This window comes from Hydractinia symbiolongicarpus, chromosome 3 (genome assembly GCF_029227915.1).
Source record: "Hydractinia symbiolongicarpus strain clone_291-10 chromosome 3, HSymV2.1, whole genome shotgun sequence".
Taxonomy (NCBI): Eukaryota; Metazoa; Cnidaria; class Hydrozoa; order Anthoathecata; family Hydractiniidae; genus Hydractinia; species Hydractinia symbiolongicarpus.
This window is the reverse complement of record NC_079877.1, coordinates 14745152-14817240: the sequence shown is the minus strand read 5'-3', so window position 1 is coordinate 14817240 and position 72089 is coordinate 14745152. Positions and strand designations below refer to the sequence as shown.

The 72089-nt window shown below is 33.5% G+C and overlaps 5 protein-coding genes and 1 non-coding gene across 6 annotated transcripts in view; all 6 read left to right on the top strand.

Annotated features, from left to right (window-relative positions):
• Positions 1–2127, top strand: part of LOC130635917 (uncharacterized) — a 7808-nt gene extending 5681 nt beyond the window's left edge. Inside the window, exons 5-6 of the mRNA XM_057445441.1 lie at positions 27–149; positions 1262–2127. Of these exons, the coding sequence (XP_057301424.1) occupies positions 27–149; positions 1262–1389 (251 nt within the window). The 3' untranslated portion in view covers positions 1390–2127. The remainder of the gene's footprint in view (positions 1–26; positions 150–1261) is intronic.
• Positions 2128–32420: 30293 nt separating this feature from the next.
• Positions 32421–37248, top strand: LOC130635916 (uncharacterized). Its single transcript, XM_057445440.1, has 4 exons — positions 32421–32636; positions 33621–33694; positions 34489–34853; positions 37111–37248. Exons 1-3 carry the CDS (start codon positions 32617–32619, stop codon positions 34785–34787), a joined length of 393 nt encoding a protein of 130 aa, XP_057301423.1. The 5' UTR covers positions 32421–32616; the 3' UTR covers positions 34788–34853; positions 37111–37248.
• LOC130635912 (uncharacterized) lies at positions 37131–40625 on the top strand. Its single transcript, XM_057445437.1, has 4 exons — positions 37131–37389; positions 37718–38002; positions 38755–38850; positions 39870–40625. Exons 1-4 carry the CDS (start codon positions 37131–37133, stop codon positions 40109–40111), a joined length of 882 nt encoding a protein of 293 aa, XP_057301420.1. The 3' UTR covers positions 40112–40625.
• A 7187-nt stretch (positions 40626–47812) lies between these two features.
• On the top strand, positions 47813–51672 carry LOC130635914 (uncharacterized). Its single transcript, XM_057445439.1, has 4 exons — positions 47813–48273; positions 49272–49329; positions 50139–50245; positions 51285–51672. The coding sequence occupies exons 1-4, from the start codon at positions 47962–47964 to the stop codon at positions 51546–51548; spliced, it is 741 nt and encodes a 246-aa protein (XP_057301422.1). The 5' UTR covers positions 47813–47961; the 3' UTR covers positions 51549–51672.
• An 843-nt stretch (positions 51673–52515) lies between these two features.
• Positions 52516–60209, top strand: LOC130635913 (neuropilin-2-like). Its single transcript, XM_057445438.1, has 7 exons — positions 52516–55908; positions 56600–56758; positions 57276–57428; positions 57534–57591; positions 57707–57834; positions 57974–58083; positions 59348–60209. The coding sequence occupies exons 1-7, from the start codon at positions 55857–55859 to the stop codon at positions 59480–59482; spliced, it is 795 nt and encodes a 264-aa protein (XP_057301421.1). The 5' UTR covers positions 52516–55856; the 3' UTR covers positions 59483–60209.
• A 5675-nt stretch (positions 60210–65884) lies between these two features.
• Positions 65885–66101, top strand: LOC130637053 (small nucleolar RNA U3). Its single transcript, XR_008982298.1, has one exon. It is a non-coding gene; the product is annotated as a small nucleolar RNA U3 (small nucleolar RNA).
• Positions 66102–72089: the final 5988 nt, after the last annotated feature.

Sequence of the window (72089 nt, the reverse complement as noted above, 5' to 3'; positions counted from 1 at the left end):
TTGAAATGCGACGAATTTCTTTATAGATCACTGTCAGTACGCTAGTGAAAATGCATTTGGCATTACCACTATAGTAATCACTATAGTTACCACTATAGTAATTGGAGTGATTTTCAACATCGTTATTTTTGTGATTTTGAAACACAAAGGTGAGCACGATTATCTTTTATTTATTAATTGCTATCTAATTTTTACACAATCCCGATCGGGCGAACTTTCTAAAACTCAGAGTCTCTTAGCACTTTTTGATCTCACGTGCAGCATTTTAAGCAAATTTATGGCTCGTTTCCAATTTGCTCTTTATTTTGCTTTAGCACAAGAAGTCAACAATTTCCATTGCGCTTTTCTTACCCGTGGAATGAAATTTTGACTGAATGTTGTAGATGCTGTAAACAATAGATATTTCGAACTAACTGTATCACAAAGCACTAGCGCCAGTAAATTGTATCTGCGCAGAAAAAGAATTGCTATATTGATGAAATGAAAAAAATTGCAACACTATCTTATGCTGCTTGACCAACAAGGATATTTTTGACCTTACTCATGCGGGAGGATTTACTGAAGTGCCTGATGGGGGAGGTTACCATACCCACATAACTTTCCTTAAAAATAATGCTCAGATGATGTTTGGTGTACATTTTTTGCGATATTTGCTCATAAATAGTCCCATTCAGTATCATTCGATAGTTAAATGAATTTAAACTTTAAACTTTTTTGTCATAAGGAATTTATCATTAAGATTAAACATTTTTGAAATAAATTCTACGCCTTTGTTATGAGATGTAAAGAATATGCTGTCATTTTATTTTGAAAGAATAGTTTTAAACCCTTTCGAGTCAAGATAGACAATTTCACAGCTTTTATGCTGAGCTCAAGAGCTGTTATTGGCTATGAAAACATTCTCAAACAGCTGCAATATTGTCTAATTCTGCTCTTGACCTTTTCTTGCCATACTGATATATTCAGCCAAATGGAGAATAGTCTTACAAATGAATTGAAATGCAGACTTCGGGGTTCATTTCAATTTGTGTTACTGTCAAGCATTGCTAGTCAACATAATTGATCGTACCGTAGTAGCGATATCTAATTGGAGTTATTAGTCGGTTAAAGCGTCATATAGAGGTTTTGTGGTTTGCAAACATTAGTGTTCTTTTTTTTCAGTGATATTTTATAAAACATAATTATTGGTTTAGTTCAACAATAAACTTACCACATAGCTATATCTTCTACAAGATAGTTACAAAATTTCTTTTTCGTGCAGGTTTTATAATATTTATCAAAAATCCTAAAAAAAGATTGCAACATACGAAACGAAGAAATGATGATAACTATGAAGTAACACAAATAACATCATCTCATTATGCCGATCTGAACGTCAAATCTGTGTAACCGAGTATTTACGCTGATTTAACGAAGGCAACAGATCCAACGAAAAAGTATGCCGAAATTGAGTTAAGCGAAATAAAAAGAAATATGCATGCTAACTAACACATTCCAGCCGGCACACCAACGTCGAAGAGACATCGTAGCGACGTCGACTTTTACGTCGGTGCGACGTCCGCTTTACGTCAGAATGGAAAGTTGCGCAGACGTGGAAGTTCGATGTCTGTACGACGTCAGAGCATAACATCCTATCGACGTCGTGGCTACGTTTTATAGGCATCTACCGATGAAACAAACGTATAACTGCGAAGTTAACCGACGTTACAGCGACTTAGCTGCGATGTTAACAGACTTAAAAAAGAGGCTCTTTAAAACAAAAAGTGATTTTTAAAATTATTTCCTTTTATAATCAACTAGTATTCACATTCGTTAAATTACACTAATACCAAAAACACTTGATAACTCATATTTATTTACTATAACTTTATGTTCTCCAGCATAAACATTTTTCATAACCTCTGCATTTTTCACGTCCGTCTTCATTATCGAAAGGACTTTTCATCGACTTTTTCTTCTATTTGCTATAGAAAGAAAATAAAGGTATTATATCTAACTAGTGATATAAATTGCAAGTAGAATTTGTCACAGAACGAAGATATACGCTTTTTATATAAGAACATTTCTCGGAAATCACAAGATGTGTAATTGCAAAGCTAGGTGTTCAAAGAAATATATATTAACATATTTTACAGTTTTCAATTGACGTGCCTATATACAATGTTGGTTATAAAGTACCTAGAATTACTTACTGTTTATTCTTCTTAAAACGGGAATCTTCTCAATTCCTTTTTGTCGCTTTTTTCATCAACATAGAATACAGAGATTTTTCTATAGCATATGCGAAATAATGACCAAAATAAACTTGAAATATGTATGCAGTGTATTTCATATAAATATTCAGGGTAACACAGGGAATTAAAAAAACTTACTGTCAATATATTTTGAAATATTTCCACTTTCTTTCTTTTCTTCTATATGTTCGTAAAAATAAAATCCACAATACTTTACCAACAACAAATGCTTGAAATTAACACACAACGATTTTAGCGCGAAAGAAATGGACACATATATCACGTCGCTTCAGCAAATATATTTTAAAAAGTTTGCAACTTCAATTTTCTTTTTTGTAGAGAAAAACGTTGTGTTTATTTTTAAATTCGAAGCGACTTCTTTTCCGTTCGAATAATTCCTCGTTCGAAAGTACGATGTTTTAACAAATCAAATTGCATAATTTTTTCACATGGTTTGGTAACATCTATTACAAATTTGAACTGGAAACTTTTGCGCTTTCTCTCTTAAAATTAAAATAAAAGCGTACCCTCGTACAATCTTTAAAAGTCAGTCAGCTATTGAATTTGTAAAAACCGTTTTTTATCTTTCTAAGAAAATTTTAAGAAAATTTCTCCCTGAAAGAGTTATCGAATCTTACGTTCGTGCGACGTTGGTACATCGTCGTGTTGAAGTATAAATCCGACGTCTGATAACCTAACGTGGAATCGACGTCGGTTTATGGTCGATATACAACGTCGGAAATTACGGCGTTGCACCAACGTTGCAACGAAGTGGCCGACGTCGCGACGTAGCAGCGACTAGCATCAGACGTCTGCTCGAAGTTGTGTGCCTGCTGGGATAGAGTTCATCTTCGCGAATTCTATAAACTATTGTTTTAACATTATTAAGATTTCGGATTACATGGGAGATCTTATTAAAACAGGCAGTCTTTTTCTTTCCTCCTTCTTTTTCAATCGATTTTTTTAACCGATTGCCGTAACGTGACGTCTTTTAAAGTCCGACCTGACCCACGACCTAGCTTCGCCGGCTGCGTGCGTACCTTGGCTTTCGCGAAATTAGAAAGAATGAAGACTGCGTTATGAATTTGATCACAAATATTGTATTAGACTGTTATTTTATTATTATTTGATGAGCTATGTTAGATACTGCTTCAATTTTCGTTTCCAGGTAAGTTTTTAACGAGATGGATTTTGTTTAACAAGCCGAGCTCGTCCTTTTGAGGAACCCAGTTTAAGATGCCATATTGATTATACTCCAGCTTGTTCACCAAGCTGCGAATCAAAACTTTTTGAAGCGAAGATAAATATTTGGTTGAGTTAGTATAATTACTTTGCTGCCTAAATTTAAGTTCTTTTAACGTTTAAGATATTCTCTTCATTGTGCCTATGTTTTTACATATTAAGATGAAAATATCATCACAATTTCTAGACATGCGTCAATCTGAAACAAACTAATTTCAAGATTCTAGCTACAAACGTAGATTTCAAGGCAGCATCCTGCTGAAGCCGGCTAGCCACAGCTAACTTGGCACACTTATAGTACGTCAGAAAAGGAACAAAATGGCAGCAATAAATTTTTGCTTGCGTTAGCACATTTTCTGTGACGTCACCAGAAGCTTGAAATTTGTTAAAAATACCACTATCTGCTTAAAATTTAATTACTTTTGTTCCAGAGCGAATTTTTGCATTCTGTGTGAATTTTCTTAAAAATAAATAAAAGATATTTAACATATTTTCCCATTTTTACGTGGCTCGCATAAATAATTGCCAAAAATTGCCCGAAAATCCGATTTTTGGGTAAAACCGAACAAAATCGGAAAATAGAATTAATCACGTGTCCAAATTATGCAACATGATTCTTCTTAATAAAACAAAGTTTTGTTGCAAGTTTCAAGTTCTAAGCATATTCCTAACATGAGTTATTAAATTTTCCCCATTATAGAGATTTCATAGAGATTTCTACGGGTAGTTTCGAGTAATGGCCAATATCAGAGCAATATTTGAAAGGTCTGGAACCTAAAGATGTGGCATGCAGGCGTCTAATAGATAAATATTGAAGCTCAGTAGTTTTATAGACATATAACATAGCAATAACGAGTTATTAAAATAAAACCGGACTTAATAGGGTTAAAGTTTGGTCTATTATTATTTACATTTATGTTGGGGTTGTGGATCTCTAGCTAGCTCTTTAGTTACCTCTAGCTGAAGAGTAAAAGTAGCTAAATGCAGTTTGGCTAGCTGCAACAAAATTTTTAATCAATGTTTCTTACGCTAATCGCAGTTAGTAGGTAGCGACACCTTTTATTAGTGTCATGAAAACTTACTATGCAAAATATATACCATAAAAATATAAAATTAATTAATAAGAGGTACTTATCTGATTGTTTTTTATTTAAAATAACTGCCATGTTATATCTTCCAGTAGAATTTGAAAAAACTTGCTAACGTCTTCTACAAATTCCTTGAAAGTTTATTATAGTACCTGAAAACAGGAAAAAGACAAAAGAGAGCAACGAAGAAACTGAAACTGTACAGTATCATTCAAATTACAAAATACATTAACTTTCAAATATTTGGTGCAAATTCAATTCCTTTTTAACTGATTGTACCTTATGCGTACAACTTATTTTTGTGGATTTGGCTGAAAAGTGCAATAATAAAATCTGTGAAAAATTTTAAAAATCTCTTATCCGTAAAAATGTTCTATTTGTTCGTACTTTAAACCAGAACCTAGGACATCGAGTTCTTTGTTGCACATTTGAAAATATTTTTTTCTGAATACCTTTACTACCTTTTTGGCATCTGCAAAAATTTATACCTCATATTTCTGGAAAATGAAGTCATCTAAAAATAAAGCATTTTGGGCCAGATCCACAAAAATTGTGTACGCATAAGGTATTAATTGCCGGTCTCCTCCATCCCCTTACAACCGGACCTATCCTCACCGATATATCTCTTTATTGTCCTCACATAATTTTTAATTTTTTTCCTTCTTGGTTTAAAATCAAGACTGTGTGATATCTTAGGGGATCATAAGTATCATCATGGCCAGCTAAAAATTATCATATAATAAAATCTTTTCATAATACTCATTTTGAGGAACATTAAAGTGTCAGATTTTACATTTCAGGATTTACTGACATTGGTTTCAATAGTTACCATACTCAATGATGGATCATACCTAATTTGTAAAAACTTTTGCAAAATAAACACAAAAAGTTCAAATCTAATTTTTGTGTTAACTTAGTAAAACTTGAAACTTAGTAAAGTCAATCACAATGTAATTTAAATTTCATTTTATGCAAAAAAACATTTCTTTTTTGGCTTAAACGTTTTCTCTCAGTAACGTTTCCATAAATTAAGTTATATGAACCCCTGGCATAATTTTAAGTATATATACATACGCAATATATGTAACTAAATTTTTAGAATGTCATACACTGTATGCTTTTATTAACACATAAAATTTAGTACAAAAAAGGGGGAGGAAACCAAGAAGTGACCCACTTTTAAATTGACTTAGCTTAATGTTAAAAACCTTTTGTTTTACATTCTTAGAAGGAAAAAAGACAAGAAGGTAAATCAACCCAAAAGTCAGGTTACAAACTTGATTATATTAGGGCCTTCAGTAACTTAAGACTTGGTATGTGTTAATGAGCATGTATTTTAGACAAAAAGCCTTGTAAATAAAAGATTTTTCAGTGTTAAATAAGGACAATTTAAATTTGATGCACAAATTATCAAAACTTTAATAAACTTTGAGTGCACACAAATGCTTAGGCTTCTTACAAAAAACGAGGATTAATTTGCCTTTAAATTGAGTTTGTTGATAATAATCACACATCGTGATGCCTGATGTTAGGCAGAGTATTTTTACTTTATTTTAACCATGATTCTTGGATACAGCTTACTATACATTGATATTAAATCAACTATCTGACTTCGGCTTATTACATCCAATAATTACGAATTCATGGGCAGACGGTTGTTTTGAGAAACAACTATTCTGTCTGTTGAACTAAAAATGTTTACCATGATTCTTGGATACAGCTTACTACACATTGATATTAGATCAAGTGTTTGACTTCGGCTTATTACATCCAATAATTACGAATTCATGGGCGGAAGGTTGTTTTGAGAAACAACTATTCTGTCTGTTGAATTAAAAATGTTTACCATGATTCTTGGATACAGCTTACTATACATTGATATTAAATCAAGTATTTGACTTCGGCTTATTACATCCAATAATTACGAATTCATGGTCAGACGGTTTTTATTTTGTTTATTTTCTAAATCAAAATTTTACTTCGCATATTGATTTCACAACAAATATATGAACATATACAATGTTTTTTAATGTATATATTATCTGCAACATAGGTTAATTTCAGTTGTGATTATCATCATGATTGAGATGTGCATATAATACATGAGCAATCTGCAGATGGTGAAGAACAAACTGCATCTTCAATATCATCATCGCAAAACTCGTCAAGGTCTTTCAGCAAGTTAATATACTTTACTATAGTGATATCAAATTTTTTGATGGTTTCATTCGATAATGCTTTCAGCCGTTGCTCTTCCTCTTGTCTGGCTTTCATACGAGGATGTGTATTAACGTACAAGAGACGTTCTTGAGTAATTGGCTCGACAAGTGCCCAATTCCTTTCTTTTTCGCATCTTGAAAATGCAGTGTAAGCTGTACCAAGGTTATTTTTTTCCATCTGAATTGATTGTTGTAACTTGATACGCATGTGGGTGGCAGTTTTACCATCTCCAATCGACATACCCTGACTTTTAGCAATTGTTATCAAATTGTTAGCAAATATATATCCTGGCATCAATGGCAGGCCATTTCTGCTGCAATAATTAGATTCACATCGACCTTCAACAGCAGTAATTGGTATCCATGTTGGATGTTCTGGAATCCATATTGGGCCTTTATAATTTGGGAAATCGACAATGACAGCTATAGGAAATTCAGGTGGTGACATATTTGGCGAATAAAGGATTGCAATTACTTTTCCCATCGCACCATTATTAAGACCGAGGCCCGTAAGACCTTTTTGGTTCTTAGTGAGTATTACAGTTGCACCAACTGCCATTAAAGATCTCAGCGGTATTTGACCCAGTTGCTTATCAGTCAAAGAGTGGTGTTTACCACGGCCTCTTGATGGAATTACAGCAACAGGCACACCAAGGCTAGCTAATTTATTGTGATTTTCCTCGTTAACTTCATTCCATGTTTCCATCAATGTAAGGACACGACCATGCGAAAAGTTACATTTTTCGGTTTGTGGCAAAGCATCTTCGTAACGACTATTTATATCTTGCCAGTCTTATTGAGTGATCGATCCATTACGTATTCTAAGTAGTCGCTGCAAAAAAGCTAACTGATCTGGGCCTTGACGCATTGTTTCTGTAAGAACAATAACATCTTGAAACGAGCGATAGATTGCATAGCCAGCAAAGTTGATTGTCGAATCATCGTGTTTTGGTGGCTGATGTAGATCCAAAGCACGAATTGGTCCAAGCTGACCAAGGTCACCAAAGAAATTGACAGCTGGTACACCACCATAATAATTATCAAAGTCTCCCGTAGCCTCGCATAATCTTTGGCTGCACCAGGCCACAAGAAGCTTCGACTGCATGCTACGTTCATCAATATTAAGTTGAAATAATTTCAGCTCACTGTTTTCATGCATACCTGTATACTTTCTCAGCTTTCTTAGAGATACATCACCCAACGGATAGTCAGAAAGCTGGACAGAATTTAAATTCTTATCTTTTTTCAGTTTGTGTGGTGGTGGAGTCATTGAATGTATAGTGCGACCATTAGGTATGAGGACTGCTGCTGCACCAGTTGGGGCCAAATTCATAACAGCAAAATTTCGCTTAAAAATACGACGAACAATTCTGGTGAGCGCAGTAATGATGAATGTTTTCCCAACACCAGCTGTTCCTTGTATTTATAAACATAATGGCTGGGTACCTGTTGGCAAAGTTCCTTTTGCAACTTGCAATAAATGCTGAAGATTTATACCAATGACTGTTCTCTGTAATTCATTATCATTTAAGATGTTTATTTGGGGTAAGGTACAATCATCAGCCAGCTGCAATTCATTTCTTTCTACTTCTTCAGATATAGAATTTAACCATGTGTCAGCATTAATTGGCCATTGACTACCAAAACTTTGAATTGCATAATTATTCCAATCAAATGTAGGCCCTCCATTGGGAAGAACTTGTTGTACATCCGGCTCATTGATATCAGCAACGTGATGCCTTGCAATATCTCTCATTATCGCTCTGCCTATGTTCATTTGTGCAATGACTGAATTTTGGGAACTTTGAGAACTTGCATCTGTATATTGTGATGATTGACATGACTGATTATCGGTTTCATTATTGATTACACGAGTGTGACTTTGTTTTCTCTCATTCTTTTTATCGAATGATTGTTTAGCCTCCTTCAATGCATCTATTAATATAGGGGGACAGTTTTCAGTTTGAACAAAGGAAGCCAAAGCAGCAGCAAATGACTCATGTTGTCCCTTCAATTCTTCAGTATTATGCCACGTTCCAACAGAAAATATAACGAGCATAGCTTTTGCATAGTCCTCAGTAACAGGCCAAACAGGTTTTGTAGATATTCCTGTAAAAACTGGCACGTGATCTACTTTGCAGGTACAATTACATTTCTTGCTCCAGTTCCATAATGATATTTCTGGCTCAGTTTCTCTACGCTTATCGCTCAAGTATTTATCCAATGTGCTACTATTTGTAAGGGTTCCATCTTCACCAGAAGAATCCAATGCTCGGAAGCCACTGATACCAATGTATCGAAAATTCCTGGTACATCTAGTCAAACGGCCACCACTATTAATAAAATCTGCCGCAGCACCTGGTACATCTACTAGACCAGCAATTTTTTGAAGTAGTCGTTGAGCCAAATTTTTAACAGTGCTTCCATCAGCAGTGTTTTCAATGAGATGCTGATACACATGTACCAAATCTTCAGTTGAGGCTGCCGCCTTGCAAGCATAACCAGCAATGTTTTTTTGAAGAGCCAGAAGATTCTGATCGATAATGACTTGACTGTCACAATTTGCTAGCCAACTAAGCAGACGTGTTTTAACATGCATCATTAGGCGAGGATGATCGCGTGGTCCCTCATATCTAGGATGTTCCCCTTTTGTTATGACAGCATGAAAAGGATGAATCCCTTTGCCACTTGTTTTTTTGGTTTGTGGATCAAGATCACCAAAATAAAAACGACAGTACTTTTTTGGAGCGGTATCCTTTTCCTTATTATTCTTACGACGATAACGCAAACAACTGGAATTACAATTATGGAGACCTATTCTATTACCAAGATAAGTATGTTGCTCTCCAATACCACCTTTATGGTTAGCGACATCTGCAAGTTCTTGCACCAATGGGTTATGGTCTGGAGGAGCTTGACTCCCTTCTGGTGTTGCCTATTGATTTTTGTTCGGAACCCAAGTTCTAATTCCAGAGGCATCTATAATTTCATTCCCCCCAGCAGGATGCAGTGAAGTAAATATGGGTGAAAAAATGTCATCACTGTCTTCATTTGTGGTTTGGAACCAATTTTGAAGTTCTTGTGCAGCAGTTTGGGATGCTTGTGAGTCAGGTACATCATTCGACAATCCATCCATGATTGTTTTGACCCTTTCAGCGTGTTTAGAGGACGATATAATTGCGTGACCATGTATCTCACCTCGACCTTTAGCGAATTCATATCGCCACCAACTATCATTATATTGAAACACTTTCTTGTTGACTGTGGCAAAGTAATTTATAGTCCTTGTGTGTGTGACGATATGAAGATTTTGTAGAATCATTTCCCGCTTAAATTTGCTGTCGTTTTCCATTTGTTGCCGCACAGTATCTTCGTTTAAATTGTTTATTAAGGCATGATACTTAATAAGTAATTCATGTAATGGTTTCCAATGAAATTCTGCACAACAGTTGGTATCAAAATAGGCCGGTAAATCGCCAAACTCATTTCGTCTGAAAAACAACAAAGCATCCACTTTTTTTTTGGTCTCTCCAGTATGGATCAGTATTCACCAGGTTTTTCCAATACTAATAATTTTTCGTGGAACTGAATCATCGTCATTTTGTAAATTATCTCTCAGTTCAGCAATTGTGAGATGCGCATCATTTAATTGTTGGGAAACAAGAAAGTTACCCTGCTGTAGTGCTTGCATTCGTTAGCGCATATTTAATAAGAAAAATTTTAGGTATGGATGACGCGCTACACGATTATCAGAACAATAATATATATGTTCGATGTATTCTTCAAAGTTAATTTTACTCAACCTTGGAACCGTTAAGTCACAATTTCCATTAATAAAAACAGTTGGGTATGCCATAGTAAAAAAATTAGGAGTTTTTAATTCTCGAATAGGCTGCTCTCGCGTATATTCCAAATTTGCATTCGCAATTGTGCCATGTTCAATAGCTTGATTAACTGCATCTTCAGAGCCCAAGAGCTTCTGCAGTATTGTTCGCAACTCTTTGTCAGCATCTTTAGATTCAAGTGGACAAACTAAACCAGAACGGGTTATACTTTCGTCATCTTGAGGTAAGTTTTCCAGAAATTGATTTTCAGCAGGACCCTTGTGTTCCTCTGGTATAATATGTGGCATTTCAACAACAGGCAAGCCAGGTAATTCAGAACGCATCTCTGGTAAATTTTGAATGCGCTCATATTTTATCGAAACATCCTTATAGTACTCATTCGGTAGGAACTGAAAGTAGCGTCCTTTTAAAGGTTTGTCAATGTGATCAGAGCCATTGTATAGATGTTCACTATTAGTATCTGAATATTCAGTGCCACCTTCTGGGTATCCAAAACACAGCCCTCGTAATGCATTTTCAACTTTATTCCTTTGCACAGTATACTTTTGAACTGAATTTTGACTTCCTTTCTTTTTAATAACCACTATTCCAACCTCAGATGGTAACGATGGCAATTCTTTAGCAATTTGCATTCTCTGAGGAAAACTGATACAATGTCCTTTTGATGCAAGCATGCCATATCGCAGGAGGTGTATATTCATGATAACAGTGATACGACGAATCAATGCTACTTCCAGTATGGTCAAATTTTGAAGATATGGTGGTACCGGTAAAAAATGCATATCGTTATGGCGGATGTTATCGTGTAATGGGCCCAAATCATCATCATCAACTGACAGTGTACCGGAAAATCTAGCAGAAGTTGTTACATTCTTTTTAAAACGACTAAGGCTCTCCCGATGACACCTGTCACACCTTTTATCGCTGAAAATTTTCAAAGGCTTTACGGTAATTGGTTTTGTTTCATTTTCTGCAGTAGGACTGATAGGAGGAGTAGCATGAAATACTGGCCGGGTTTCACGACAAGTTTTACAGGTTGCTAAGCTTCTCACCTTCCTCAAACTGTATTACAGCTGCCACAACATCAGGATTTTGATGAATGGTGGATGTTTCATTTCCATAAATTTGATCTTGTTCAGTGGTCAGGTTGTCTGTGACAATTGTAGGCACTGACTGTGTGGATGGTATGGACTGTGTGGTTGGTAAAATATTCACCTGGTTGTGTGTAATAATTGGAAGTGTATTAGGTGGCGGGGCGCATGTACATTTGCAGGCAGGTGGTTTTTTTAAATTAGCATTTTTCTGCTTATCCATGGCTGTTTTAGAAACGGTTTTTTTTGCAGCTATAACTTATTCGCCTGTGTCTGTTTGTTGTTTCGATATTTGTTTCATTAACTTTAGGTTCTTCATATTTAATATTCAACTGCAGACACTTTAGCTTCAAAGCAGCTTCTTTATTATAACTTGGCTTGCGTTTAGGCTTGACTCTTTTTGGTATTATAGTAGCAGACATATACGATTTCATTATTTTTTCTACTAGGAAGTCTGGATTTTGATTCAACGTAGTAATTTCCATTTCAACAGGTTTTTGATTGGTTATATTTTTAGGATTTTGTGATGACAAACGAGGATATTTTTTAGATGGACTGAGTGATGTGGGTGATGTAACGGAAGGATTGCTCACTTTGTCATCAAAGACCAACGATTGGTAGTGATTTTCATTAACCCTACCAAGCAAAATAAAAGCACCAGCAGTGGTACCATCAGTCAATAGATGTGCCACTTGTTGTTCACCAGGAATATTATGTGTTTCATCATGAGTAGGACTAATAAGGGTATATGGGTGTATTGCAGTACTGGTATCAGATGTTATCAAAATGTTGACGCCCAACATTATTGACGCAGCTCGCATGAACATTTCCACAACATCAACAGTATACCTTGACTGAATTTGCAAGTCCCGTTCCCACTCTTCAGAGCTTATGGATAAAAAGTCTCTGTTAATTTGAAAAATTCCTACATTACTATTTTCGCGAACAAACTTGACCAAAGCTGCTCGTAGTTGGATGTGATTTTGAAAGTGTAGGTCAGGGGGACAATTTGTCTGATCTCAGGGCGACTAAGTTGCTGTACTACAGCTCTATAAAAGCAGTTGCCATCCCCTATTGACACTTCTTGATATGTTATATTTGACAGACCAATACTTCTAGCATAAGCGACTATACGATCAGCAGAATTCGACTGATTTAGAAGATAGGTGGCATAAGATTCCTGTAGTGATATTTGGAAGTCAATATCATTGTTATTAAAGGGTCCAGGATTGCTTTCAATGTCACCAGATAACAATAACAGTAATTTCAAAGATGCAAGATTGATATTACAGCTCAGACAACACATGAAAATTATTGAAATAAAAAGTTTCAAAAAATGATTGAAGTCGTTGTTATTATCCACCTTGTGATCAAAAACCATTCCTGAATAGCTGTGAAAATTTACTGTTTCATTTGTCTTATTTTTGGAGTGGCTAGCAGCTACATTATAAAAAGAACCAATGGTGGCACGATATGCTTGGACAGATATCATGATTAGTTTGTCTGATTGTTCTACAATGCTACAATTGACTACAATGAGACACGATTTCTACGATGCTACGGTTGCTACCGCTACCTAGAGCTGCAGTTAGCACCTAAATGAGATTAAACAAAAGTAAATCTACTTCCTTGCTGACTGTGGCAATGTATTTATAGTCCTTGCATCAAAATACAGGACAGAGCAGGGGACAAAAAAAAGAGATACAAACAGTAAGCTACAATTGCTAGCTAATCTAGCTTACGCCCCAAAATGCAGGGACACAGCGGTTTGAAAAAGTTTAAATTTTGAGCGATATTTGTGGTTTCAGAAAAATACTTTTCAAGTAATGATGGTGTGTAGTTTCGATACCCGTACATGTTTATCTAAGCCTTATTACAAAAGCGACGATTAGTTGCTATTTTTATTCCAAGCATTAAGGTTCAAAATTGTTCTTTTAGCTTCCTAGTATATGCGAAACGTTAAAGCCATGTGAAAAGAATTTTTATTGTGAAGTCCTATCGTTGGAAACCTATCGATGCGTTTATATTGGTAAGTTATTGCACACATTTTTCACAACAAACATTGACACAGATGACACTGATAGACTATCTTCGAAATATTTATTTTATCAACAAAGAAAATAAGAACCGGTTACAGTTACAATTGGTATGTCATTTCGTCTAATTTCAATTAAACTTTTTATCTATAAAGATCATAAACGTGAATAGAAGATAACAAATGTAAAAACTCCCTGTGAGAACAAGAAAATTCTATGAGGGTTGCAAACAAATTTTTTTAAGATGCAACAAACAAAGCGACAACGTGGATACAATTAGAGTTGTTCCAGATATAACATATTTAATTTGTATTAATAGGACCAGGGAGTTCAACCACAAACCCCGCATCGTCATGTTTACATGTACGTCAAGAAAACGAAGACATTTCGAATCTTCCTTCTTCTTATTACTGGATCCAAATTTTTAACACATCTACACGAATGTTCTGCGATCTTGTCACCGATGGAGGTATAAATACTATTTCAGAGCGTAAGAAATATAAATTTAAACGCGCAAGAAATCTTTCGCTTTCATAATATGCAGCGCTACCTTGTGGAACGTATTGTGGTACGTGGGAAGGAAAGAATAGGGGATTAATGTTAGCGTATTTGTCATTTTCTTGCAAATTTACATTCCAATTAAATTTTTAATGCAAGCACAGACGCTTTTTATATCACATTTCACCTTATTTTCGACTCGTTTACATTTTCCTTTAAACTTCACTTCAGATAGATCATACAACCAGAACAATAACTGTTTGCGAGTACTACTTTTAATATTCACATTCTGCACAATTTCATAAAGCATTCTCCGCAAAATTTCGTTCCGCAATCTTTTCCTCTCTGCCAGAAGGTTTTCTATAGTTTACTGCACAAGAAGATAACAATTTCTTAAAACAGAATAACCCTTTTAACTTCTTTACAGGGGGTTGGACACTGATAGCTAACATCACTACCGTGGATGACACAGACACCACACTTTTTTACAGAAGCAATCCGCTAACACTTGGGGAAATGGAGAGAGGAGGCATATATGCGTTGGATATTTACGGGTTGAAATTACTTAAGGATGAAATCAATGCTCGACAGCTACGTATATATTGTCAAAAACAAAGTAAAGGCAACCAGGTTGACATTGTCACACTGAATGATACGGCGGGTTTTGACGTTCTTCGTTACTTTGCGGGTGAAATAACAGGCAGACCGAAAGCTTGTGGTTCGTATAAAATTATGCCTGCTGATACATCCTATTTATCCAGCAGATGTGACCAGTGGCGTGATGGTGGCCTGTGGTCCAAATCAGGGGCCTCTGGTCAATCAAAGTTGTATTATTATACTATGTAAATAGCGCACACTGCGCATATTATTATTTCTGGTGAATATCGATATTGTGACGAGAAATCTGTCTCAAGTTATGCTGGTGAGTGGAAGTACTACATTCGATAGACTATTATCAAATGCTTTGAAAATAATTTAGTTTGCTTTTATATATATATATTCAGCACATGCCTGGTATGCAGACATAAAGTGCTAGATTGAGTTAAGCAAAGTTTCGAGTGGCTTGTATTGTTAGTACGTATCATAGCGTAATTTCATAACAAGTTTAAGTTAAAAAGAATTTGCTAAAAACGTGTTGCAACGTATAAATGAAAACGCATTTAAATATGTTAAATCACAATATATATTTTGAAGAAAGACAACATTGTATTTATTAATAACGTAAAATAACGCTGCATTTGGGGAAAATATTTCTATCATATCCGCCAATTATCCCCAGAAAGCAATCTCGATGTTTAAGTATAAACACATTCCATATTTCTCGACACAGGCTCCTGCCTTAAGTTTGATATGTATCATATTGTATCAAATAATTGTGTTTTACATTTTTGCACTTTTTTTTATGACACTTGGCAACTGATAACAATTCATACCGCCAATAAAGAAATCAAGCAGTTTTAGTGCAATTTTCAATTAAAAAAAAACATGTTAACGATATTTCAAGATTTTTTCAACGTTGGAGTGCACAGCTAATAGAAATTTTTCAGACAGTATCTGTCTGTTTCATGATAGAAACTGGTTTTGTCAACATATCATGGCACGTCGAAAAATCATGGCATGTTGGCACGTTAACTTTCTTGGCACGTATGGCACGTTGGCACGTCAAATATTTTTGGCACGTTAGATCTATCTATCTGATCAAAATTCGAATTATGCAAAGTTTAGCATGACCTACGTGTTTCTCCAATGTGCTTTTCATTCTTAGAATGAAGGTATTTTAAATCTTAACATATAATAGCAATGTACCCACCATTAATAAAAAATGGAGAAGACAAATCAAACATTTTTCAAATACACAGAACACGAAGATAATGATCCCTCCGCAGGGCCCACGCTCTTGTCAACACCAATGGTTTAAACGATTCCCTTGGTTACATTACGATACAAATTAAGCAATCATATATAAATCCTATTTGTATTGATATTTCATCTTCCTTGGTTTAAGGATGCGCTCAAAAAATATCTTTTGGTTTAAACAGGTCTAAACTCAAACTGGTTCCCATGCCGTTTCTGATTTTCAGAGGTCCTCAAGATATTTCAAAAGCCTAAACAAGGTCTAGGAGCGAGGTGAAATAGGATATTGTGTTCTTAAACCTGATTGTCTTGACCTTAATTGATTTACAATATTTGTTTTTAGGTCAGATTGTGTTTTATGTGCTTACTGCATGAAAGATGACAAAAACCAGAGCTTGCTGAGTGAAGGAAACAAGAAACAAGCTTATATAAGTCTTTGTTTTAATTCATGGAAAACAACACCTAAGTGTTTCGAAATTCAACAGCAAACAAATTGCCACAAAGCATCTGCTGCGTTAGAAACCGTTGTCGCGCAATGCCCTAATATTGCAGAAAACATTGTTGAATCGCAGCGTAATGGAAGGAAACATTTTTTCGATGCAATGCGATGCCTCAGACATTTGGTAATGCAAGGAATCGCCATGCAAGGAAACCCAGGAAATGGATACTTCACACAGCTTTTAATGTTACTTGGAACTAAAGATTCTTCCATTCTCTCAACATTACAAGTGTCAAGATTAAAGTACACCCACAACGAAATTCAAATAAGCTTTTGGATTTGATAGCACAAAATGTTGTTCGTGGAAAGCTAAAAGCCATCCGCGAGAATAACGTTTTCGCGATAATAGCTGATGAATACACTGACATCAGCAACCACGAGTAATTATCTATATGCTTAAGAAACGTCGCTGACGATTTACAGATTAAAGATTTTCTTGGTTTCTACGAACTAAATGATATCAAAAGTAACACAATAGTAAATGCAATAAAAGATGTTCTGTTACGATCTCGTCTTTCACTCCAAAGCTATTGGGGACAGACATATGATGGCGCTAGTAACATGATGGACAAAAAATCTGGAGTCGCTACGCAAATTCTTAAGGAACAACTAAAAGCAATTGTTACTCATTGCCACGGGCACTCTTTAAGTCTAGCTGTCAAAGATTTAACCTTTTCGAATGATGTTGTAGTAAACACCATAGGTACCGTTGGAGAGATATACATTTTGATCAAGTACGCTCCGAAAGGAGAGAAAATAGTGGGAACGTTGGATGCAATCATTGAAGGAGATACGAATAGAGAAGAAACAGATATAAAAACACTGGTCTCTTTAAGTAAGTTATGCACAACACGATGGACAGTTAGAGCATCTTGTTTCAACAAACGTTTTGAAAGATACGAATCATTGCAAAAGTTATGGAACGTATGTTTGAGTCGGAAGTTCGTAGTAGCGTCATTGGATGTTAATCGCAAATGGAATCATTTTTTTTCTTTGGTCTCCTATTGAGCCATAGGTTGTACAGTCTTACCGATAACTTATCAAAAACTTTGCACAAAGAAAAGATGAGTGCTGTGAATGGTCAAAGACTGGCTAATCTTACTGTTCATACGTTGCAGGGAATGAGAACAACTGAGGACTTTGACTTGTTTTTTGAGTCTGTAAATTAAAAAACTACAAAACTTGATGTTGAAGAACCAGCATTACCTAGAAAACGTTGCAGAACAAAATATCCGATTATAAATTTCCTTCAGGGTAACGAATGTAGAGAACGCAATGCAGGAGCATTCTATTCTGAAACTCCAGCTGAGCATTACCGCATTATATTTTTTGACGCAATTGATAATGTAGTCATGGCAATTAAAGATCATGTGAGCAATCAAGCTATCAGTTCTTTTCGACCTTAGAACAATTGCTCATAAAGGCTATAAACTCCGAATCCTTTCAAACAGAAATGCTTGAACGTGACAAATACAGAGATGATATTGACATATCAGTATTACCTGCACAGCTTTTGATCCTCCGCACAGTGTTCGTCAATGAAAGTATTACTCATTTTGAAGAGATTAAGAACAAAATTATCGATTTGAGCAAATCTGAACAAAGCCTTATTAGGAACATTATGAAGGTAATGAAATTAGTTCTTGTTGGTGCAGCTACAAGTTCCACTCCTGAAAGAGATTTCGTTGGCACGTAGTTTGAAAACATGGCTTCGATCAACGATGTCACAAGAGCGCTTCAATGCATTGGCTATAATAGCTTTTCATAAAGATTTACCCGACGAAATATCCTTGACAGACGTTGCTAACGAGTTCGTAGCTTCAAAACCAAATCAGATGAATGTTTTGGTAAATTTTTGGATCACGATTTGTAATCTCTGAACAAAAGTATCAAGATACTATTTAAAGAAATGCTGTTTCTTTAGCCATTGTTTCTTCTTTGTCTGGTGACCAAAAATCAAGTAAAACATTTTTTTAAACCCTTTTTATACTTATTGTTGTCACTTCTTTCGCTAAAAAACAAATCCCTGAAATCGGTACAAATGCCGTTTTAGAGGTTCTAGAAAGCAAAATTTTCTTCGTCGCCCAACCATGGTTACCATACCATTTTAGGCATTACGTTAAATTTCTACTAAAAACTGCCCCCCCCCCTCACATTTGAGAACGTAGCGTGGGCCCTGCTCCGTTAATCAGTTATCATTAATTCAACGCCAATTACGCTGGTCTGCTAATTTGCCGTTTTTTGTATATTAATTCCTTTACTCAATACGAATTTCACATTGTCTCCCTTATTAGTCGCCTCTTTAGGCCGCAGGTGTCTTAAAATTGTAACATATTTGCATCCCTGATTTATTGAACAGTTTATTGGAAGCTATAGACGATAAAATGTTTGGAATAATGTAAAGTACAAAAGCGCTTTTCAAAATCAAAAGTGATAAGTGAATAGCCTGGAAAGTTTATATGTTACGTATTACAGACAGGAAGTGACGTCGTGTTATTTAATTTATTCGTACGGAATTGAAAGTCAAAAAGGTCATTCTTAATGAGTTAACTCACTTAAATTACACAATAACCATATAATTAAGAAATAACTTATACATTATATAATTTGAGAATTTACGGAAATATTATTTAGATATAGTTTTGTTAAACGAATAAGTACGTGCATTACTTTATAGTATAGCTTCTTCCTTTTCACCAGTACAGTAATTGTAACAACGAAAGCAAACGCAAGCAGTAGCAAGCAGAAAATAAACAGATAATATAGAAATAAAAATTCCTATTTTTTCTTTAATTAATTAAACACTAAACATATTAAAAAGGGGAAAAATCTTTTATGATTTTGAAAAGAAAAAACATTTATGATTAAACAATGCAATGGTGACGCTTGATAAACTTTTCACAATGTTTTTTTTAATTTTTTCGGTATTTTAACTCCTGCGGTGGGAAAGATCAATTTAATTGAAGTTGCCACATAAAAGCATAAATTAGAGACTACTGTGTCAAGGTTAAGTTTGCATCGCTGTCCCGATGTTTGAAAAGATACAAGATACCCTGGGGACGAGATTATGTTTGACACTAAGAAAATAGCCGAATTAAGTATATTTTAAACTTTTCAGTACATTTAACATTAATATCCCGCTACAATTCATTTGAATATTAAGACACCAATTAAGCAAAAATTCTGAATTATTTGATTACATTAATTTAGCACATTTTTGAAAAATATTTACTTCAAAAAAGAAAGAAAAACTCCAAAACTGTTTCGGCTAAAATATGCGTAGGAAAGGCGTTAATGAACTATTTATAACGTGCATAAATGAAATACTAAACTTCAAGAAATAAAATCAAGAAATTTAAATGAGAACACCATGAGAATTTTTAATGGGCGTGGCGTACCATCAATTCAATAATGCTAAATAATGAGCTATCAAAAGCGTCAAGGCGTAGCTTCTGACTAAAAGCATGCCTGGTTAATGGCAATTTTCCCTCACATTTTCCCCTCACATTTTGGTAAGAAAGTGTTTTACTGATTCTTGCTTTTGATGCACTAAATAACCAAAATTCTTTAAAGTTAATGTTGTTGAGGGGTAAGAATGTTGAATATCTTCAGTTTTTTTTCCGAGTTTAACGTGATATTAAACACAATTTTACTGGCTTTATATGATATCCCGCAAGAAGAAGCAACATAACTTACATTCAAATATTGAACGAAAGCTTTGTTGAAGAAATTTGACAGAAATAAAGTTTAGAATATAATTTGGAATAAAAACTGCCATCATCAGAGAGAACATGTGCTTTTTTTATAAATTATAAGTGGATTTGATTTTTTGTACGTAAGCTTTGCTTTCTAAATGGATTTTATTTTATACATAAAGATAAAAAAAGAAGTGCATAAGAAGTTTTAAAAACCAAATATGAATTTCTGGTATGATGATTTCGTTCATCATTAACATAAAATATGTAAATTCGTATTTAAGCATAGCATATAATTGGGAATAATTCCTCAGTTTTTTTCATGAAGTTTACAATTTTTCTTAGAGCATGTGTTTTCGTCGCTGACCGTTAATATTGGATTAGATTATAAGGCTGGAAAAAAAGTGAGACTTATTATGCAATTATATTTCGTATATGTTTTATATTTAAGAATCTTTGCAATTGTTGATTGAGTATATCAATGCATTTTTCGATCCCAGTGAACATTAACTTACATGGCACTTGTATGCCTCCATCATTACTCAAATTCACCTGCTTCTTCACACGAGTTCAGTTAAGTAGTTCTGGTAAAATAAAATATTGTTTTTGCAAATTTACCATATTTTCTAAACGGTATACCATTCTTCTTTCTTAATACAAACCGCATATTTGTCCTGGTTTCCTTTCCCACTGCAAACTCTCTCCAGTTAAAGGATTCCATAATGTTTTATACACATGGTATTCTTTTCCACGCGACACCACCTCAATGCTTGTTAAACAAAATATTTCATTTAAAATCCAAAAAGTTTTGTGGAAGGAATGACAAAACGGGAATAACTGGTTTATCAACAGCTAATGCTGTGGGGGACAAATTGTCAATGTTTTTAACTGAAAGATGAAAGACACAAAGTCGACCTCCTAACACAATGTGAATTTCACAACCTATAGATCAAGGAGTCATGAAACGCCTTATATATTTTTACAGCGAACGATTGGTTAACATAATGATTCAATGATTCGTCCACAACCACCGAAGATTTCAATACTCCGTGGGGTAAAAATACTTGTTGATTCATGGTGGTAATGTTGTTGCTTAAGTTCCAGATAACGAGGTCGATCGTACCTCAACTGTAAAATTTTTGCAGGAATATCTTTTTGCGGTGGATAAACACTTTGGCCTTAAAAAGCTTTAGTCGAAATTATGGTTAAATAACAGCGAATAACTTTTTCAAAGCTATCCTGAAGTTTAAGGTGAACCGTAAAAAAGACATATATAAATAGTACACACAGATAGTATCACCTTTGCTCTCTGTTTTGGAATAATCTGTAATGGTAGTTTTCGAAGCTTGTTGTTGGCTTTAAGTTTTATTTTTGAAATACCAACTTTTTAGCCAAAATAAAAGTATCTTGACTTTTGATATATTCTTAACTTCTAGAGATAGAGTTTGTTTTGCTTGCTCTGCGTTTTTTCTCGAAATAGGATTCTGCTATGATGTGTGCTACACATAAAATCATGTAGCACTCGCTACATAAAAACTGAACGTCTAATAATATCGAAGTTCTTACTTTTCCTAAATTCCAATCATGAAGAAAATGGTATAGTTGTCCATTTGTGCTGTTCCTGTTGCAAACTGCTGTTTGTTAAAGTTTTGTGGAAACTGTTGTGGAAATTGACCACATGCAATGTACGGAAAGAACGAATTTTTGTAGATTTAAATTCACTGCACGCTGTTTTCTAGCTATTGTTTTTTTATGTTTTGTGTTAAAAACTTCTGTTGGACAGATTTGTATGACAGTTTTTCGGAAAAAAGTACACTCTTTAACGTTTTGCTTCTGTTGGAATATTTGCAATATTTTAATTTAAAATAACAGAAGAGAAAAATTTGTAGAGAGTAAATTCAAAATCGTTTTTTTTAACATATTGTTTTAACATCAGTATCTATAACCAGAGTTTGGAACACATTGAATTTCTATCTAGAGATCTGTACATCATTTCCACAAGTTTTGCGGTCGGCAAAGTTCATTGCGGGAACTTACTTTTGGAAAGGATTAAAAATGACTGAATGTTATGGCTAAAACCTTTTTATTGTTTTTTGTTTTGACATGTTTTTCTTTTACAAGGGAGGTCATATGCAATATACATATACCTAAATTTTTATGGAATAAGATTGCATCTTGCATCTTGCAAATTGTATTCTTTATATTTTGTAAAATCTCTAATTAGTGAGGACCGTATGCAACATACTGAAATGAATGACTTTCCCGACGTTACATTTGATGTGTTACAAACCCTGGTCTTTGACATTTGTGTGAGATTTTATTGGTAAAGACAATAGTCAAACATGTCAATTGATTTGACATGTTTGAATTTGACATACTTGAATATTTGGTCTGAGGACCAAACTCAAATCTGTTTATATTTTACGCTAGTTTACTCAGTAAATTATTCATTTTTAAGGTAAAAATATTGTGCAAGACAGCAATATAAAATATACTAAAGGAACAGACTTGTTATTGTTTTTGTTTACACTTCACGTAACTTTAAAGAGGAATTGCCGTGTGTCATAAAATGAAAACTAATTTTTCTATTAACTATATCTGACACCTTGCAAGCTGTTGTTTCCAATAGTTGTGTATATTTTGTGGGGGAGGATTAAATTGTCATTTTATAATTTTTTGCAAACGTTCTTTTTTATTTTAGCTTAAATATACAGAAATAATTGCATTTGCAAATATTTATTATATTTTGTGTAAAAATATTTTATCTTTTTATCGTCAGTTTATTGCTACCCTCATTAAAATACAAATGAAGGGTCCTTTCTATTTTCTTTCGTTCTTCTTCCTAAGTAGTTTTTTGCATGGGTCTTAAGACTAATTACATTATATTGGGACAAATTCCAATAACTATATACAGTTTTAAGAGGATATTAGACAGCTAATGATAAATATATTGGGCTTTTTTGAGATCTGCAGAGCTAGGCGCGTGGCTGGGGTAGAGGTTTATGGTAAGCTGTTTCCGTTACCCTTTTTATAACTTTTCCAAATAAATTGAGAACTCTGCGTTCAAGTTATGTTAAACTTGTTTTATTATTTTCAATAAATTATCCTAAACTCAATATTTTACTACTACAAATCGCTCCCGTAACTGAAACTAACCAGTCACCTGTTGAAACATAAATGCACTAACATGTATTACAGATTTTGTATGTAAAAAAAATTTTAACATGACAGAAAGATGTATTAAACTAGATTGTTTTTGAATTGTATAAGTAACAGAATACACATAACGTTTCCTACGTAGGTTGTTTTCTCAGTTCCTAAAGATTTTCCTATAAACGGCGAACTTAGTAGTCCATTCATTACAAAGGGTGCACCGATTATTGCCATTTTACAAAAAGATGTACGTGAGGAATCACGAGCATCTACTCATATAGACTACGAGAAAAAGAATTTGCAGGCGTCGAGGAACTACAGCGACGGAAACACAATTTGGTGGTCATACAATTGTTCCCTTTATCAAAGATTCACTATTGTTCTCTATATAGTTACTAGGTATAAGTGCAAGATAATTGGGAATGTCCTAGCCCTGTCCAATATTGGAACCTTGATCTCTCTTTTGCAATAGCGCAACAAGCATTATACCAACAGGGTATGAATAGATACATATTCTTTCACTTGCACATTAAAAGCACAGAAGTTTTTACCGATATAAAATTCAGTTTTCTCATCCGAAAATGTGTTCAACTTTGCATTCTCTCTCCACAAAAAAAGGATAATTTTTACTTACTAATTCTTACCTCAAATCAAATTTTCTTGACCAAAGGGAGAAGTAATTGATATATTTGATATGTTCTGGACATAATATTTTATGTGCCACTGACACATTCTAATTAAAAAAATGTATGTGAAATATATGCATTTGACGATTTTCAGTACGTAGTGACGATTGTGTAAGAGCAGTAGGTGAGAATTTAAAAAGCCATGGTAATGAAAATGTAGATGTTAATGCAAAAAACATTTCCCTGTTGTAAAAAATTTCCCTTTTTGTTACTTGAACCGAACTGGTGTATCCTTTCCGACAGGTTATAACAGTCCTTTTCCTGACCTACAACATGGAAATGCCAGGTCTTTTTTGACGTGCCTACATTATAGCTATAACGATCCACAAATATATGACCTTTGGAGATCAGCTGTGTAAACGATTACACGTGACCGCCTTAAACTCTATATAAACATTGATCATGATTGGGAAGGGAGGTATTATCTGTAGAATATGCAGCTATGTTCTTTTGCTGATTTAGATAAACTTTTTGGTCCTTGGTTTTTGGTCTACCATCCCATACTGCGATTCCTCATCAGAGCAGAATTATCTTCCTCACTGTGGCAAAAAGCAAAACATCTGTCGCAAAGAATCCTCTTTTGCTAACTAAGTAGCTGAATTGATGCTACCTAAGTAGCCGTTTCTTATACCAGCTAAGTAGTTAATTTGGTACATTTATGCCAGTTAAATTGGTACTGTAATGCTAAGTAAATTGTTAGTGTTATGCTAACTATTGGTAGTATTATGCGAGCTAAGTAACTAATTTTATGCTAGATTAGTTTACTAGCTAGTTAGCTTATTCGGGAGTGAGGCTAAGAATGGTTCATTAATTTTCAAAAAATAATGATGTACTAACTATGTATACCCTTTCTCCATCACAACAATTCGTCGTTTGCTGGCCATGTTCTATTTGGCGGGTAATGGCGGAAGATTTATGTACGCCTACACTAATAACAACAGAAAATGGGATTAGCTGTGCCTAGCTCACTTACGCTCGCTCTGCTTTTAATTATGTGAGATAACATGCGTGACACAACAGATGAACGCATAATCCCGCAATAGCGGCATTTATACCCCGATTAAGTTGAGGAATTAGTAGCGTCTTAGCTCGACAATTGACATCGTTAGATAGTAAGGATGATCTAGTTCTGTATAATACTCCTTGCAGAACAATTTAATCTATATTAAACATTTTTGTCATATTATTTCCTCGCTTATTGTTATACTCCCTCGTTTATTTAATGCAAAAGAGAACAGCGTGTTTGATTAAATTAGAGTTATCAATTAAAACACACTGAAAAAACACAAAGTGTAAGAAAAAACAAGAAATGACGCAAACTGGCACAATGGTGTTCGCAGTATTGTGAAAAAATATTCTCATAGTTATATAGGTACAATTTTTTTATGATTAAAATTTTAATGGCGAATTCTTACTTTTTAGCTGTCACCACTGCTACACCTGTCGTAGAAGCAACCTATGGTGGTACCACCGACATGCTGTTGAAGATAATACTCGATAGAAGTCAAACAGTTAGCATTTTTTTGTGACTTTGAACGCAAATCTTGGATCTGTAATAATAATTGGTTGTGCGCATCCAGAACAAAATATTGCAAACAAAGGGAGAGACTTATTTGAACACAGACTCTCTGCTGTGTATGACAAAACCGCAAGTTCGTAAACAGTTTCATTGAAGAATATGCAGCACAAGAAGACATTCTCCTTTCTGTTAATTATAAATTTGGACAATCCATGTTTGAGAAGCAAGTACTAATTAAGATATCGAACATTACAGGTATTTTGTTTGTTTGTTTGTTTGTTTGTTTGTTTGTTTGTTTGTTTGTTTGTTTGTTTGTTTGTTTGTTTGTTTGTTTGTTTGTTTGTTTGTTTGTTTGTTTGTTTGTTTGTTTGTTTGTTTGTTTGTTTGTTTGTTTGTTTGTTTGTTTGTTTGTTTGTTTGTTTGTTTGTTTGTTTGTTTGTTTGTTTGTTTGTTTGTTTGTTTGTTTGTTTGTTTGTTTGTTTGTTTGTTTGTTTGTTTGTTTGTTTGTTTGTTTGTTTGTTTGTTTGTTTGTTTGTTTTATTTATTTACTTATTTATTTTAGTTTAAAACTAACAATCTTGGTGTAGATCATCTTGGAATATAATCAGATGTAATAAAACAAAGAAGTACCTGAACTCCAAATTCTTGATATATGATAATTCATATAATAAAATACACAGTAGACCTTTTATGAAAGTGCTCAATGGATGTGTGTGAACCATTAATTATTAGGTTTTTATAGTTTTTATAGTCTAAGATTGTTGGTAATTACTTAAACCAGAAGTAAATAAGAATATAGAAGTTAAAGACTTTTTGTTGTTTCTCAAAGTTCGATGTAAGGAGCGATAATAAATGAAATTTTTTAAATTACATGACATATTACATTTTATTGTTAAAATCCCTTACGGAACCTATGTTAAACGAGCTTACGCATTGCACTTATATTGCACAAATTTTCCATATTTTCACACGACAGGGAGTTGCACAAGTTTGAGTAGTTTCGAGTGAAGAATGTACTAGAATGCCAGCTTTTGTAGTTTTGTTAGAACAATTCCTGGAGTGAAAAAAGTTTTGTCGAGCACAACCGTATATAGTGTATGAGGAAATTATTTATCCCTAACCAGTAATTCGTGCATAAATTAGGTAAGTAGCAAAATACACGAAGCCAAGGCGCATATATAAAGAACATAAAATCTCTTTAGCAATACTTGGAATCAACCATCTAAGAGTTCATATTCAATTACAAATAAAAACCGCTGATTTTGGTGAGGACGCCGATTAGCGATGCCTATAAAAGATTTGCCTAATTTGCGAAATACTGGTCAACTAGGTTAGGTAGTTGATAAGTAGTTTGCTTTCTATAAATAGCCTAACGCAATACATTGGAACCCTATTTAGCGGTATGATCGGGCTCTTCTGCCTAACAATTGGTAAAAATTTTACCCACCTGATATCGTCGATATAGAGTATATGCCACAAGAGAAGACACTCAAAACAATATATGTAATTGCACGTGTGTATGGTTTACAATGCGCGAAAATACTCTTGCTTGAAGAATAATCGATTGATTACGGCATATTCCAACATGGCCTTTCGGTTCTGATTGAGTAAATATTATGGAATAATTGAGTCCTAGGTGCTAAAATAATTTTTGCAGGAGCGTAGAATTAGTATATAATGTTGTTTGGATTGTTGTTAAAAAAGGTGGATTGTGTATTTTAGACGCAAGGAACTTATTTTAATTCAATTGTGCGTATGTTGTCGAAGGTTTTGTGCAAATTGATTTTATTTTTCCAAATTTCTCTTTATTAAGACCCTGTTCCTACTATATGGGAAACTTAAAGTACATTATTGTGGGTTTAACTTTAAAGTTGCCTGAAATTTATCTGTTTTTGTTCTTATTTCATTCTTACTTTCTTGCTTTATCTTTTGAAATTAATTTAATTTTTATTTGTTTCGCTTTAATCAATTTTAATTGTTCTCATTACATCTCAGTTTGAAAAGCTAAATAAATTTAAAGCAAGATAGCTGAACAGCTATGAAGCTGTAGAACCAATGTTAAAACGGACCTGGGTTTTTTTTTGTTACTCTAGGATACACAAAGCCTATTTCTAATCATCGACGTATCGCAAGCCAATAAAATACTTAAGCCCCCTTGCCTAGCATTTGCAACAGGTGATGCTAGACTAATTACTAAATATCTTTTTTTTAAACCTTCTCACAAACGCAAGACTGAGACATAATGAAATAAAGTTACATCATTATTTGAGTAAATAAGGTTTCTAATTAAAGTTGTACCAGTAAAAGCATGTTTTAATAAAACAAAATCCCTGAATAGGAGCTAGTTTATGTCAATAAAGTATATGCAGCACCAAGAAGACATTAAGCATGGAAGATAAGAAATTCATTAAAGCAACAAAAGGTTAGCATTGCAATTTAGGTTGATCACATAGTCCAGTTAAACTATCTCGCACAACCAGTGTAGAGTGCTTCCAGTAAAACATTTACGAAGGTCTGCTATAGCAAAAACTGTCAGACGACATATTTTATTTCACTTAATCCGTTTCCCTATAAAGGTTGCAAAACTAATGTTAAACAATGACGGGTCAAGTGGTCAATATAATAAACTACATTGACCATCAGCATACAGGTACGTATGTTACACATCCGATAAGAAGCCCTTTAAGAAATGCTGTTTCAAAAAAACACCCAGGTAACTTCAGATCAAATAAAATAATAAACAGGCTACAGTCTGTCGTATACCATGCCAATTAATTACCTCTCACGGACAAGATTAAATATATATACTGTACACGTTGTTTTTTTTATAAGAAACCAGTTTTGGCTACTGAGGCTCAAGTTTCTTATTTTTTTCTGATTTTAAGGCTAAAAGGTTCTTAACAGTTCTTTATTTTGACGACATGGAAGTAGATGAGCTTACCAACGATGGAAACATTTTTGACCTATTTCTTTACAGTTCAAATGATTTTGTTTGTACATAAGTGATATATACTAGTGCTGTGTTAGTAGTATGAGTATTGCTTTCTGATAATTCATATCGCTTTTGGAAATGAAGGGTTGTTTCTTTCTTAATATATAGTTCTAGTTTTGTCTGCTATTTGACCAATTAAAAAGGTGCTAAGAGGTCACTGTAATATTTTCTGTAATAGTTTATGGTCCGGAGGAGCTTGAGGTACTTAATATTTTCAAATTTTGAGCCTCGGGTTTCTTATAAGCGTGTTTCTTATAAAAAAAGTGTGTATCACAAAAACCAGGCTCTATTTGAGCTTACACTGAAAATACTTTATTCATAGCATAACTAATAAAAAATGAGCTTTTGGTGCTTGTTTTACAGAGGAAAAATTAAACAGGCTGGCAAAATTATAGAACCCTCCTGTTTAGTCACTGAGCAGCAAGCTCAATAATATATGTATTTTATTCGAACTGGTATAGCAGAATTGTCGTTTTGTACTGAGGACGCCGGAAAAAGGGATTTCTACACTTTTCTTCGATATCGATCTTCCAATAGTCATCTACCTAGTTTCATAGCATGTTATGCTCCAATAAAAAAGAAAATAAGAACAAGAAACGACTGCGCATGAAAGATATTCATTTTCAAACTAATACCGGCTAATTAACCTTATAAATACGGACTTTCCTGGTACTGCATGGCCACAGTTCCATATTTATAGTGTATATTATATAATTAGCTGATTCAATTTATGAATGCTCTTAAAACGACAACGCTGAGTTTATGGAAAAACATTGAAAAGACGTAGTCAGGCGTGAAAAATATGGGGAAGGCATACCCTACAATATCGACATGTTGAAGAAAATTGTGGAAATTTAGGCAAAAAAGATTTCCACCGTATTATAGCCGCATCAACTAACTATCCTGTTACAAGCTAATTATCAGTTCTCCCCGAAATTTTCTTCTTCTATATAGTCTGCATTTTATTATCCCGTCAAAACGTAAACATTGAAACTCTATAACATTGAAACTTTATACCACTGGGATAAAATATTTTATTCTGTTGCTGTGAAGCTAACACTCTAAACTATGATGCGTGGAAAGATACTTTGTTAAGCAGAGTATTTCAGCTAAAATTTGCAGGGTATTATTACAAGATTTATAGCTGACCTGAGCTGAAGCTACCCACAAAACCTGAAGCTAGCCACAAAAGTAAGGAAGCATTCCTTACTTTTGGGGCTAGCATCAGGTTGTTAAAAGATGACACAAGAAGTAATAACGATGGATAGCACAAAATGCACTTATACCAAACTAAATGAAAAACTTTGGAGAAAAGCACACAATAGCTATAGCTAGCTAATGGTCTGTATTGCTATCTACTGACACTAACCACGTTAGCTGGCCTGCTATATATATACGCCAGTTATAGCCAAGATAATAAAAATGATTTTACAAAGATTTACATAGATGTGATGGTATCTTTATTAGCATATAGAAGCATAAAAAACATACACAAAAAGAGATCTTTTCCAAACCTGAGCTATGCAACTTTTAAAATCGCAGATTAAACGTCAATTTTATGAGATAAGCATATCTTCACTTAAATCTCAAAAGATCAGGATTTTGTTCGAGCTTTCAGCCGAAACTAGAAGCTGTGTGTTCCACAGCTAAAAATGAATAATTTGGCATGGCAAAAACGCCGGCAATACGGATTCGTTGTATGCTGAGGTATTTTCACATTTGCATAGATTGGATTAATGCTGACTTAAGTTCACTTTCAACAAGTACTTTAGTCGCAATTTCGATTTTAGAAATGCCGCTAAAAAGTCAACAAGGGTAGCTTTATGACTAATTTGAAAAGTTCCCAATCAGTCATTAATATAAACGTGGTCAGAATTACAACAAATATTGTGGACTTAGCATTTAAATAAACCTCAATGCGAGATAAATTAAATCAGAACAAAAAAGTAAAAAAAATTATAGACAGTTTTGGCAACCTTTGAGGGTCATTAAGTCGCAACGCTGATTAGCCGAAACGCATTGTGGACGGGCTATACCAGCAAGGCATTACTTTTAGCCTGATAGCACATGGAAGCAGGACCACACGTCAAACCTTAGCAGTTCCAACAACTGTGGTAAAAATATTTCTTTGCAAGATATCAAAAACACAACATTCGATGGTGGACACATAAATTGCTGCACTTTTTATATAAGCATTCTTTACCACCAAGAACAACAAGTAAAACGGTGCTGAATTTGTGGGACTTCTTCTCACGAAGAATAAACAGTTTTCTCCTTTTACATGTATTTAAAAAGTTGAAACAATAACATTTAAATCAAAGGATTCCCTTTTTAAACAAAATCTGGTTTTTACAAACTTATTACAAGTAAATCTTTAAAAAATAATCCTGTTCAGCGTATCGGTCAGCGTGCCCACCTGACCAATCTCGGTCCATAATTCTGACCGTGGGCAATATTCCTCGGTATAGATACACAAAGCAAGTTATATTGTATCAAAGTAATACTGCTACCTCTTTTATGCTTTAAAACCATCGATGTAATTATTCAATCGTTTTTGATGCTTTTTCTACAACAGTTTGCTATATTCTTCGTTTTATCGTAACTCGTTTCCTTTGATATACTACAACATTTTAAAATTCCAAGAAATGTACGATACGTAACTTTCTATGTTAATCAGTATGACATACAACACTTCTCTTTCGCGACGTATCTAAACTGAAATTTTAAAGTATGCACATTTTTAAAAAAAAAAATTATATTTCTTTTCATAAATAACCCTAACCTTCAAACCTCATTTTACAAACCAAAACGGTATTCTGTAATTCGAAAATTAGGCAGCGTGCAAAAATCAAAAGTCCGTAAATATCGGGTTCTGCTAGTATTTTTCGAAATACAGCTGTATGCAAAAAATACGGCTACCATCAAAAAGACTAGCTTAACCCGGCGTTGACACGTAGGGTCTACAAGTAATAATTATTGAGATTGCGGAGAAAAACTGCTACGAACACGCGTTCCTTTTTTGTTTTTCGATTCGAAGAATATAAAGAAAAATTGATTTGGATTATTATTTTCGTATTGAATTAAAAAAAGAAAATTTGGTAAAAAAGTGAATTTTTTTCATTTTAAAAGAAAAAAAATTTCCTTTTTACGTCAAAAAGCATGCATGCATTAACGAACGACACACTTTATGGAAGTAGCAAAGGAATTTCAAAAGAAAAAGAAAATATCCCATTTAGGTCAAAGAGTGTGCACGCATTAACGTACTATACAGATTTTATTGAAGTAACAAAGGAATTTCAAAAGAAAAAGAAAATGTCCCGTTTAGGTCAAAGAGTATGCACGCATTAACGTACTATACCAATTTTATTGAAGTAACAAAGGAAAAACAATTACCCTGTGATGAATGTTTGAGAAACCGATACCAATAATATTTAATACATGAAAAACCTTCATTTTAGAATTATTTTAATATTATTTGAATCTGAAGAAATCTAAGTTAAGGACATTTTTATTAGAATTTATTAGAAAAGCTGCTACGTCTGTCCGTCCGTCCGTCCGTCCGTCCGTCCGTCCGTCCGTCCGTCCGTCCGTCCGTATAAATTTAAGAGAAAGAAGTAACAGCGGAAAACTTTAAATCACGTCATCAAGAAAATGGTGGCGAAGATCACAAAATGATGTTAACGACGTAAAGAATATTTCACTTTCTTAATTAATAAAAGTGAAATATAATTATATTTTCTAAAAACGAGCATACTTTGAACTTTCATTTTAGATTCCTTGAGAGAAACATATTGTACATGACATTAAATAAAGTAGAAAGTTGCGTATCGCGGATGTTTTTTTTAAATATTTTAAAACAACGTAGTATCTAAAAACAGTGACTGACTATCAAGAAAAATATGTGAACAAGCTTAACATTTTATTGGAGAAAGCAGTAAACTGAAAACAATCGACTAAATAAACAGATGGACGAAGGAGAAAAGAGGTATCGGTACTACCTTTGTTAACCCCGTAATGCTTGAGTGGAGAAGGAACAAAAATGTCATACCTGGTTTACATTCTTCAATAACGTTGAAATTGTTAACTCATTCAAAATGCTAATTTTGCTAGATTATTTATTTATTTTTACAACCTCGTCCACAGGGGCTTTTGCGTTTTTATATATCGAGACTGGCAGCGAAAAAACGCTGGTACAGGCTGGTAAGTTCTCGGTTTACATCGAATATAAAGAAATTATTTACGCGCCATAATATATGCAACGAATTACCATTATGGGTAGCAGATTTTGTTACACAAACATTGAAACTGAGGAGGTTTCCTGACTATGAGAAATTTTCAAAAATATTGCCTAAGGAACGGTGAGCCAAATAGTGAATATTAAATCTCTTCGCCATTTTGTGTTTAAAAATCAATATATATTTCTAAAGTAAAAGCTTTTTGGCTTTCCCCATCATCAGTACTATACAAAAGTTAAAATTAAAAAGTTTACTCTTTCTTATATACAAAGTTGATACATTATAAACATCATAATACATGAATTAAAAGTAATTAAGTGTGATAAAAGGAATAAGTAAAAGATATTATACAAGTTAACAGATAATTTACGTAATACCATTATGAAATAAAAGAAGCTTTTTAGTTGTTTCTTTTTTATTGCTTAAAGTGCGATCCCCTGATGGCAATATAGGAAACTTCAAGGTTCTTTCTTTGTCTATAATTAACTGATGCTTTAGAGAGAGTTATTCATGCAAATTTATGTTCTGGATATTGGATAAGGTGCCTTGAACTTGTCACGAAACAAATTTAATGTAAATAAAAAAGTGTAAAACTCATGCAGTGACGTGGCGCAACGTGCCGCGCATCAAGGAACTGCGTTTCAGTCTAAGTTTAGTTTTACAATAAAAAGTTTATTCTCTTTCTGTTTCTGTATTTATTTTTCCTTAATACGTTTTTTATATTATATTTTTAGGCATGTCATTCATGTGGTCGAAGTGACATACACCAAATCATTGATTCTTGTGCTGCTGTTCTGGATAACTATTGGTAGATTTTTCAATATATTTGCTTCAGTGTTAATTATTACACCCCTTTATTGTTATGCAATATTCACACCGCGAAAATGTTATTCCAGAATCAGCTGTTTCTTTCTATTGTTTGCAAAAAAATCGAAGTATCTCAAAATTTTATGTGAACAAAAAAGGCAAAGATCATACGGAGACGTGCCACGCCGCAGTGGACTGTCTTTGTCTATGCAACTTAATCTGACATCTTTTATGAGTTTACTAGTCTTTTAAAAGATATCACTAAGAACTGGTCTTGGTTGAAATTAAATGGCCGGAATCTTAACTCTGTATTTGTGTACAATATGCAATTATCTATTCTCAGTGTATTAAGGGACGCACAGTTCTTACCATGGCGCCATAAGACAGACTTATAAAAGTTACTTGTATTTTACGCAAATATGTATTTCTACGTACAACTCCTGATAACGTCTTCTTCCGTCACTGATGATTTTAGGACAAAAATTAAATCTGATCAGGCGTTTGATTAGGTCTTAACCTTTAGTTCGCGGAGCTGCTCTCCATATACTTATACCTTCATAACAGCGTGTAGAATTTCGTAACTCTTTACCAACTTCTTACCAACTTCTTAACTCGTCAGTAAAAAAAACAACTTTTTTTAACGAGTACAGATTTCCAGTTTTTGATAAAACATGGTATATGCCCTAAATATTAGCGTCAATTCAATATTTTACCATGCTGACAAAACAGATTTTCGCAAAGTTATGTATTTTTATATCTAATACTATACTAATTGCCTTTTTATTGCTTGCTTAGTTGATGGAAGAATTGACGTAACTCTTGCTAACAATAAAAAAGAAGCTTCGAAAGGAAAGGATTGTACTGTTTATTGGAATATCAGCAATCTTAAAACACTTTATCAATTGAAATTGTACAAAAACAAAACAATTATTAAATCAGGTTCTCCTTCTAACTGGATTTCTACTGAATTTTTCACCGTCAACAAAACCTCTTTTTCTATAAAAGGTTTTATGGAGGGTGATAAAATGCGCTGCATGATGACGATACATAATGTTTCATATGCTGATGATGCAAGTGAATATGTTATAAAGTGATATATGTAACTCTGGAACCATTTCAGAAATACGAAGAAAAAGCAACGTTTCACCTTAATGTTATAGGTAATGTATTTTTTTACTGTTAAGCAACTACAATGTATTCCAGTAAGTCACAATTTTATGTTTAAATGTTTATTGGACGGTTACTTAAATTAAATTATTTCCTAGTAATTGGAAAGCCTAGCCTCAAGGTGAGTAATAAGTAGGAGTACTTATATTCAGTACTACTACATTGCAGTTTTTTTATGAAACACGGGAAGTTACTTACTTTTAATTTATGGTGTTTTAACAAAAATAGTCAGATCAGTCTTCTTCTAATTCTTCATTACTGAAAATGTTCATAATAGTCTGTTAATACACAACGTTAGGAATTATGAGACACCTTTTCTCTGTTTCTGCAGTAAATTTTTCTATTTTTCTTTCCTACCAGATAACGAAATGCGAATTTTAATACTTAAAGTTATTAATTTTATATGAGAATATGTGCCACATTAAATTTGTGCCAAACTAGAATGACAGGCAAATGTATTCGGTCAAATTATTATTTCGGTAAGAATTAGTGAAAAAAAAATTTAAAAAGAGGAAAATAATGTTAAAAAGAATAGTTCCACTGCTTTTTCGGTCTTGTATAATCCGTAAATGTATACTAACTGTAATCATGGAACAACTTTTTATTGTGATAAAACTTACGCGTAGGTAGTGATCTCTTAAAATTTAATATTTTTTGCCAAAAAGTTGTAGAAAACAGATGTTTTCAACATCTACTTGCTACACATAGAAATAACGGCGAATCGTAATGTTTCGCTAATTTCGCCACGCTAATTTTTAACGATTTTGAAAAACAGCACTTTAGCTAGCTTGCCCTCTGTTTTGATCTTTAAATATTTAGATTAACGACAACTTATTTCATCTATGGAACCGAGGGCAAAAAGATGTTGTAATCAGGATCAAAAATTTAAAATTTTGATATATATCCAAATTAACCATGGCTCCACGATATTGTCCATTATACTAGCTGAATATTGTAAAAGCCACACAACTCAATTGGCCAAGAAATTATGTCTTAAAATGAGGACAATGCAAAGAAATGTCATAAGTAAACCAAGTAAAACTATTTTTTATTTGGAAAGGTATCCCACAATATGAGTAACAGAACATAAGCCCTTTCCTGATGTCTTATCAGGGGGATGGCCACATCATGATAATATTTATTTTGAAATTTTCAGCCAGCTATCCAGATAGCACAATTTTCAGAGAATCCTATCAATTTAATATTAGGAAGAAAATATTGACTTTAAGTATTCTACAATCTTCCCAAAACAGTTAGCTAACAGTCAAGGTTATAGTATATAGCTCTGTATAAGAACAACATCAAATAACGTCGAAGTTGTCCCCTTTTTGTAAGCATTCGCCGGTGTTATTTCTATATAAGTACCAAATGTTTTGTGTACAATCTTGTCGCATGCAGCGCATGTGCGTGCAATCGAAGTTCAGTGTACATAATTTAAAAAATAAGTGCTATTGGCTCACTCGTTATGAATGATGTCACGAAAAAAAGAAAAAATCTTTCTCTTGCCCCCCCCTATTGCCGTTTGTCGACCCTGATTTGACTGCAGGAACACCAACTCATTTAGATGTGCAGCAAGCATGCCATAAATATAGGCGGCGTAGACAATTAAAAATATTCTAAAGTTATGTAAATACAAATCAGCTTTCCATTTTTGAATATTGTCGGTTCGAAAGTAGCATTGTTCTTCCTTTGTATTATATGTCCAGTCCATGGATCCGTTGTTACATAGGTGTAAACTAACAGAACTTTTTCTTTTTGCTTGAAATCAGGCTATACACTTAACACTTAATACTTAATAATAATTAATCATACTGTTTTACTAACAAAAATTGGCGCACACAAATAGAGAAGGATGCCAAACCATTAAATTGACACAAAACACTATTAATTGGCACATAGTACCAGTTGCAATTGTTCGTAAATTAATAAAGGCTTCTTCCTTCAAATTTGTTACCACTTAAATATACCATCATTACTTTAGCTTAAATAAATTTGAATTTTTTTGAATATTTTGAAAACGAAAAAAAATTGTTCTAATAGTTGTTGCCTATATCAAGTTTAACATATGATTTTCCCATTTAACATCCTTTGTTAATCACCCTCATGAAGGTTACTTTGTGTGAATCCTATCATAGTATTTTAATGGAAAAAATATTACGACTGATCAGAATTTTTAGACACTCACCCAACTTTCCACTGGGTTAGTAAATGCTGTTCCTGACACATAGAATATATTTAATTATGTTTTAGGAGGTCCTGAATTCTGCGGAATGAAACTACCAAACCAAATTAATGTAAATAACGAAAAAGCTGAAGTTGAGATATGTGGCCATCCAAAACCCGAAGTAAATTTTTATATAGACAAAGGTAAAAGACTTCCTGGTGCGTGTAAATTAACAGATGAAAGACTGAAGAAGTACAAATGCGAAGTGGAATTAACAGATTTGAACTGTGGGGAAATGCTGTATTTGGAAGGTCGCGGCTACGACACTATGAAACTAACTTCGTCATCTCTGTTAATTGCCAACTGTGAGTTCTTTATTAACAAGTGTTTTGTAATCATTATTACTAATTTTAAAATGAACTTATCGTTGAAAATTTGGGTCACATGGAAAAATATAATAACAGATGAGATTTTAGAGAATCTTTGATCCTCATGTTACTGGCTGACACATATTTTCAGTTCGACTAACAATGAATGAAATATACGACGTATTTGCACATTCTTTATTGTTTGTTTTTTTTGAAAAAACTCGAATAAATTTCTTCAAGGAAAATATTATGCAAAAAATTATAAAACTGAAGGACCCGTAAAGAAATTAAATGACATTATTTATTCTAAAAAAATAATTTTTAGATACCCCGCAGAATGTAAGTTATAAAGCGGATTCTAATGGATGCTACACAGTTACATGGTCTATTTATCATCTTGGAATAAAATGTGTTAAAATGTACGAATTGAAAGCGCTTCTTGATGATGAATCGTTGTTAAAAAATACGACTATACTAACAACATTGAACAATAACTTTATGTGTTACCCATCCATACTATATGTTAAAGTTAGAACAGTATCTATATGGAATGCTAAAAGTAATTGGGTTATGCAAGAAATAAATGCTGAGCGTGTTGCACAACGAAAAGGTTAGACATTTAATTTATCCAACGTTGGGCGTAATATTTGTGCAAATGATCGCGTCTCTTTTCATTTCGCTTTTAATTTTTCTTAACTTGCCAATGCTCAGCAAGCGGTTGGTCCTCAAAGCATCTGTTTTTGCGGATGCAAATGTTTACGGACAAAAAATAAGAATACGCCAGCTGCACTTTCAAGAAAGTTTGCATTATGAAAAATTCGCGCAATGGCCTGAGAAATATTTAAAAATAGGGAGAATGGGATATCTTGATGTCTGTAAGAATTTTTATTTTTTGATATTTCGCATCTAACGAAATGACTTAAGTTCGATAAATTCCCTCAGTTCGCTATATCCGCTAATACCTATGAACAGTCATCTTTCACAAGTTCGAGTGGGTATTGATTGGATAAAAACATATTTTAAATTGCGTCTGGTAACGATCTAATAATTTCGATCCTTGTTGACGCTACGGTATGTCTGGGTGTAATAGTTAATGATAAGGATTTTCCAAGGTACGGAAATTATATATTGCGTGATGCAATGTTTTCTAATTAAAAGACAATATTTCGCTAGTTAAATTAAAAAAGCCTCGACGCACAACCGTGATTAATCTCATTGCACGTAAGTTTTTCTATGCAGTAATGTATCAAGCAAAGGTACATTTAGCTTCTACAGTCAACACAAAAAAGAGCAGAAAACAAAGCGATAGAAAAAACAACAACAATGTGGAAACTACAATTTATTTGTATTTTTTATTTATAGATAACAATCTTAAAGTCATTATTCCTGTAATTTTTGCGTTTGTTTTGGTTGCTTTTATTGTTTTGCTGATGAAAAGAAAGAAATTCTGCAAAAGGAGTGAGTAATGCGTATAGTTTAATCGAGTTTTAATTTTTTTGGTTTTGTTTTATTTCATTGGCCCTGAAAAAAAAAGGTATACCGGTGACTGGTCTAAATAACTTTTTGAAAACTTTCTTTCAAATGACGTTTATCTTATCAGTAGTAACCAGTCGTGTACACGTGTACACAATTTGCGATGATTAATTTGATGTGGCAATTACGTTTCTGTTCTTTCTGTAATAGACATGTATCAGATAATTAGTTTCCAAAAAATAAAAAAGTTTTACGTTCAGTACAAATCTGAGAAAGACTGTTCAAATTAGGAAAACTACGTTTACTTTCACCACGTTTGCAGCTTACAGTCAATCAATTGTTTTACACTTTCAACCGTTTTAACCGTGTTCATGCAAGCAAATATTACGCGTTTTGCAGAATATACCACGTTACGACCGGTGTAGGCTTAAAAATTGTTTAAAAGTTGTCACGGGCTGACGTCAACAATAATTAATCTCCTTCACTACGAATCTAATCAAATGACCTGAGTCTGCTGTGAAATTTTATGTGAACTATGATAAATTCACATTGCTTGTGTTTTACCTAAAAAATACGTTAGGGGAGAATCTTTTTGCGGGGAATTACTGTCTGGAATAGCCTTTAAGGTTAGCTTCCTTTCGACAATTAATATTGCACATACGAATAGTATACTTTACACGGATGAATGCAACTTACTTATGTTCAACAGAGTAGACACAAGTGTCTTTTCTTTGTACATGATTACTGCTCATCGGAAGTCCTATATTTAGACAATTAAAATATCGCCTTTGCTAATGTCTATAAGACATTTTTTTAATTTGACTGTGTACATAACTAAAGACGGTCATATGTTATGTGTGTGCTTTTCAGTGTATTACTGGCATAATGATTTTCCTATTTGTTTATTTGGTTATATACTCTCTTTTATTTTTAACTTTCTGTTTAATAAAATTAAACATAAATTCTTTCACCACTAGACATGTGCTTTTTTTTTCTATGTTCAGATTTTGTTAATAAGCATCAACTACCATGGCAAAATGCTGAAGATGGGAATGATGACGGTTATGAAATGACAGGAGAAACATCATCTCATTATGCAGATCTTAATCCTCAATTTATAACACCAAGCGTCTATGCTGAGTTAACAAACAACACAACAGCAGAAGCAGCATCGTCTAACTATGCAGAACCTAATGTTCAAGCAATAAAACCAAGATTGTATGCTGATTTAACAACAAAGTGTTGAACAATATTCCAAGAAGTACTTTCGTTTAACTGCAAAACTCAGACTTCCTACAATTGTTAGGTAGCATATTTGCTTTATTGAAAGTTTATCCGCATTTTAAAATTTCAACAAGCTACCTATTAAAAATTATTGTTTTTAGGCATACCTTTATTCAGTAAGCATCACCCCTTTCCTGTCATTTTTGCATTCAACAACTTCTTTCTTTTTTTATCGTACATTCCTTGCGTTTTCATAAATCTGTACGTATTGTCCAATACGAAGCGTGTTTTTGTAAAATAATGGATATCATTTTGCGCATTTAGAATTACTTATATTGGTGACTATATAAATTGTTTTGTACATATCAACAGTTTTTAACGTTTAAAAAAACTCAGTTCTTTACATAATGCGGAATAGGTGTGTTACGCCTTAAAAATCCACCTGAAATGGTATGTACAGGTCCTAAAGAATATCTTGCAACGGATGAGTTTTGTATACTTTAAATAGCTGTCATAGGCCGGCGGTAGCAACACTTGTATCAAGCTACAAGAACACTTGTCATAGTTTTCGCAAGACATAGACCTACAAAAATATTTTATAAAATTTGCATTCTTCAGTCTGTTTAGATATAAGGATAATTCTACGCAACCATGGCTGAGTGTAATGGTGGATATGATGCTAACTTTGTGACAGAGGTACATGACCTATTGAAATGTGCGATGTGTCAGTTTGTGTTAAAAATCCAGTAATTATTTTGGAATGTGGACACAGACTTTGTAAAGAATGCTTGGAAAACACATTTTATTTTGTTGTCCTGTTTAAGTGTGTTGACAGTAAGTATAAAAAGTGTCGGGTGACAGGAGACAGCTTGCTCTTGTTTCTCTTTTAGAGGATTTGATTTGTTGTGTCCACTCGACAGAACTTTGATAGATAAAGAAAAGGTATATATGTTGAGTTTTGGCTTATGTTTTGGTGCAGACGTTGCTTCTGTGCCGTTTTTCATAAATATGTCTTAAATGTTTTGCTGCATGATTATGATATTTACTTAAATTTTACGGTTCATGCCTCTCGGAGTCTTACATATTGGTCATTAATCAAAAAAAACCCTCAAATTTTATGAAACACGTAATCGGTGAAATACAGTCACTTTCGTTAGAATTATTTTCATAATCTGAAATTCACATTACTACTTTAATTTGTCAAGAGGAATAGTTCTGTAAGGTTTGAGCACTTAATTTATCAGATTTGCCGATTGTTTTGGATTTCACCTAAAGTTCAGGAAAAATCGAATAGCCGCTTTTTTATGCAAAATGCATAAAAATCCGAAATTGTAATATTAAATTTTGTTTCGCTATCAGAATTTGTACTTTTATTAAAATTCGTTTTATACCTAAAACAATTTAATTTTTAAGTATTGTCACTTTGGACAAATTTCAAGCTTTCCATGACGTTAGAAAAAAGTTATGACATTGTCTTATCCCTCGGGATCATTAATATGTTCGAAATACCCTGGGTCGAATGGAGTTAAGAATATGACAGAGCATTCTAGACTTCAGACAGGTTTGTATCTGCAACCCTAAACTAAAACATTGAGACAATGGCAGCTTTTTCGTCCTACTTAAAATATGGAGAAAAGATTCTCACTTTAAATGCTCCGCAGCTGGCAGGCTGCAAGGTCGGTACTTTTGCGTAGGACAAGTAGAGAGATTTAAATTGCGCTAGTTTTCGATGATATGTTAACTCTCATTAACAGTACAAATCTTGAGACTATAATCCTTGGGGACTTCAATGTTAACTACGGAAATAGAAATATATGCAGAGAATTAAAAGACTTGATTACTTTGCACGGTTTTGTTCAATTGATAACTAAACCAACTCGAGTGACTGAAGATACGAGTACTATAATTGACATTATTTTAACTAACAACAAAAGTTTAATATCTACGGTTGATGTAGCACCATTAGATTTCAGCGATCATGACATGATAGGATGCGTGCGTAAAATGAATCACGTTAAATACCAATTCAAAACTATTACATGTCGTAATTATTCAAAATACAACAAATCGCATATGTGCCGTGATCTTGAATCGGAAGAGTGGAATGCACTTTATGATATGACTGATGTAAATCGTGCATGGACATTTTTCAAAGATATTTTAACAACGGTATATAACAAGCATGCTCCCAAGATAACCAAACGAGTAAAGGGAATACATTGTCCATGGCTCACACAGGAAGTAAAAGGGCAGATTAATCATAAAGATCAATTGTTACGCAAAGCGCGAAGATCTAAAAATAAAAACGACTGGACTTCATTTAAAATTGCCAGAAACCACTGCAACAATTTAGTTCGAAAAGCAAAAAGAACTTACCATCAAGATTTATTGTACGAAAATCGAAACAATCCTCAAAAATTTTGGAAAGCTTTAAAGTCAGTTTTTCCGTCCAACAATAAAACACCTGAATCGTTAGTAAAACCTGTTGACGACCAGGCCAGTAACCGTTCGAAAGCAAACAAGTTTTGTAATTTCTTTAGTACTGTTGCTCGGGATTTGAAGAATCGTTTTATACCACTCGTCAATTTCGCTTGGAAACGTCAACAACAGAATCGCTCTAGAACTGAGGAAGTCTTTGAGTTTTCGTATGTCAGCAAAGTGTACATCCAAAAAGAACTGAAATCGTTAAAGCGTAGCAAAGCAACTGGATTTGATAATTTACCTCCTAACTTGATAAAGGACAGTGCCGAAATGATTTCAAAACCAATGGCATTCATTGTAAATCTTTCTTTAAAGACCGGAGTTATGCCAACTGAATGGAAAATTGCTTTGATCAAACCTCTTCACAAATCTGGAGAACGAGCAAATCCTGATAATTACCGCCCTATTTCAATACTGCCTGTGCTGTCCAAAATTATGGAAAAAGCTGTCCACAACCAATTGAGTGAATATTTAGAATCCAACAATTTACTGTCAGAGAAGCAATTTGGCTACCGTAAAAAGAGATCGACCGAGCTTGCAACAGCATTATTGTTAGATGATATAAGAAAAGCTGCAGACAAAGGAAAAATTACTGGCGCGATATTCATTGACTTATCGAAAGCTTTCGATACCCTTGGACACGCAACCCTTCTAGCAAAGTTAAAACAATATGGGGTAAGCAATGTCACACTTCAGTGGTTTGAGAGCTATTTGTTTGACAGAAAACAAATTGTTGGTTTTGACGATGTGTTATCCGATCCTTATCCGGTTTTGTGTGGGGTGCCACAAGGTTCTATCCTTGGACCTCTACTGTTTTTAATTTTCTTTAACGATTTTCCGGACATTCTGAAAAAAGCTGACGTTGTGGAATTCGCTGATGATACTGTTATCTACGTTTCTTCAAACAAAATTTCTCAGATAGAAGAATTGTTAAATAATGATTTAAAGAACATCAGCTCATACTTTCGTGAAAATGAACTTGTGATTAATTTAAAACCTGGAAAGACTGAGTGCGTGCTATTTGGGACAGCAAAAAGATTAGCAATGTCAAAAGCTGACTTTGCATTGCTTTTTGACGGAGTACCAATCAATGTGACTACATCTTATAAATATCTTGGTACAGTAATCGATCACACTCTTAATATTGGTCCGCAATTTGATAGTATGTACAAAAAGTCCTCGTCAAAGTTAAGGTTGTTGTGTAAACTCAAGTATTTCTTGAACGAAGAAGCTATCAGACGTGTTTATCGATCTATCATACAATCTGTTATTCGATATAATTGCTTGTCATTTTTAAATTTAACAGCAACACAATCACAAAAATTACGATCGTTGGATAGACGAGCAATAACGATAACAAAAGATGCGAGTATCAACACATCAGACATGATTAAAAAACATGCTGTTAAGTTGGTAAAAAAATGTTTGGATGGTGATTGTTGCTCGAATTTTGATAATTATTTTACTTTGAACTCCCATAATTTTTCAACTAGAAATCAGAATTTTCTTTTAAAAATTCCTAAAATAAAACTTGAGTTTGCTCGGTCGGGTTTCTTCTTTCAAGGAGCTAGGCTTTTCAACTCCTTGCCCAAGGAGATCCGGCAGAGTGGACATGAGTTTAGTAACAAGTTACTAAATTTTGAGTTTAGATAAATTCTTTGAGTATTTTTTATACTTTAAGTTTTCTCGTAATACACCTTTTAGATTGTTCATGGCGACTTGTTCTAAGTTACACTTGCCGAGATAGTTCGTCGAATTTTTAGTTTTTGGTTATATTGATTTATTTGTGTGATTGTGTGTATGTGTAAACTAGTTTTTAATTTCTTTTCGATGGCAACTACTTCTTTCCTGCCACTGTTTCTTTTGGTCGTTACTTTTTCGCACGTTTTGGCTAATTTTGCGTTTCCCATCAGTTTTTGATATTATATTTTTTTCAGTTTGATACTTTTCTTTGCATTTTTAATATATATTACTAACTAGATTTTAACGTATGCATAAACAGGACGTATATTTATAACAGTATTTTTTACTGACATACTCATCCTGTATATAAATTCGGAAATAAATAAATAAATAAATAAATAATATTAGTCGCATCCTCTACCTCGGTTGTACTACAAAATAATCATATGAGTACCGACATTCGTTGAAAAATAAGGAAAAATAAAATCTCTGATAAATAGGGATGATAATAAAAGCGTTGAGAGAATCGAAAAAAGATTGGAAAATCACGACATAGCCTTGGATAAAATAAAAAAATTTTTTGTAGAAGTTAAAAATAAAGTAGATTCTAAGGAAGTAGAAATCAACGTCCTTACAGAAACAATGGAAGGTTGTGTACGACTTGAAGACACCCTAAAACAGCAAGAAATACAAGTTGCTGATCTTTATGTAAAGATTGAAGAGATCAATAAGAAGGGAGCATTAGCTAAAAAATTAAAAGTACTTGATGAGAAAAATAAGAATGTAAACACCTTATTAGATGGTTTAAAAAGTGAAATAAAATCTATACGTATTTTATAAGAAACTATACTTGTTGGTTACTTCGAATGGCATATTACAAACTGCGCTGATAAATGTGAGCAAGAAGAGACAGTGACTAGTTTACCTTTCTCAACTTTAAATGGTTATGAATGTCACTTGCAAGCTGACCGGTCAGGAGAAGAGGGTGGAGGCCTAGGTATTTACATATGTCTTCTAGTGGGAGATAGAGACTGTCATCTTGTTTGGCCATTTAACTTAAAAGTTACTTTTGAGTGTTGTAGCGTCGACGATGTAAAGCATAAAGTGTTTCTTGAACCTAACGGGGAAGAAAATTTTTGGAGAGCAAGACGGACGGAAGAATCACAAGGTAATGGTTTTGGCTATCCTTCATTTTTGTCAAAACCAGACCTTGATAAATGCATAATTAATGACAGCATTACAATCAAATGTTACATAGAAACAATACATAATTAGGACAGTCCTGTAGCAGAAATAATATTGTTTATTTTAGATGTAACTCAATGAGTTTTAAGTTTTCAGTTATTTTTACTAACCTGCAAAAACATGAAATGAAGAGATTTATGATGTTATTTATGGTTTGTTATTATGGCATGTTAATTATCGAATGTTTTTCACACGTCACTGTTTTATTTTAAAAGATTTTAAAGAAAAGAGTTTTTATAAGTTGTTTCCAATCTAGTTGAACAGCTTACACATCGTGTATTGTTCTTTCTGAACATTTGACTTGGGGTCTTTAGAGATTTACGGTCCTTAGAGATTTCAGGCCGTTTAATTTTACCTTAATCACTGTAAACAAATGATTTTAGAAGTTAGTTTAACCCATTGTTGTTGTTTTCAAGAGAACGTTCTTTCAAGTTTAAGGAACACCACTACTCTTATACATGTTAAGTTATGTTTTTGGTTACAGCCGTTTCAAACTTATTTGCTTTGCTACACAAAGAGTCTGATGATACATCCTATTTATCCAGTAGATGTGACCAGTGACGTGACGGTGGGCGGTGGTCCAAATCGAGGATCTCTTGTAAGTCAAAGTTGTATTATTATGCCATGTATAAGCGCATACTGTGCATATAATTATTAAGCAAAGTGTAGAGTGGTTTGTATTGTTATCACGTATATAGCGTAATTTCATCAAAGATTACAAAACGCCTTCATATATGCTTAAATCACACAGTTGTATATATTTTGCAAAAAAACTACATTGTATTTATTAAGAACGTAGATTACCGGTGTTTTGAGGAAACTATAATATCCGCTAATTATTCCTAGGAAGCAATCTTGATGTTGAAGTATAAACACTTTCGGTATTACCTGACACAGGATCCGGTCTCAAGTTTGATTACGCAAACTGAATGTATCATATTATATGAAATAATTGTGTTGCAGATTAAAATTTGGATCGTTTTGGTGATTGTTTTTACACATTTTATCGCTTTTTGCATATACAGTTTCACTTTTTCTGAAGAGAATTGAAATCACTTTAATGTCTTTCAGCAAGATTTGAACTGCTTACATGATAACCCCGCAATAAAAATCACTTCGATCTGGATTTCAATTTAGTCTTTGACGAAAGTGAGAATCTTCAACAGGTCTAAAACACTCATACAGCAGTTAAGCTTTAAGTGAAGTAAATCCTGTTGCGCATGTGTTGTTGTCATATAGTCAATGTGAAAGCTGTGTTAACACTGCAATATTTCACTTTCGCTCAAACTCTGACGTTTTCTTTTATTTCGATAAAGAATTTGCAAATCCTTTGGGCATATAACTTCACAATAAAAATAAATACGAGAAGTTTGATTGATGATGACATTATTTTATTTTAACGGGTATTATTTCGTCTTGTTCCCAGCCGGCACAAGACGTTTTAAAGACGCCTTTTCTGGAGCTTTTTGCGCATGAAATATGCGCGCACCCGAAATACGTCTTTTAAACGTCTTTAAAACGCATGTGTCAGACGCGCATTTTAAAGGCGTCTTTAATGCGTCTTTTTTAGGCACGGTCTTTTTCGTTTGTGGTAAAAGACGTCTTTAAGACGTCTTTTTCGTGCAAATTAAGACGCGCATTTGAAAGACGCAAAAAAGATCGAGAAAAGACTGGTTTTTATTCGTGATATAATTGGTCTACTATTTCTCCGCGGGTAACATGTGTAATTACTTCTTTCATGTAAAAACGATAATGCTAATAAAAAAAATATATCTCACAATAACTTGATTTTAAAAACTTGTATTGTATTAAAATAGCAGAGTAAATCTGTATTTATCATTCAAAAGAGTGATTAAAGAGTAAAAAACTTAATTATTACCCCCGTCTGTACAATTTTAAACGTCTAAAGTGGCGGTAACTTTTAAACAAAACCAAGTCAAGAAAGGAAACCGGCTGGTTGCAGAGAGTAAGTTAAAATTGTTTTTGTTTTTATTTGCATTATTCATCAAATGAGTTCCGGCAATATGGTAGCCCGATATAGAGCTGAGGCTTGTTTCTTCTAAAAATTGATCGTGATTTTTCATGAGCACCAAATTATTATTTTGTAAAGCGAGTTTGGGGACTAAGAGCTATGGATCGTATGAATCCCGGGCTAATATTCTTATAAAGTATGTTTTGATAAAAGAAAAAGCGTGTAAAGTGAAACTTGTATGGGGATTTCCCTAGTAACTCAACTCACATAAAGTTTTTCAAGTGGTTATTAATCTGCTATAAATATTTAAATAGGTGATATACGAATCCGTAATGTTAGTGATTGAGAAAAATAATAACATTCACAGTTTTGTTATGGAATCTACGAAAGAGAAAGTTTAATGATAACAACTTAAAGCAAAAGGAAAGTTTGTATTTCTCTTATAACTTTTAACTGTACAGAAAGATATATAAACACACCAATACAAAAAAATGCACGCAGTATTGCTTCAAAATGAAACAAAGAACAAAAGTTCATATTGTAAAAGACTGTGTCTTCCATTGTTCTTTTCGTTTCTGTTTCTCTCCTTGTTAACTTGGGTAGGTTATGTGTACACGAAATCAGAAAAGAAGTTGGAAGAAAGTTTGCATAAAATAAACGCAGAGAAAGGTCGCACGCAAAGTTTGATCAGACAGGCATCTTCGTATATGACGTTGGTAAACAATGCGAAGAAAAGCACATTGTTGTATGCAAAATTATTAAAGGCACTGGAACAACGAAGAACAGACTCGACCAACAAGAAGGTAACTAAATAAACTCATTGTAACGCTGAGGAGATATGTCCACACTGTTGCAATGAAAACTTTTTAGGGATTCCTAGCGTATTAAATTTTAAATTTCTTCTCTAAATGTGTCTAAATCTCGCCAGATAAATTTGCGTTTATATCTTAATATTACTATTTACAATTCCTAGTCTTGTTTCCCATAAAATTTCGTTGCCATGTAATTACTGGAAAGTATATCTTGCTACAACAAATAAAATATGTTCTAAGAAAACAAGGTTTTTAATTCTGTGTTTGTTCAGCTTCAGAAAACTTACAAATTTCTAAGCACTAGCCACATAGAAACAGTCAATATGATACACACTTTCAGCGTTTCTATTTACACAACCTAGAATAACTTTTCTGTACACAATATACAATCAAAATCGTTAGCTCTACGTAAGGGAATATCCAACCCATTGTAGAATTTCGCCTTTTTGGAACATTATAGTTAGTTGCAAAACATTTGTCACGTCCGCACTCATCATCCATCAATCACCAACAATCGGCTATAGTCTTGTTAGACTAAAATCTTTCTTCTCGAAGTTCATCTTTCATCCACATTTCTGTATTTAGTGTTTGTACTGGCACCGTCAAATACACACTTTTGTTTTGAAATTTAACAAGAATGTCTTTAGTAGCACTGACGTAAATTTCAAATCTGCCTGAGTTGAACAATCCTCCTATTTCACATCTACCCTTTGTTAACAGCGCATACGCCTGGCCCTTTATTTTCCTGAGTCTCACTTTGGCGTGTCGTCATGATGTCTTTTAAATCGAAGTAAAATTTTATTTCTTTTTAACATAGTAGAATTCATAGAGTAAAAAGTTCCGCTTCAGAGGTATTATGTTTACTCTCAAGAACAGAGAACAAATGTTTTTAACAAGTCACACCAAGTCTCATACAATAAAAAATACACGAAGTTATAAAGGGAAGAGAAATGTTGGACCGCATTTTACTGTTTGTATTCGCTTTATAGGGCTTCATTGCTTTAAGTTTGTGTGGAAAGAACGACCGAATGGTGAAGAGCAATAGAGGTGTGTCAAATATTTTCTAATTATTTATAACGAAATAGTGACAATGACGGTAGGCGTTTTAATCTTTCATCGTGTCGTGTCTTCACATTCATAGTTTGTTCATATGTCGTATTATTAAACATGATTACTGTGACTGTACTCATATTCAGCTCTAATGGTTTAATAAAATTCTCTTTAAATAAGAAAATGTATTTCTGCCTGTCATGATATCAGCTGGACCAGAAAAACAAATAATGTTGATTATAGCAATTGCGTTTTTAAATTCCTTACAATATGCCATAATTTGGATAACTCAAAAAACAGTAAAATAATATAATTAGCAGGAATAAAATCTTGAATGATGTATTGCAAATATTTGGAAAAATGCAGAAATAAATAAAAGATCAAAGCTTGCAGGAAAGTAATTGTGGTCTCATTAGGATGTGATAGGTTAATTGTGAATAGTTTAAAAAGGTGATAAAAAGAACATATTGTTGTTCGTGGTAGCAAGTACCCGCGCTCCAGTCTTCAATTACTACCCACTTACCGCATTGGAATCAGCCCCAACCCCTAACCCGCCTCCGAATTATTAAATTTTCAATATATATTTCTCACTTAAAATCTAAATAGGTTTGAATAGTTAGGTATTCTTGAAGCAAACAATTCATTTCAGCGTCTTCCGTACGTAATAGCACTTTTAGACTCAAATGATTCTTCATCACTTGAAAACGAACTTTTAAAGCTTTCTTATTTTACTATACACTCTTTAAAGAATTAATAACTGCGAACATTAATTTCACTTAAATTTTTCATGAAATACTGTTTTGCAGGGAGTCCATTTTGGGACTGGAAAATCACATTAAAAGCCGGCAACATTAACTACACAAATAATTTTATCGTCATCAAGACACCAGGAGTTTATTTTGTTTACGCTCAGGTAAGTAAAGCTCGTTACAGTCACGCAGTTCGGTGTCTTAGTACAATAGTGTTTGGTTCCCCACGCCACCCCATCTATGATTTACCCACCTTATCGCATCTCCTTAAAAAGGGATTAAATTTGAAGGCTACTTACCGTTAAAGGGCTCAGCTTCCAGCGCTCAGTATTCTCTATTTCTACTGCGCTAAAATGTTTCCGAATTTTATTAGTGGATTTATATAGGTAGGAATAAAGAAAGAAATTGAACTCTTTTGTTCCTATTGAAATCTTGTGTGATGCGATTAGTTGCAGCCTTATTCATCTTATCATTTTAAAAAGCAGGCGAATTTTAGAAAATTTTATTAGTCGAGAAAGAAATTTTTAATAAGTCATTATATCACGTAATTGATTGGCTGGCCAAACAATATTTCAGTTGAAATATGACTTTTGTGTGTCAATAGGCCAAACGAAAATGTTAATAACTTTCAGATCTAATGACCACACAACACAGCAGCTTCAGAATAGTCGTTCTCTTTCTAAACATTACGTTTTCTATATATAAACAAACGACCCGCTGAAGGATTACGTAATGTGTTTTTGTAAAAATCCAGGGATATCAAAGGCATATCAAAGGGATGTCAAAAGAATAGCATTTAAATAGAATTTTAATGCGCATCGAGATGAGTTCAATCTCCTTCTTTATTTCTACCTCCATGATTGATTAAAAGTTTTTCATCTGCAAATGCTCGTTAGACACCTCGTCTTAACTTCAAACGCTGCCAAAATGTAGGACATCGGGGCCAGAAATAAAGTTCAGCTGAAAAATTTCTAATGCTCCAACTCATCTGCTAAACAACGAGAGATGCAGCAAAGAAACTGTTAATAGAAAGCCTTAAAATACTAATTCTAGTCAAGAGGTAACTGAATTAGCAATTCATGTCTTAATAGATAAATAGGCACATTTATGTATAAATAGGTCATGTGCGTGAAACACTCATCACCTTAGCTACACTTTCTCTACTGAAGGTAATGATAAAAGAACTTCAATTTGTATATTTAGATGTTCTTTTTTCACAATAAGAACAGCTTTAAGAGAAGTATAATGGACTTTCACATTTCCAAAAATCGTCGAGACAGGTTAGTTCTAGCATCTGTACCAGTGAGCACGTGTCCAGAAGCTTGCACGCGTTACATATCAAGTGTCGTAAAGCTAAAGAAGAATGATCGCCTCGCTGTGTCATCTTATGGTGACGATATTCAATTCAAATCGTCACAAGACAAGTGTCAGTTTGGTGCTGTTTTGCTGAAAAGAAGCAGTCAATGAAGGATTTTAAGAGCACACAAGGAATAATCTACACGTTATAAAGCGTTTCAATTAATCACATATGTTATAATATGTACCAGGAATATTAATAAAATAAAAATCGATGATAGATAATTTAAAAGCATTCAATTTCATCAAAACCTATTCAATTTTATTAGCTATACAATTTGAGGTTAAAAATAAGGTGGAAAAATAAAATAGGTCGTTTTGATAGTTAGATAGTAACTGCTTATCTTCTTTATTAACATAACATAGCTATTTTAACAGGTTCTTAGAATAGTAATGTAATTAATGATTCATTTTTTATTTGCAAACTCCTGCAAAAACTTGCCATTAGCATGCACAAAAGAGAATAAGCTGCAACAGTTTTCGTTTATATTGATGTTACTTTAACAAAAATTGTGTATAAATTAGAATGTGAAAGCTATATTTCCATGTATATATAGCTAAATCAAGCTAGCTCATTTTTGTCACTTTTTACCAAGGATAGATAGCTAAATAATTGTCGACAACAATTTTAACTATTCTTGAAAACAGTGATAAAAATTATAAAAATGAGTGAGTGATAAAAATTATAAAAATATTAAAGGAAAACCATATGATGAAGAATCTTACACCAATCAAACATCAGACAGACCAAGTTTTATTTTCAACATAGTAAATATACGTAAAAATGTTTTGCGTTTTATCTAGTGTATTTATACTTAAAGTGAATTCTTTTGACTCGCTTACTGGAATCGCGAGATACTGACAAAATTCCTAATAACCTGGACAAGTATACGTTTTTTATTGGATAGAACTTTAAGAAATGAAGTCGACTTTTATTTGAAAGAACAAAACTTACTAATAGTCACTATTCACGGCTGTTTCGGCCAGGAAACTCCGGATTTGTTGAGCACAGAAAAGTCATAACGGCGGGCGCAAATCAAAACAAATAATTTGGTCTAATTTATCCTCTTTCAGTAAATTGATTTACTGGATTGAAAACGAAGCTCTCAAAGGAGAATATGCTAACAAAAGAACATTTTACAACAGTTAGTTTCTATGGTAGGCATAGCATGTCAGAGCTCTGATTGCTGAAAACTGGCATACGTGTTTTCATCAGTTTGAACTGTACCCTTATTAAATTATTGCTTTCAGAGACGTAGGGTTTTTAAGGGTGTAAAAAGGGCTCGATTGAAAGAAGAAAGAATGTTCTATCGAACGAATCACTTGCTATGTGCCTGGTATTTTTCGGTTGCACAGGAGTGGGTTAAATTTAACACAATTCTCGACGTTCAGATTTGCTGATAATCGAGAGAAAGATCAACTTGCTGTTTAATAAAACTATTAGTAAGCATAATATTTCATTCTTCTCTTTTTTTGTGGCTTTGGTTTAAATATGGCTGGTTTACAGTGTAGTGTCATCAAGTGGTTCATGACATATCTTAACCGTTCCACAGGATCCTTGATGTTGCTGTATTGATTTTCATTGATTTAAACTGAAAATAAATACTCTCCCCTCCTTATGTACCATAAAAGCTACAATCAACTTTCCATTTTTTTAACAACCCAATCACGACGTATCGGACCGAGGTTTATATCTAGCGAATTACTTCGCAGGTCTTCCAAAAAAATTATCAATCCAATGCGTTGAGTCAATAATAAAATGATTTCCACGTTAATATTCATCTTTAGCTCCACATATAGATTTAAGTCTGTTAAAAGTTTTACTTACGCAAATAAACAATTCCCTCTTCTGTCAAGTAATCTGAAGAATTGAACACTCTCTGACTACTACCAAACCCTGAAAACAATTCCGCAAATTTTTCACAGCCGGATCGGACATTCTCATTAAATTCAACATTTGTGACAGTTTTTCCAGTCAACGAAAAGATGTTTTGACAAAGTCTATTAATATGTTTATCCTGTAGCATGTTAGATGAAGTTAAGTGTGTGCACAAAAAATAACTAGATTTTCAATGTTTTAGGTATTTTTTTAAAGAAACAGAATAAATCTTTTTCAGGAATCTATGACAGTGGTTGCCAATATAACTTTTAACATGTTATGTCTGCCTTTGAGCACCACGTTCGTTTATTGTTGAGTCAAATGAAGCAGCAACGATACCTACTGACGAAGCACTATTTTAAATTCCTTAGAATTAGAAGCTTAATAAGACAACGCTAAGTTTAGAGACAAGTGGTTAACCAGACACTTTTGCTGCGTCCTTTCGCTTCTATATGTGACAAAGGATAACAAAGGAAAAGAACTATCAATGGTTTAGTGTTCTTTCTAGAAGATCTGACATAGAGTAAATGTTTGATAATTTTCTGGTTAATTTTTCAAATAAACAGACAAAAGAATCGATTCATTGATTTTATACATATATTCCTTGATGTTGTAGGCTTCACGTATGCGAAACCACCTTGACATGGTATTTTCTTTTAATACATCATTCTGTTACACATATGTAATACGACAAACTTTGTCGTGACAAATTAATAGATTTGCAACGCAAACAAACATGAAAAACACAGTGTAAAATGACTATTTCGAATATTCATTGTGATTTGGGAAACCTTCTCAATAGGGTGATTTAAATTACAGTGTTCAGAAAGTATACATATAATTTTATTTCGCAGTTTAGATTATATAGACACTATTCTTATCATGGGTTGTAGATCCTTCGTGTAGTCGTGATAGATATGTACACTCTGAGTGATAAACTAATTTAATCAAAACTTCTTGATTGTAATCAGGAATTTTAACCTTTCTTAAGAATAACAAAAATTTAGCTACATTTCTATTCATATATGTCTCCAAATTTTATATCAAAATGAAGTACAGCTTAGGCATGTTCGCTCAGGCTATGTCAACGTCATAATACACCGCTATGGTATGTCCAAGTTTTTTATTATTCATTTGAAACCTCCATGCAAAATATTTAGGTCACATACGTCACAGAGTATTCAGGTAATATTTAGAACTAGTCGATAAATCCGGTGGAAAATCCACTTAGGCAGGATTAAATTTTAATGACGTCACCTTAAAACCAGTCCATTCATTAACCCGTCTATTCTGAAACGTATTTAGGTACCCAGGTTTGAAAAACTAACCCATTTGGTCCCAAGTTGTCCCTAGTTACCCACGCGGTATAAATTGACTGCCGTTAGCACCTCGTCTCCACTTTATTTGGCCCCAAAGTTATAACTGCAATACCATGGCTTCACCAATGCATTAACGTCGCGCCTTAACGTCAGAATAATTAACAAGTAAGACATTTTTTTGATTACATCAAAGGAATCTTCTACCATCGCTTCATTTCATTGCAAGGAATCTTTTTAGAACATTTTGACGCATTATTAGCTCGCTTGAGAAAAGCGGATTTTCCGACAATTTTGTTAGCATTCCAACAAAATATGTAAATGTTTTACTTGGCTACAAGAATCTGCTGCTATTGCTACTATCGTTTTCCTTATCGTAAAAACTACAACTGTGCCTTCTGGAAATATTGTAGAAAGGCGGGAGGTAAAAAGTCACAGTCGTATAATGTTTTAAAACACTGGGATCAATGGGGTTGGCAGATGTGAGGTCAATTTACAACTTAATTAAATTACAGCTATCCATTACCTTAGAGTTTACACACTTCTGCAAACGCTATTTTTTTGGACTTTGTCAAATTACTAGTTCATATTTAAAATTTATTCTGTACAAACACAGCACTGGGGTCCAGCAAAACTTTTTTGAAACATTGTACAAGTTTGAAGCTTGGTTATGATACATTATCTTCTTAAAAAGTTTCTTCTTATTCTCTTATTATCTCCTTAGAATGTCGGCTTAAATATTATTCTCTAAAATAATAGTCGCCGTCTGTCTGTTTGTCTGTCTGTTACGGAAACACGAAATGACATCTATAGAGGACGGGCGACCCCGTGGATTTTTTCACGGGTTGACGACTGGTTTATATTATTCTGATTTAAAAGAGCGGGTAACACTACACGTTTTCTATAAGCCGATACAGAACACAACTTGACTTTTAGAAAGAAGACATATTTTCCTTTCTTTATACTTTCCATTTAATCTATTGATGATTTTATAATAATAAAAGTATTAATTGTAACTTATCCGGCATTAATGAAGATACAAAAAACCCCTTGTTCTGCAATGGTAATCCAAAACCGATAAAGTGTGTTGACAAGGTTCTAATGACGCAGTTTCGACTCTTAAAGCGTGACGACAAAGATAAATGGTTGAGATAGAAAAGATAAAGAATATCCTGATTCCAACATTAGTACGACAAAGTTGTTCCTAAATTCTCAGTAGAAGAGATGGTGCTTCAATTGTTTACATTTGCTTGTGCGTTGGTGTTATTGATGAAAGGTATGTATATAACTACCACCAGTTATTATTTCAGTTCAAATCTTATACATTATGAAAAATACTGAATTTCCGGGACATGTTCGTATTACGTTAACTCCTCTTAAGCGACTATTGCAGGTTCGTAAAGTGTTTATTATGTAGAAATTCTACAACTAAAATAAATTCCCATGACTTTAACTTGTGAAAAGAAACTCATAACCAGTTATGAGTTTCTTTTCACAAGTTAAAGTTAGAATATTTTTTGCGCAGTTTACCCTTATTAGACTAACAAAGGCTGCAAAGTCTTGTTAGTTCATTCAGATGAAACTAAAAAGTATTTGCATGACCTTATGCTACACATTAGAACCTAAAAACACTAAAGTTACTACATAACTAGGTTTGAATAGAGCGCCAAAAGGATACGTATATTTGCACTTTGATGCAAACACTTTGATCAATTAGTGTGATAAGGGGTTTTTTATCGATTCTAAAGTTAACTGAAATGTACTTATTGAGCTCTCACCCATCGTCGTCCAAGGCTAAATTGGATTTAGATCACTGTGCCATTAAGAAAATTTAATAACCTAATTTCTATCACCAGTAAGACTGATTCTGAGACACATCTAAATGTGAAAATCAGCAATATCGGCAACAGTGGCACAGAGCCAGACATTGTTATAAAATAAATTTAAAAAATTTATTCTGTTATTAGGATATGACTGCGGAAAATGCGCAACGTACTGGCAAACAGTAAAAACAGATAAAGATAGTTGTGTCGACAAAAATAAATCATGCGCAACTTGGTCTATACAAGGTGAATGCATAAAAAGCAAAGATTTTATGATGTCGAATTGTTGCACCGCATGCAGCCGTAAGTTATTTATATTTTTAGTGTTGTCTTTGCTTACGTCACGTTATCATTAACACGACCCTGCTACCAACAAATAGTCAAAACACATCACAAACAGAAGGGTTAAAAGAGCAACCCTGAAAATTTATTCTGAAATAGTTATATGAACAATTAAAGGGACTACGAACCGGTCAAAATGCTGCGTAATAAAAATCCAGCACTTTGATCGCTGGTTCAATATTTTTTTTCGAAAAGTATATTACAAAGAAATATGTCAGCGAGACTCAAAACATGACAAAGGCTGGAGAAGATAAACTTTCTAGATATATCTATATGTTCGAGTCTGTAAATTACATACATGTCGGAAAAATAGCTAGTTTGTTTTTCACCGCCATCAGCTCGACTTTCGTCACTAACTCGAAAAGCAACAGCCGTTCGGCAGCCCCTTTAAGAATGTTTGAAGTGCTCCTCAAATATACCTTGGAGGTCCCCCAAGATTATACTAACAAACTAATTGTGTAATGCTTTATACATCTAGCGTGCAGGGACGAAAGAGATTTTTGTGACGAATTGACAAGAATTCCTGGACAGTGCGACTTAGATTTCTTTAAATTAAATTGTCCAACAAGTTGTGGAATATGTACCATGACCACAGAAAGAAAAGTGCAGAAATGCGAAGCTTCCGTGAAAAGTAATAATTATTTAGTTCTATGATAAGTGAATATGTGAATAAGTGAAAAATTTTAAAAATTCTCTTAAACATCTGATGAACAAATAGTTTATTTTTACTTCTTAGAATGTGAACCAAAAGCCTCACTACGTAACTCATACATTTCCGCCTCTTCGCAACTTCAGTAAGTAGCAAATGGAATTTTGAGTTAGTAGAGATTGTTGCGTTATTATATTTCAATTTATTGCTATCAGGTTTGAAAACAATATAAGTAAATCCGATAGTTTTATTCTTTTCAGAAATTTTGAGGTCAACTTAGCTCGCATCGGTGGCGGGCATGGCTGGTGCGCTAGAGTTGACGATACAAAACCGTTCGTGCACTTAGACTTAAGATCTATAAAAGAAATATCCGGGTTAAACATTCAAGGTATAATAAGATATTTTGAATATCTATTTATTATTAATTATTTGATGTATTATTTTTGTCAAAATGTATAATCTGCTTTATTTTTTAATTTTTGTGTAGCTAATACTTCATATTATGATTTGTAGAAACATTCATTTAGGAGCTCATGCAGAACCTGCAAGTTTTGTGAAAACTTTTTTTTTGTCGTTCTCTGAAACAACAGAAACGTGGTATTTCTATCCCGAAAACACCAACCCACCAAAGGCGAAGGTACGGATAATTCGTAAATTTGTTTTCGATTTGTAAAAAGTGTATTGGAGTTGACTGTAATAAAAACTGAAATGTAACTTCAACTTATAAAGCTAGAAATTCTGTTTTCTAAATGTAAAGTCAAAAGACATCGACAATGAGTCAAATGATTCAGCAAAGAGAATTTAAATTTAAAAAAAAAAACAGAAGATAAAAATCCTTCTGGAGACCTTCTTCAAAACCGTAGCGCGTACTTCTCACCGCTTCAAAATTAGTGGCCTAAACACCTTTTAAACTTCAAGAAATGTGAACTCAAGTATCAAGAAATACTTTTTTTTAAATGTAAAGTCAAAACACATCAACAATGTCTCAAATGATTCAACAAAAGAAAAGTTAAATAATTAAATAAAAAAACAGAAGATAAAAATTCTTCTGGAGACAGGCAAGTATTAAAATATTATCGATGATACTCGAGCTCTGAGAAAAAGGTGGTTTCATAGCTTCATAAAGTTGTTTTGCTCACTCTAAATCGCTCTAACTAAAACTGTAGAAATTGAGCAGCCACTTTAAGGTCTAAAATTTTGAGAAAAAGCAATAATAATTCTTATGACACTCTACCTTGAGTATCTTTATTTAAGAATAAATTGGTGGTAATCTACTTATAGTGTGTACATCCATACGTTAAAATCTTTAAATTTAAAATTTTTTAAACCGACTTAAAATTAAATCTGTTAATCCCACTTAAACACGTAATGTGAACTGAGCCTTGATACATCCAGAATGTTTCTTTGAAAACTAGGCAAACATGATTTTCAAAACCGTGGGTTACGACTTCAAGGACTTAAAGTTTAAGATTTCCGGAATGTGAATTAGTCTGATGCTATCTGGTGATTTAGAACTAGGTTAAGAAAGTTTCAGTAAACAATGCTATAACTGTCGATCAAGCGACAATATATATGAATAAAACAGTGTCTTGCTTCTTCTTCTGACGAAGTTGCGAATTCTTATCAAAACAAAACAAATATAATCAAATTCCTTCACATACACACTTAGTAATGTCACAAACAATGTCGTATGCGCAGACGTTGCGCAAAAAGGAAATTGTCGTTCTCGACATTGTGTTATTCCGGATTCATAAGTGTTCTAATGCACTGTTCTTAAAGTGAGAGTAAGAAAGAAGTAGTAGGCAGTGCTACACGTTGGGGAAATAAGAGTTATACCCTTAACTTTAAGTAACTATCAGTATAAATAGCTGAAAATTGTACTCCTTAAAATTTTTATTTAGCTGTTTCATGGTAATTCTGACCGTAAAACAATCGTAAAATACGACTTGGTCCCCTTCAAGGCACGTTACATTCGAGTATACCCACAAACATGGCAAAATTATGCTTGTGTGCGAATGGAAATATACAGCTGCTGATAAGAAAGATTATTCATTTGTAATAATTTTTATTTACTTTGTGTAGAAACAACTTAACAAATAATGCTAATTATTTTTGAAACGGATGCTATTGTCGAGAAAAAATCCTTCAGAGTTACCATTTGGAATTCCCTTGTATTCGAACTCTAAAACAGCAAAAAATATGATAAATTTTTATTAATTTAATACTTTTTTTCTTTTCACAAATATAATCAAAACCTAATATCCCTGATGAGAATACCGTACATATATTCTGAGCTACAAAATGAAAGTATATAATTTTTGAATGCAGATAAATTTTCTATAGAAGAATGCTACTTTTGTCACAAAATGGATGATAAAATGGAAGGCCGCAAAACAGTATCAATAATCTTTTTCGATTTGCACACTCGATTCCAAAAAGGTGCAGGCATATAAAGGTTATCGCATCAACATCACACCATTCTAATCTACTCCAATTAGTTTTGCTTTTGAAGATGTAGTTCCGGTTTATATCTAAAAGTTACATTTTGTACTTTTGCGCTGTATCTTTTTACCTTCACATCGAGATAACATTTTTAAATATTGTTTTTATAAATGTTTTATAAATATGTCCAAAACATTAAAAATTTTAGTTTGATCTCCATATTAATAAATGCTTGTATCTTTTAAGTCTAAAATGTTGAGGTGTATTAAACATTATTTTTATCTTAGATATCGAAATTTAAACTTTGTAACCAAATTAGATTTTATTGAAAAGAATTGAGAAGAAACTGGTTGTTGTTTCATACCTTCCGTATTCTTATATTTTTGTTGTTAAATAATTTTATATATTTTTTTAAAACTTACTGAAGGACACGACGTCGACACGCCAGATTAAATCACGGGTAATTATGCGTTAAAAGCCAGGTTGAGCGCTTAAGTACATGTACACCATGCCGCCTTTGAAGATAGAGCTCTGTAGTAAAGGCATACAGTATGTGCAAACCCAGAAAAGCACACACAATTTTATATCAATTTGGGTTAATGTATTTTCCATAAAATAACTTTTCTGTGGCTTTAGCTAAAGTAAAAAGACAGGTCATAACCAGTTCCTACATTGTCATGGCAGGAACAGTCGGCCCAATTTCTTTTATTCAGCAGAGCAAGTGCCTGTTAAAGTTCCAAAATAAATCGGGACAACAGGATCAGTGCTTAGTACAGGTAAATCATGTTACACAATTGTATGTGGAGTGCTTACATCAGTCCGCCCTATAAAATGTTTATCCCAGCGTCCCTTTAAATAAACAGGAAACAAACAGTCGTCTTAAAATTATGCTTAGTTCACATCATCTGTGCCTCCAAATATGAACCGAACAAGTATGATAAGGATATGTCACTCTGAAAAATATTGGATGTAAGTTAAAATTCCTAAATACAAGTGCTGGCAAAAAGAACAGGCGCCAAAAAAGCAGATTGGATCATAAGTTTCTGATTAGACACAACATAGGCAAGAATTGATTACTTTTTAAATACTTCAATATAAACAACAATATCGTTTGCATTTTTGTTCTTAGAAGAAAAATATTAAATGCAAAATTTTAAGTTAGACTTGGAAACTTTTTTTAATCAGACATGTTGATCCCAATTGCAAAATCTAACAAGCTATGTGATAGCCAAAGAAAGGTTTGACCAAAACGAATAAAAAGGATATATAATTGTCGCAAAAAAATTAATTAAACTCTGCGTATTTTTGTACACTTCGATGAACTTTGTTTACTTGTAAGATTGCAATTTAAAAAATTTGTTCACCAGTTGCTGCATACATTCTTGCGCTTTCAGAGCGACTTGTAGTAATATTTGAGCTATGACGTCATCATTACGCCATTTCTAAAAATAAACCATTAAAAATTGATTCTTTTTTTCTTTCACCAATGTACTATTCACTGTGAAAATTTTAAGTTTTTCTCATGCCCTAATCTAGAGTTAATAATTTTAAAAAATAGAAAATGTGAAAAAATTCCCATACATGACCCCCGTCTTTGCGCCGTGTATTGTTGCGAAATTTTTCGAAAGAGACAACAATAAAGGGATATACTATCTATTGTAAAAATAACAATAACTATAGAATGGCTTGGAATTAGGAGTTGCGCAACCCCTCGTTAAAACCGTATAGAAATGTGGTAAACGTTGCATACGGCTAAAAAGTCGAACGGCACATAGAACAATTTGACCCGAACAACCCATGTTTCAAAGCTGCAAATGATCTAGAGAGCCACATATTACCTACATATGTTTTTGTGATTTCAAGACTAAAGAAAATTAGGCAGAAATAAGAATAAAAAAGTCTTTTCCGATACTAATGATGTGTTTTTTAATTTAACGGAATGAAATAAAAATGGCCGCCCACAGAAGCCAAAAAATTGCAATTGTTACAGCTAGTTTTAAATGAATCGATAGCAATCACAAAATAACTTGATAATAAATTCATATCCTTGGAAGATATTACCTTCAGTTCTTCCCTGCTTCTTCGAACTCATCTCTTTAATAATAGCCGAACTTTGTCTGTGTGTCCGCGAAGGACGCGTCCTATTACTGAAGCACGAATTTTTTAAAATAAAAAAATGCGATATATTTTTACCGACTTTGTTTCGTCCGCGTGTAGTATACCGATCACGGCGCCTGATTCTTTAAAAAACAATCCAAGATTTTCTCGGCCGGAAGAAGGCCATTTCGATTTTTGAAATTGGTTGTGTGTGAGTTTGTAGACCTTTCTGGCCTTTTTGTCTTCTTAAAGCTTCATATTTTTGTAGTATTTGTTTTCTCTTTGATTTCAATATTGAGATAAATATATTGTCACGTCTTTCGGCCACGTCTTAAACGCACCAGTTTTATGATTTTAAGCTAGAAACAAAGATTTTAAAGGCCACCTAGCTAGCTAACTAGCTAGAGCCTTGTTATTACTATTCTGTACGGTATAAGAGTGTTTTATCCTACCCAACAATTACTTTTATGTGGAAGCTGTGGCTATTCAGCTGGCGCCTTAGCTATACCTTTGGCTAAAAAGTAAAAGTATAAAAATGCAGATTGGCTAGCAACAACAATGTTCTTAAGCAAAAATTCTTATGCTAAATGCAGTTACCTAGGTAGAGCTAGCTACATCTTTTATAATTTTCCTGAAACCTTTTTCTGCAAATAAAATGGTTGAGTGATTGCTTCAACTGGACGGGTAAGTACAGGCTGTCCCTGTGTTTTTGTTTAAGCCAAAGTTGTAATGAAATTTTCTTCGAACAGGGTATTACGCTGTTACGCCTGTTCAAGTTTGTTTAACTGTACTAAGCGGTTAGGCTGTTTTTTGGAAAGACTGTTACGCCTATGTGCATGTGGAAATTGATTTTTAAACTTCCTCGAAAATCACGCCTGTACAAATGTGCAATTCTGTTTACCTGAACTAACTTTCTTCCCTGTGTTAATATTGGTTTTTAAGTTTTTCTTAATACGGTATTATCCCTCTAAGCCTGTGCAACACCGTTTAACTGTACACTCAGTCCATTGTAACGATAATTTTTTTTACTTTAACAAAACTTATTTCGCAAAATAAAATAATATTCACAAATTGCTTTTGCAATGATATAGTAACAACGGTTTGTAAACTCTGTGTTTACTTCAGTTACCGTTGTGGGAAAGTTATTTTTTGAGAAATATGTTACAGCCGAAACACTATAATGGTGTATGTTATTTACTTGATTCGCAACATACGGTATGCCCGTACTAATGCTCTACACTTGATTGTGTGACACAGTTTACGACTCTTATTAGGCGCTTCACAGAGTGCTTAACGCGGTTCACACCTTTACTGGTGGCTGCTTAACCCGGCGTTTCTCGCGGCTAGTCTATATAATATTACGTTTGTGTGAGTGACTATGTGAGTTCACGGTACTAAAATCACAGGTCACTTTCTTATTGCTCATGCATTCTCTCCCCAGGGCAGGGTGTTATGCTAAACTTGCTAAAATAAAAAAGAACCTAAAAACGAGGGGTTATTTGTTGTTTATTTTAAAGCCGTGCGGCGCCGTTTAAATTGGTTTTACCCCTGATCTCAAGGAAACAAGTTGTTCACGAACTGAAAAGAGTAAGTCAAGGCTAAGAAGGTTGTCTCTTTTTATATCTGTTGTACTTATTTCTTCTAAATTAAAAAAACATATCAATGTTTACCGATCACGAAGTTAAAGTTGGTTTCTTCCCATTTATCTTCCTCTTTTATATTCTGGGACCGAGTTCCCTACTATCATATTCAAATATAATTGTTAGTCGATTAGGCCCGTGGAGAAATCCATTTAGGCAGACCAGAAGAACAATAGAGAAATAGGTTGTTTTAAATATTTTGCTGACGTCTGGTCATATATAAGAAAAATTTGACGAAATTTAGTTTATTTGTTGACTGTAATTGTGCAAAGGTTGAAACACTGATCAAAATAATATATAGTATCATGCGCTTTTCACGAAAGGTAAAGAAGATACACAGGTTTAAAAATTTTACTGGACGTCAGCAAAGTCCCCGCAAAGTACAAAAACAATTTATATAGAAATTTATATACCTGTTACCTATATCGTATAGATCTTGAAGCATTAATTAAAGAAACGTATAGGATCACGCACTTTGGCAGACGCTTACGGAAATATTGTGGTTTAAGACATCGTCAAGCCATTCATTCCGAATCGGATTCGGCGACTCTGCTTTGGGACACTTACCCAAATTGGTCTCAGGTGGTCCCTAGTTACCCACGCAATGACTGACGTCACAGCCTCGTTTCCAAGTTATTTGGTCTCAAAGTTTTAAGTGCACTGTAATGGCTTCATTAATTAAAAGTAGGTCATTAACGGTAAAGTAGTGTTATTGATGTCACCCTGTAACATCAGACAATATAACATTTAAGACTCTTTTATTTCTGCTACATCAAAGGAAAATGAACAAATGCACTTTGCCTGTCACAGACAGACGAACGCGCTCTCTGTATTATTATAAGAGATATTTTTGCAAAAAAGAAAAATGTACGATGATATAGCGTCACAAAGAGAACTGATTAAAAATTTATCAGACAATTAATTGTATACATTTTCTATCTGTTTTCTTTCCGACGAAGCAAAATTTATTAATCGAAGCAAAAAACTGATTGGACTTTTATCTAGAGGCACTAGTTAACTGAGAAAACCAAAGAAGATCAGATGTGTTGTTTAGATTATGTAGTAAAGTTAGAGGCTATTTCTTTCATGTCTGACATCAAATCTGTATGCTCCAACTGCTCCGGTCACCAAAAAAACAATGCAGAACCGAATCCAAGCGCTCCGACATTTTAATGTGGTTTAAATATATAGCTTATATTTTTTGCATAATTTTTGCATAATGAAGAAACCAAGGCTATTTCTAAACAAATATGGTTGTTTCAAAAGCGAAAGTGCTAGCGCTTTTAGCCTTTGTTCTGTAAACGATGCTAGGGTATTCGACAATAGTGACCTTCTGTAACGCATCAGTAATTATCCACGCACCATGGTAAACAATGGCACTTTTATGGTTAACGAAGCAGTATACAAGCTGAAAATATATATGTTAACACCAAAGCTTTTGATTCTATTAAAAAAGTTATATAATTACAACCAATCATTATAGAAAGACCATTTGCATTAGTAAAATCACGTTTTTCTCGAATCAAGCTTGTTCATATCACTGATGTGAATAATATTTGTTCACTTATCATCGCCATATGCTTCCTTTACAACTTTTACATTGATGAAGATATTCGATTTGGGGAAAAAGAAGAATTTGACTTTTTATTCCAATTTGATAAACAAGTCAATAATTTTATCTGTTGCGGGTCATCATCAAAAGATGCAGAAAGAAAAAGATATGACATCGCAAAAGCACTGTAGTAAATTCTAAATAAAACCTCTTTTTTTATAGCAACAAATACAAAAAAAACATTATTTAGGCCACATACAAAAGGATTTCAATTAGCATTGTAAATAAATCCTTTTTTTTTCGATGTTGCCCCTTTTGCGTATTTTCAAGTGCTTTTTTTCATTTTTCTTAGCTTGGTACGTCTCAAGTCATTATTAAATTGAGTTGGTGGATTTGGTAGCAGCACGTTAGACGTACTTCTTTTTCTTTTTTCATTTCTTTTCTGACGTCGCTGACTTCAACATCTTCCTCTTCCTGTTCCCTTTCACATTCATCAGCTTCTTCCTGATCCACTTCAGTTTTTTTAGCCAAAATGTGGCTAATTAAAAGTGTCCCTTTCCTTAAAATAAGCGATTCGTCAAGTAACATAAAATCTCGAGGAAAATCTATTTTTTGTCACTGTTTACTTAAACAACATCTTTTAGTGTGCGCCACAAGTAAACGCAAAGGCCTTTCTAACCACCTTTGCGAGGTTAACCGGACGCTCTAAGACCGTACTTACTAGGATCATTTCTACAGTGCGCGTCCCGTATTTGTTCCTCAACAAAGGCACTCACTAAAACTGCGATGATGAGCTGCAGTGTTGTCTCCTGAGCGCGAAATTTGGATGGGTGACCGGTGCTAAACTGCGTTGCCTTTCCTTTCATGAACCTTCCAGTTTCTCTTCAGGAGAAGCATGTAGGGAGGCGACGCAAGCTGAGTAGTAAGATTGTGTAAGCAAGTGATATATAAAACCTTCGCACCCTTGTCATAGAGCCTTTTTCCGTCGTCGGCAATTATCGGAGAGCTCATTTTATGTGTGAAAACTGTTGGGAGGGGAGAGTTGCTGAAGGTCTCATGCAGAAGTGATAGTGTGACTTCATGGTAATTTTAATTACTTCTATCAGTGAAACATAACGTTATATCTCTCGCGGTTACTTACAATATTAACTAGGGCTTTCTCTCAAATGGATTGCTAGCAACATCAAAATATCTGGCCATACTCATGCATTCGATTTATAAGCGCTTCCTACATTGATGAAATAAGGCTGCCGTGTGATCATGATTTCGAAATGAGAAGACGCAATGGACATAACGAACCAAGAGCATTGTAATGAGGGCATGTGAGCACATACCCAATAACACCATGAGAGCTGGTAGCTTTCTAATCTAAGGGCATGATGTTTCGCCTGCATGAAACTTCCCGAATATTGACTTATCTCAGGAAAAAAAAGTATTGAGAATAACTTCCCGCTTTTTTTTCTAATTGCAACATTCCCTTTTACTGAAAAAATATAAGGAATTAAACTAATGACTCTTTCATCACTGGAATACAAAGCTGTACTTCATTTTTAAACGTTTACCTTAGACGACATATGTAGGTTTAAATCAAGTCTTGGGTATAACAAAATTAAATACATAGGAAAAACTATTTCTTTATTTGACTTGACTAAAAAATTCAGCAGCAGACTAAAAAAATCAGTTGTATTTACATATTCCCACAGCTTTTAAGCATACCAAATAGACTATCTTATAGTATACTGAAACATGGACAAGTTTGTGATACTAATCACAGGATTCCCTACCCATTTGAAGATAAACAAAAATTAATTTTAAGAAGTTTGTTTAGCCGTTTCCTCTATTATATAGAACTTGAAAGGTTGATCAACAAAGTTGTTAGGATGATGTTCTTTTAGCACATGGGTACAGAGATTTTAGGTTTTAAAAGTATCTTGAAGACGTCATCAATCCATCTGTTCCAAAACAGATAAGTTCACCCAGCTTTTGAAGATTATTACTATTTTAGTTCCACGTGGTAGCTAGTTACTCACGCTGGATTTGACCTCAGTTATTTCCACTTGTTTCCAAGTTATTTGGCCTCAAACTTAAACGTACACTGCAAAGACTTTACCAACTTTTATAATATTGTTAACTATCCTAAAAACTGGAAACTCACAACACAACTTTACTTTATATAGGAAATTATTGATAAGTTATTGGTTATGATAAACATTAGACAGAAACTGAAATTCATTCTAGAACTAGAATAATTGAACTTTAAGCATATAGTGGTATTTTGGGCAAATTTCAAGCTTCTGATAACACTACAGAAAAAAGCGTTGACATTTCCGCATTTTTTACTGTTCTCGTTTTGTTTCTTTTCTGAACTTTGCTTCAAAAGTGCCAAGTTGATACAATTTTTGCGTGTCAAATATCACGGGGTATTTAACCGCGCCAAATAAATTTTTAATGCGTTAAGTTGTATTAATGAACATTTGGTATAAAGGAAACTAATTATTGGGCAATTGAAGTCAGCAATTTTGCCATGACGTCATCATTGTTGGTCAATTGTTTAAATTTGCAGTTATTAATGTGTATGTTTATGTGCTTAATTTTAAAAACAATGGTCATATCAACGATTTAGCTTTTGCACATAGTGACACCATCATGCTTGCTTAATGCCTCTTAAGTTTTGTCAAGAAAAGAAAAAAGGATTTGTTCTAAATTATTACTAGTATGAATCTGACAGGTACAACTCTATAAATCATGAAGTAAGGGTGTTTTTGGGAATAAATGTAGCAATACGGTTGTCGTGGCAACTTCTAAAATAAGATTTCAAGACTAAGGTTAAAGAATAGAAGTATGTTTAAAGTAACCCAGTTTTATCTCTGTTGCAGTAGTATGTTGGAGTTATAATAGGAAGAAAAGTAATAAGTGTTATGATCCCCTTAGTATAAATAGAGATAAACTGTGAATTTCATGAAAGAATGAAGAGACAATATTTACAGCTTACAGACTAGCAGCAAACAAGACACAAGAATTACAACTGAAAAATGTAACCTAGTATAAATAAACGGCTAAGAGTGTGTTATAGGTGAAACAGCTTACACAGCCTGAAAATGGTAATAAAAAGAAATGCCTAACAAAATGTCCAGATTCTAATAACACCATCCCCTTCCCCCACCCAGAGTATCCCTCAACATAAACAGATCTCCTAAAAATATACGTGTTTTTTATATTTCTTTTATTGTTACACAAATCCTCCCAATGACTTTTTATTGCATTCTAACACCCCCTTCTCCAATTTAATCCCACCCCAATTTACTTGTACGTTCCAACAATTAAAATATTTGTTGCAAACTCTTTGGGACATATAAAAATAACTTTAATTATTAATGTGATGATTTATGTTAGAATTATAATATCTTTTATTTCCAGCATGTTTTTCTAGGTTATCGTGAGAAGGAACATCTACTCCTGGAAACGGTGTATGTAAAATATTTTAGAAAATAATCTTCGACACTAATTTGGTAAACGGCAAGGTTAAATCTTTATATAATTTCGGATACTTTTCTTCATTAGATTAAACATGTGATCGTTATTATAGTATTCACTGTCCAATCAACACCAATCACAGAGGTGGCGAGTTAATAAAAAGTTATTACGAAATTGAGCTACATGACATAACGTAGGCTGATTGATGTCTCACATTTATTAAAATAGAATAATTTGCACGGGGGTTTTGTATACAATTATAATATATACGGAAACCAGCATAATGAGTTCTAGAATTCGTATTACTGACATTTTTTACGGAAATTTCGTCTTTAAACTACAAACATTATGAATGTATTTTAAGTTTTATTCCCCGGTCAATATTGTTGATATGTTTCAGCAAGGTTTTCACAAAATCAAATTTTTAGGACACTTGTTGATGCGTACAATTGGTGCAGAACCGGAAATTTTTAAAGAATCACCTTTAGGATACAGAGCAATATTTTTTAAACCCGTTATTTATCCAAAACAGTTTAAATAATAGAGCTGTTTTACATGATGAGCAGATTTAGAATAAGAGGCTGATATTAATAACTAGTCCTGTGATTTCTCAACGGAAAATAAACGCAAACCTGACATTTTTTAAAATCTGCTATGGCTTTGAATTATTCTTTGCTGCCAACGTTTCTCAACGAAATTATGGGCTGTACTTTGCAGTAATTTTAGTCACTTTTTAAAAAATAAATTTAACCCGCAATTACTTTATGAGACAACAAAATTCCAAGTGAAAATGGGTATTAAACAAACATGCATTCAAAGTAATTGCCACATTCATTATGTTTATGGCGCGTAGCCTAGTGGTGCTTTGGACATCACAAGGTTAGTTGTTCGGTCCACAGCACGAGCATGTTTAGTACATACTGGCCAACCTATGCCATGTGAGGAAGCGGCGTAGGTAATGCCGGTGTATACCCAATGTATACATTCATAACACCCACGTTGATAACAGTGTTTCTCACACTAAAGTAGCTATCCTGTAAAAATACTCAGAATAATACTAATAATAATAATTGTATGGCTAACTCAAAAAGTCAACCAAAAATGATTCCATTTTTCTAATTCCCAGTGCTCTACAAAAATAAAAAATAAAAATTGCTAACACAGTTAGCTAAAAATAAAGTTGATAAAAATGGTTGACCTGTGAAAGAAAACAGTTTGTAGAAATTGATTAGTAGGTAAGAAGAATTAGACACAAAATTGAATCACAACTTTTTATGGTATGGTACAACTTTATCAGAATCACATTGCGATCATCAGTCTTAAGTGGTATTTCTATTATTAGAACTCTTGTCTGTAAATACACACATCCTTTATTGATCTGGGATACTAAATATAAAATGTCTATAGCAACACGCTAGGTAAGGAGCCCTAAGCTGTATTTTTTTATGAGTATGCTTTATACTGTTATTTATAGCACATATTTTAAATTAGATTTCCCAGCGGTGTCGAAGTTAATCGATAATTACTTATCATAGATGCGCTTCCTGTGTCTTAGGAGGTTTAGTTTACAACTTATATTGATTATAACTATATTTAGCATTCCTTTATTTTAAGAAAACCATAGGTTACTAGTAGCATTATGATTGAGGTTGTGCTCTTAAGTGTACTTAGACGACATTGAAATGTCAAGTAATGATTTCCTTAATAGACAGAGATGGTGTGATGATAAATAGGTCGGCTTGTAATCAAAAGATTTTAGGTTCGAGTCCCCACTCCGACTTAGTTTAAATTCAGTATTGTCAGTCTGTTTGGTGCGATCTACTGATCCGTGTGTGTGTTAGGCAAGGAAGTTAGAACAATATATACGTATCTCTGGCGCTAATGTAACAAAGTTACAATTACAGAGAACGAAGAGTCCGCTGAAGAATGTTAAACTTCCTGTTACTTTAATTACTAATAGCGTAACAAAAACATACAGATATTTACATAGAGCTCAGCACCACAAATTATGCTTTTTTTACACTCTTATTTTTAAAAATATCGACTTGTGTTCAAACATGTTCATTAAATTTAATGAAAAGCTTTTTTTAATTTCAATTGGGTCAGCAGAATGGTAATCGCAATCTAGATGTTTGTGTTTTTTTCAATATACACATTTGTTTTTGATAAGCGATAAAGAAAATAATATTTCTAGATGACATTGTTGTAGGCAGACATTTATCAAGAATAATTACAGATTGAATCTGAAAATTAAATACTAAAATGTCAATGTAATTGCAAATGGCAACAATTTAAAATCAGCGTGATTATTTAAGAATTTTGTTGTTTGAAATTAGATTCTGTATACAGAGTCTGAATAAACAGACTTGTTTCAATTAACTTCATCATCAAAAAAATTTTAACAGATTCTAAGACGCCATTCAATAACCCTGCCCTCAAGTACGACATCTCACAATCAGTGAGAAAAACAAGTTGGCACAATAATTGAATTGAATTCCGTTGCTACAAGTAATAATTCCGGCTGCTTCTATGTTAAATACACATAATTTGAACTGCTCAATTTTTGCGACGGACTTGCTGGCGTCATTATACTAGTTTTTGCGATAATTGGGCACTTATTGGGACCTATAGCTGATCCCTACTTCTGGTATGTTAGAAAATGACTAGGGCATTCGAAACGCTGATAACCATACCCACGTGTATACTAAAGTTTTTGCAGCGTCCCTGTTGCAAAATATTGGCGACTTGATGCTCTCTGCCAACTTTCAAAAAATGTTAAAAAACTACCGATGTACCAAATATTTTGTTACTAATTGTAAATGACAGTTTATGAGGCACCCGCTTTTCAAAAGCATCGCAATTTTAAATTAAACTTCAGGGCTTCTTTAAGTATCTACCATGCTGGTACCAAATTTTCTCAAATTGTGTAATCAAAGTACATGCTTTTATTTTTTACTCAAAAACACTACTTTACTGTTCTGCTTTTTTTTTGTTTTTGAATAATTTCTCAACTAACAGGCTACTTTCTTTAGCGTCGTTTATCACAGATATCTAAATCGTAAAGCATTTAGACAGGCACGTAATGATAAAAAAGTCAATGTTAACAAAGAAGGTGTCAAGTTTACTAAAGCAGGAAATACGGAAACGTTCGGACGATGACGAATCCTTACTATTCTCTCGTACGTGACGTGAAGGAAAAATGTACATTTTCTGTTTCTTTCTATAGTTCAAGTCGTGACGAATTAAATTTTATGCGTGCATTATATCAATAAATAACAGTGATTTCTTGTTTGGTCGCGTTATTGGTAGCTTTCAGTCAAGCTTAAACTGATTCTTTTAATTTTGTGTTGCTTAACAGAATAAAAAATATGTGACACACTCATAAAAATACAGTATACTGTCATTAAGTGGGACACGGAGAACGGAGAAAAAATGTAC

Bases quoted from the DNA above. Each gene is read 5' to 3' on its own strand.
- LOC130635916 (XM_057445440.1), top strand. From the start codon at position 32,617: ATGGACGAAGGAGAAAAGAG. The intron at 32,637-33,620 runs GTATCGGTACTA...TTATATTTTTAG, and splicing joins ATGGACGAAGGAGAAAAGAG to GCATGTCATTCATGTGGTCG. The intron at 33,695-34,488 runs GTAGATTTTTCA...TTGCTTGCTTAG, and splicing joins GCTGTTCTGGATAACTATTG to TTGATGGAAGAATTGACGTA.
- LOC130635912 (XM_057445437.1), top strand. From the start codon at position 37,131: ATGAAACTACCAAACCAAATTAATGTAAATAACGAAAAAGCTGAAGTT. The intron at 37,390-37,717 runs GTGAGTTCTTTA...AATAATTTTTAG, and splicing joins ATCTCTGTTAATTGCCAACT to ATACCCCGCAGAATGTAAGT. The intron at 38,003-38,754 runs GTTAGACATTTA...TTTTATTTATAG, and splicing joins GCGTGTTGCACAACGAAAAG to ATAACAATCTTAAAGTCATT.
- LOC130635914 (XM_057445439.1), top strand. From the start codon at position 47,962: ATGCACGCAGTATTGCTTCAAAATGAAACAAAGAACAAAAGTTCATAT. The intron at 48,274-49,271 runs GTAACTAAATAA...TTCGCTTTATAG, and splicing joins CAGACTCGACCAACAAGAAG to GGCTTCATTGCTTTAAGTTT. The intron at 50,246-51,284 runs GTAAGTAAAGCT...TTGTATATTTAG, and splicing joins TTTATTTTGTTTACGCTCAG to ATGTTCTTTTTTCACAATAA.
- LOC130635913 (XM_057445438.1), top strand. From the start codon at position 55,857: ATGGTGCTTCAATTGTTTACATTTGCTTGTGCGTTGGTGTTATTGATG. The intron at 57,592-57,706 runs GTAAGTAGCAAA...TATTCTTTTCAG, and splicing joins TCCGCCTCTTCGCAACTTCA to AAATTTTGAGGTCAACTTAG. The intron at 58,084-59,347 runs GTACGGATAATT...ATTTTTATTTAG, and splicing joins CCAACCCACCAAAGGCGAAG to CTGTTTCATGGTAATTCTGA.